The sequence below is a fragment of the Prunus avium genome, chromosome 7, assembly GCF_965620075.1.
Source record: "Prunus avium chromosome 7, drPruAviu1.hap1.1, whole genome shotgun sequence".
In the NCBI taxonomy this organism is placed as follows: Eukaryota; Viridiplantae; Streptophyta; class Magnoliopsida; order Rosales; family Rosaceae; genus Prunus; species Prunus avium.
Genome location: NC_142290.1, coordinates 22277140 through 22349228, shown reverse-complemented (window position 1 = coordinate 22349228; position 72089 = coordinate 22277140). Strand labels below are relative to the sequence as shown.

General features: G+C 37.3%; 4 protein-coding genes across 4 annotated transcripts; 3 read left to right on the top strand and 1 right to left on the bottom strand.

Annotated features, from left to right (window-relative positions):
* The first annotated feature begins 1781 nt into the window (after positions 1–1781).
* On the top strand, positions 1782–5860 carry LOC110772013 (Calcium-dependent phosphotriesterase superfamily protein). The gene is made up of 3 exons (XM_021976375.2): positions 1782–2230; positions 4186–4449; positions 5143–5860. Exons 1-3 carry the CDS (start codon positions 1935–1937, stop codon positions 5708–5710), a joined length of 1128 nt encoding a protein of 375 aa, XP_021832067.1. The 5' UTR covers positions 1782–1934; the 3' UTR covers positions 5711–5860.
* Positions 5861–12842: 6982 nt separating this feature from the next.
* On the bottom strand, positions 12843–24820 carry LOC110762255 (uncharacterized). Its single transcript, XM_021964862.2, has 10 exons — positions 24540–24820; positions 24013–24066; positions 22576–22998; positions 22351–22435; positions 22205–22246; positions 15208–15376; positions 14400–14452; positions 14071–14292; positions 13502–13548; positions 12843–13328 (listed from the first exon to the last, which is right to left on the bottom strand). Exons 3-10 carry the CDS (start codon positions 22881–22883, stop codon positions 13274–13276), a joined length of 981 nt encoding a protein of 326 aa, XP_021820554.2. The 5' UTR covers positions 22884–22998; positions 24013–24066; positions 24540–24820; the 3' UTR covers positions 12843–13273.
* Positions 24821–30564: 5744 nt separating this feature from the next.
* On the top strand, positions 30565–34208 carry LOC110762190 (protein STRICTOSIDINE SYNTHASE-LIKE 2-like). The gene is made up of 3 exons (XM_088255811.1): positions 30565–30869; positions 33181–33447; positions 33641–34208. The coding sequence occupies exons 1-3, from the start codon at positions 30565–30567 to the stop codon at positions 34206–34208; spliced, it is 1140 nt and encodes a 379-aa protein (XP_088111937.1).
* A 13800-nt stretch (positions 34209–48008) lies between these two features.
* Positions 48009–51465, top strand: LOC110762246 (Haloacid dehalogenase-like hydrolase (HAD) superfamily protein). The gene is made up of 6 exons (XM_021964854.2): positions 48009–48459; positions 49074–49180; positions 49764–49872; positions 49960–50121; positions 50239–50412; positions 51276–51465. The coding sequence occupies exons 1-6, from the start codon at positions 48127–48129 to the stop codon at positions 51303–51305; spliced, it is 915 nt and encodes a 304-aa protein (XP_021820546.1). The 5' UTR covers positions 48009–48126; the 3' UTR covers positions 51306–51465.
* The last annotated feature ends 20624 nt before the right edge of the window (positions 51466–72089 follow it).

The window sequence follows — 72089 nt, the reverse complement described above, 5'->3', positions numbered from 1 at the left end:
TTTCTATTTAACTTGGGCTTAGGCTAGCATTTCTTTATTGGGCTTGGGTTAGGTAACCAACCATTTGTTCAGAGTTTTTTGTCTGAACCAAAAAAAAAAAACTAAAAAAACTAAAATTTTTATTAGTCTATAATTAAGTGCTAAAATCATTGAACTTGATAAAAGAAAAACAAGTAGGTAAAATAATATTACAGTATAAATTACATGTTTAATAGTAACTTCAAGATGCTTTAAGAAATGGGAAAAGCTCTAATTTTATTAATCTTATAAGTTTGATACAAACAATAGTAGATTTAATTAAAAGCTTCTGAATTTGTTACTGTTGCTTCCTTGATTGTCAAGAGTCAAGAGACACAATAATTATGCGTTTTGAGTCTTCAAAAGAAAGTATCATTTGTCCAAGTATAGCTCACAAATCAACTTTTGCATTTCAATTAGGGCCTATTTGGTTTTATGGATTTTCAGTGGGTGGATTTGGCTTTGAAGAGCCAATTACTTAAAGTAAGTGGACTAGTATTTGGGCTAAATTCACCTAGAATTTGACAAGCTAAAATTTTACGGATTTAATAATCAGCTGGACCAACTCCTCACTTAGCACACTTCTGAGTTGCTCAATATCCCACCATCCATGCTTGGAAAAAGTGGAGACAGTACAATTTATGTCATCGATGTTGATAGGATTAGTCTGCAGCCATAGAGGCTCATTGGTACACCAAGAGTCCAACCAGAATCTCACACTATTACCATTACCAATTCTCCACCTTAAGCCCTTTCTCAGCAGCTTAGACCCATGTATAGCACCTCTCCAAGTTGAAGAACAATTCTGCAACACAGTCGAGGAGATATCCATAATTGAGTGACCTTTCAGATATTTTTCCTCAAAAATCTTCGCCCATAGGCCTTGGTCATTGGAGTGAAGTCTCCACCCAATCTTGGCTAACAACGCTTGGTTCATATTGGCAGTACTCTTGAACCCCAATCCCCCTTTACTCTTAGGCTTGCAAGCAAGATTCCACTGGCAAAGATGAACCTTTTGTTTTTTCTCGCTGCCCCCCCAAAAGAAATTCCTATTAGCTTTGTCAAGGTCCTCACAAATACTGACAGGCAACTTAACAGTTTGCATGGCATAGTTAGGGATTGCAGAGGTTACTGCTTGCACCAGAGTAGCACGGCCCGCATAAGAAAGCAATTTAGCTAACGAGCTTTAGCCCAATAGAAAAGGGCCTTGATTTTGCTGACCAATGATCTAAGGTTCAAGTGTGTGTGGGAAACATCATCCCCTTGTAGTTTAGATTATCGCTTGTATTATATTACAAATTTAAAATATAAAAATTATTTTGTAATGACTGATCTTATATTAATATATATATATATATATATATAATAAAAAAATTATAACTATAATTGTTATCTTCCACATTATTAAAGTTTTTATTGACTTAAAAAAAGCATACAAATTTTTTTAATTATATTTATAAATATGACGGTCATTATTTTCATAGTATAGCAATGTTACATTGACCCTAAGTATAAAGGTTACGACGTATATAAAACTACAATGAAATCAAAATTTGGGTGCGAATTTGACGCAACAAAAATCTTAAGTAATAAATGCTGAAACTCAATAAATTTCCAGATAATAAAGTGAAATTTATCATAATTTTGAATTAATCTCTCCTAATATTTTCTGATCAAGAAAAAGAGTATTATTTATAAAATAAACTTTTGTTTTGCCGAACAGAAGAAACTGTATTTTGAAATTGAATGGAAGTGTTAGGTGAAGAAAAGTTTGTTGTAATTGGAATGATCACCTTCCCAATTTTGGAAGTGGAGGGTCAAACCCAACTCCTTACAACAAGTATCTCGAGAGCAACACAGAACAGACCTCATCTAAGTGGGAGGGTCAAACCCAATAATTTTTCTAAAAGAAAAAGATGAACTCAAAGTTAACTTTGATTGCAGCAACACTAGCTGTAGTGTCCGTAGTGTTGGCTCTGAACCCACTTTATTTGTTGAAGCTTTTTGGTAATGGAGTAGCTCCTATTTCAGGGTCCCATGACCTCCTCCACACTGCACAATTAATCCAGGTACCCGGAGCCCTTGGCCCAGAGAGCCTTGCCTTTGACCCCAACGGCGGTGGGCCCTACACCGGCGTCGCCGACGGCCGTATTCTCAAGTGGGATCAAAACGACCGTCGTTGGACTGACTTTGCTGTCACCTCTTCTCAGAGGTAACCAACCTTCTTATTATGTCTGTTTTGTGCTTGCAAGCATTTTATTGAAGCATTGAATATTGTTTGCTTCATTCAGTAATTCTGCATGTTGCTGGTGTTTGTGCTTTGCAAGTATTGAATTATATCAGCTGCTTATACTTTTTGTTTTTTGGTTTTTTTATGTGACAATCAATACAATAGACTGACCACTTCAAAATTTGATTTGGGTTCATGCATTTCTGGCCAAAATGTACTAATATGTGATCATTTAGCAACCTGACCAAATGGATTGTAAAGGGTCTTTGAAATTTAGATTTTACCCGGTTCACGTTATCTTGCACTTGCACTAGAATTACTACCATCGAATTCGAATGATCAAATTAGGCTCTATTGTGCACCTTGTGGCAACAAGCATACTTGTGGAGTTCATCAGTGTAACTAATGTGGATGGGACCAAATTGCAGAAAAGCTCTCTCTCAATTCTTGCAGCAACTTTTTCGTTTTCTTTTCTTCTGATGAATCTCATACAAACAGATTGTCTCTAGCTTAAGAGGATTTTGGTTGGTTTTCGACTAAGCACCCATAAATCAAAATCCAATTAAGCAGAGCTCAAGCTGACGGAAAATGTGTGAATATGCTTGAAGTGGACTGGAACCTTATATGGCTAGAGGATCCCTATTCCTTGGTCTGTAAAATGTTGTAATAAGCCTAACTTTTCAAGATTCTGTTCTTAGTAAGGAGTGGGATTGACTGAAAACACACACAAAACACATTCCGCTTTAGTTTTATTAGGAAATGACACACGTTTGATTGCGGTTGTCTATATTTTAGATACAACTTATATAATTAGTATGTTCACCCCAAGAAGAATCTAGGAATTTGATTTTCAGACAATCTAACCTTATTCCGTAATTTAACTTTCTGTGCCAAGTTTCAATAATGTCATTCAATGCTTTCAATTATTTTGTTATTATTAATTTGAACTCTTCAAGTGTATAAGTATGCAAGAGCTGCTGTATGTTCTTTCTAATACATACTTTTGGCTTTCGACTAATAACTAGCTGACAACTGCTGTTAGCAACCGCTGTTTTGGTCAAAAGCTGCAGTATGGCTAACTAGAAATAGAGCCTATCAATGAACATTGAAACCTTTGGACCCAGTAGATGTGGTTTAACCCTGTACCTTTCACTCACTTTCTCAGTATATAAATGAAATAATGACATAAGTAGTTTTTTCTGCACGAAGAGAGATTTAATCCCATGTAATTATTTTGCAACTTGTTCTAGAGACTGAGAATTTATACCCACTGTAGTGATAACCAGAAGCATGTCACACAGTGGAGAGAAACACAACCTCACAAGTACTTTAGCTAATGGGGTAGACTTCTTTCTGCAGCACTGCTTACTTCACAAGCAGTATTGTAGGGAACCCAATCTAAACGATGTAACACTGGATGTCAGGAACATGTCAAAGTTGGTGCATGACCACATAGTATTTGAATAAAGAAAGCTTGCTCCTAGAAAAGCATTTCAATTCATGGAGGATCACCTCAAATAATGATCATGCAGTTAGCCCCTGAATCACTTAATACCCAGTTTAGCGTTAAGCCATACATGAACATGGAGTCTTTAACATCAAAGAGTCAGTGAAATATTTTCCATGTTTTACTTTGTGATGCACAAAGTTTGATAACATTTCTAAACAGTTGCATGATTATACTATACCAAAAGGTTTAGCATTAAAATATTTCTCTGTGTATTTCATGTTTAACTTTTTGTCAATTTATTTACAGCAAGGAGTTACCAACATAGTCACATGGAGTTAAGCTGAAAGGGGGATAGTTTGCATTGTTCATTGGGATTATGCTCCATAACCTGTTAAATTAAATTCAAGCTTACATATATTACTAATATCATCGGTTTCATAGCAATGCTTTCTATTAAGCTTTAATGAATTGAAATTATTCTTTTCAGGAAGGAGTGTATTCGCCCTTTTGCACCAGAACTGGAGCATGTTTGTGGAAGGCCTTTAGGACTAAAGTTTGATACGAAAACTGGAGATCTCTATATTGCTGATGCATACCTTGGCCTTCAAGTAGTAGGCCCTGCTGGAGGTTTGGCATCTCAAGTGGTCAGAGAAGTTGAAGGTCAGCCACTTCGCTTCACCAATGATATGGACATTGACGAGCATAAGGATGTGATTTACTTCACAGATTCAAGCACAATATTCCACAGAAGGTAATTTAAGCACAAAGACTTTATCTCCTTAGGCTTTAGGGTTGCATCTGAAAGTGATTTGAAGTAGAATTTCCCTTTCACCAGCCACTTCAGTTTTTGTCAGAGAACAATGTGGATGGAATGGTAGGACATGCCAAAAGTATGTGGCTTTCAACAGTTTAATCTGCAAATTGAAATTTCAAATTTCATAAGAGTAGTGTGTTCGAGAGACATTTCTTGGGATAATTTGGCATTTAAGCTCTTTCAATTTCAAACCCCAGGTAACTTGTAGTCTGCTTCACTTCAATGGTCACACATTTTGGCTCGAGATCATCTGGACCAGATGTATCAAGATTCAAAATATGAAAAAACCTGTGTAAAATATTTGATGTGTTGCCTGTAGAAAGCATCCTGTAGAAATATCTATGCAAAAGTTATATTTCGGTGTTATGGTCTTTTTTTTGGCATTCTATAAGCATCAGTGTCCAATTGATTCTTCGAAAATTTGGATGCCAAATCAACAGTGCCAGATTGAGTTGAAAGGGAGTGCTAGCTCTTTTCTTGTTTTGTTGTTCTCTTTCGCCATCATTATCCTTTATTTTCATAATCTAAGATCTGTCTGCATTTGGATTTTATTACTCCATTGCCATACTTCGGAATTCTTTGCTAAAATTACTTCAAAGTTTAGAATTTCATGCTTCTGTGGGCTTGCAGGCAATTCATGTCATCAGTCTTGAATGGAGACAGGACTGGCAGATTACTCAAATACAATAAATCAAACAAAGAAGTGACGGTTTTACTACGAGGTCTTGCCTTTGCCAACGGTGTTGCATTGAGCAAAGACCACTCTTTTGTGCTAGTGGCTGAAACCACTACTTGCAGGATCTTGAGGCTTTGGCTTCATGGTCCAAATGCTGGAAATACTGATACTTTTGCTGAGCTTCCAGGATTCCCAGACAACGTAAGAAGGAACTCAAAAGGGGAGTTTTGGGTTGCACTGCATGCAAAGAGGGGATTTTTCACGAAGTGGTTTGTCTCTAACAGATTGGTTGGAAAGTCACTGCTAAAGCTTCCCCTTGATTTTAAACAACTGCATTCGCTGCTAGTCGGAGGGAAGGCCCATGCAACTGCTATCAAGTTAAGCGAGAGAGGTGAAATTTTGGAAGTTTTGGAAGATTGTGAGGGAAAGAATATGAGATTCATTAGTGAAGTGGAAGAGAAGGATGGCAAGCTGTGGATTGGGTCAGTTTTAATGCCATTTCTAGGCATTTATGAACTGTAGGAATTAGGAAACAAGTACTTAAGTAATTGTAATGGTACATGATCTTTGATTTGTGAATTTCTGCTTGAGTTTCTTTTCAGCGCGCATGGTACTGGATAATTGAGTTTATTTATTGGAATCCCTATAAATTAAATCAAAATCATTCTATAACGTTTTTCTACCTCAAGATTGATGACAAGTTGCTCTTGATCTAGGGGTACATCTCTTCCTACTGTTGGAAATGTTCCAAGTTTGAATTTCCCTGATTAATAAAAAAGAAAAATCAAGATTGACAAACAATAAAAAAAACATGAAATAAGATTCATTTTTATTTCATCAGTAAATTAATAGTTCATTTCAAAATTGTTATCCTATACTGTGGGATCTCATCAAAATTTAGATGACCATCTAGAAGTATTATACCATGCCATTATATGCATTTCACGGTTCACCTATGTTGACTATCATTATTTCAGAATCATATGCTATCTTGTAGTATTCTTACTACTAGCCTCTTTGCACGCGCTTCCGCGCCTGCGAGAGGCTTTTCTTTAAAAATTAAAATTTATTTTAGATTTAAAAAAGATAATGGGTAGTTGTGTTCCATAAAAATAGGGCATTATCTGTTTTTTTATATAATTTTTTAAAATATGAAAAAGTGTGAATTTACCATATTATCCTCATTTAATTAATAATTTCAATTCTTAATATTTGCATTAACCAAAGGCATTTTCTGGTATTTTGAATGTTTCACCATTCTCTGCCTTTTGCTTTATATATATAGATTAATAGGTAAAAGATGGACTTAAAGAGATAATTAGAAGAAAAAAGAAAACACTTGTGAAAAGATTAAGAAGTTATGCATAGTCTTTTTTATACAATCGCTATTAGGGAGGGGGAAATCGAACCTAAGACCTCAAGTGCAGGACTGCTCTTAATCACTTGAACTACAAGCCCTTGCGTCTTTATACATGAATTATCTTCCTTTTTTTCTTTTTCTATAAATACGTCAAGATATTATTGTCGTAGTTGTTCCTTGTGTCATTTTTTAGTCGTATTCAAAATTGTCACTCTTAAACATATAAATGATTTTTTTTTTGGGCCATTACCATATTGGAGGCATTCTCAACCAGGTTACTAGAGCAAAGGATAATTTAATCTGAAGGCATTCTGAAACATAATATGTGGGAGTTGTAATAAAACTAGAGGGAAAATGTAGAGAGAAATAAGGGGAAGGGAAAAATGAGAATTTGTTCTCTGAACTTGTTCCTTTCATATTAGTCAGACCTCTTATTTATAAGCTCACAATGATATAAATACATTTGCAACTCATAAATTACAAGCCCATAACTATAGAAATTAGTGCATAAGGTACAAGCTATTCATATGGTGGGTGTTACGGATGTTATGGTGGTCATCCACATTCCTTATGTTTATAACACTCCCCCTTGGATGGCCACCATACAATGATATAGTTTCCTCATTAAAAACCTTGCTTGAAAAACCCAGTGGGACAAAACCGAAGCAAAAGGGAAAAAGAGTGAGTACAACTTTCTTCTAGATCATTGATATGGTGTTGGACGCGCTTATGCTACCTTGTTAAAACCTTGCTAGGAATCGGTGGAACAAAAACCTAATTGAAGGAAAAAAGAGTACAACGCACATATATCCTATATGTAGTAGAACTGGGATGCTCCCCCTGATTCATATCCCCCATGATCTTCAACAAAATCTGGAATATTGACTTCGAAAAGAAAAAGAAAAAGAAAACTTTGGTAAAGAGTTTTGCTTCCCCCACCTTTGATGAACCCTTCTTTAACTTCAGTTATATAAGCAACCTTGTCTTCATATACATGATCATTTATCACACTATTCAACATGCTTTTCACTTTTCAAATGATTGAACTCTATAGGAGCATCAACAACTTATCTAGTAGATAGAATATGTTACAACAATATTGTTTAGGCCCAAAAAAAATCCAAGGCTAGGCCCAAATTTATTTCTAACCGAGTACAACACTTAACTGGGGAAGAAGCCTGATTGGGATTCAGAAGAGTTTGTCATGTACGCTTACACAAGTTATGGTCCACATGCCACGCCAAGCAAATATGCAACCCGCCACAGAGAAAGGTCGTATCAAGCTTGTAAAATGTACTGGCACTATGAACCCTTGCTTATTATCCCATCGAGTGCCATTTGGCCGAGCCATAGCTTATTACAATACGACAATGCTCGAGCACAAGCACGCCAAATAACACACATTGCCAAGAGGAAAACCTTTATCTTGGCACCAAACCACGCTACAAGCTTAAGTGGGCCCAAGCCACACAAATGCTTGGGGCTTGCTGAGCAGGTTGTGGTATGGATGGTTACGAGTATTCACGAGGCCCATTGATGGTCCAAGAAGTGGAAGTTTTGGGCTGCTTGGGAGCACCAAAACCACCAAAACTTAATCCCATTTCTTGAGCCCAAACATATGGGTAAGCATGAGAGAAAGAGAAAAAAAAGTGGCCCATCACCTTAGGAAATGGCCCAGCATCTTGAAAACATCCCAAGAAAACCTCCAGCACATTACTAGAGCAAAATCCAAGACAAGCCATTGTTAAAACCAAAGGAAACTCACGTGTGCGGGCTGCTGGAAGTAAAACACTCTTCAAACCAACACCCTTACCTATTTCTTTCCTTTATCAGCTCATGCCAGAAAATAAGAAAGGAAATGGGGAGAGAGCATTGCCAGGGATGGAAGGTGTTGCAGAGGCCAATTGTAGGAAGACTCTGGAGCTCCAAAAAATCTTGTCCCAGTGTGTTTGGATTAAAGAAATTTCACAAAAGAAGGTTGAATCAGAAGAAGTGAAGGGAAAATAAAGAAGAATACTTTGCAAAATTGGAGAAAACCAGCTAGGGTTTCCTGGAAAGAAGGAACTCCTAGGGCCTATAAAAGGGGGCATTTCCTACCCAGCAGAATAACACAGCTAGAGTGAGCAAGCATCCTCACTCACTGCTGGAACCTTCAATTTCAAGCCCTGTTCTCCCATCTTCTTCTTTTCTCTTCTGGCAAACCACCCAGAGCACGACCGAGCAATTGTCAAGCTACTGGAAAATCTTCTCAAGCTACCCATCCCATTCATCCCCATCTCTCCCTCTCTTCCCTCATCAAACCTTCCCAAATCTCCCTCTGCCCTTGCTTTGAACCTCTGTTTCTCATAGAAATCCAAGATTTCTCTCTCTAATGCTAAACTCATGAAGGCTCAACTCCCATGCCACAAGCTCCTCAGGCCAAGCCATAACATTGATCTGTAAGCAGCTATCTCTCTTGTTGGTGAAAGAAACCAAAGTGCTTCCTAAGGCTCCACGAACTTTTCGAGGCACTCTTGGGGCCTAATTCTTGAACTCAGGCACAGGGGCAACTACACCCATTTGCTCATTACAACAGCCCAAGCCCATTTGCAATTGCTGGAAAAAAAAAAAAAAAAAAAAAAAAAAAAAAACCTGTATAGATATCAAATTTGAATTCAAAATGCTATCACTCTTTGTGTTAACTCTTAATTAATAATACCGTGGTACTTTATATCCTTCAAGGAGTGCCTTCATGGGATTTATCTCAAATATTTCATGAGCATTAAGGATTTCCATGTACCATGCAATCTTATTAAATATGCATTTAACACATGTTATAAGTTTCGCATTAAAATAACAATGTGGATGCATCTACAATGGGATAAGAGACTAAAACCATGTCTCTACCAGGAAATCTTATGTCATATTAGTGATCTTATTTCACTTCACAAACACCAATCCGTAACCTTCAAACTTAACATTTGTAAGTTGGTGTTTTGAGTTATAGGTTCAATATCCAACACGTCATATTTAGTGATAATGCTATTCCCATTTTGGCCAATCAATTAACTTGTCGACATTCATGAAATGTGATTTAACATAATCATAGCTAGTGATGATTGTAGTAGCTACTAATAAACCAAATGTCTCATCAATTCGTGATCGCATTATTCTCTTGTGCATGCACGTGCATAATTTATAAGCATCTCATTGTTTTGGGGTACCAATGCCTCTTCAGGGGCTTCTGTTGTCACTTATGGGATAAAAATCTCTGTTAAGATGAATTATTTAGAATATATGAATCATAACTTCTTATAGAGAGAGTTATTTTCAATAGGGCTTGAATTTTTCAAATAATCTTCACTTCCATAGTGAAGTCTTTAGAACCTATAGATATGTCATGTTTTAAGCATGCAACATATTAATTATTGATAGTTACTTATAGTTATGTAACTTATATATGCATTATCTTGATAAGACAAAAGCGGATGTATTCAAGGCTAATTCACTATGTTCTTTAGGAACTGTCATATCTCCCTCTGATAGCAAGAAAGTTGCCTTATCAAATGAACAATCCTTAAAACATGCAGTAAAGTGCACCAAAACCAACTTAGATTTTCAATTTGCATTGATAATTCATCCTATACATTATGGTTGTGCAATAGGCACATAAACATCCAAAAACGCATAAATGTAGTTGAATGCCAAAAACAAAATGTATGGGAGGATTGTTGTTCGTTGGAAACATGCCTCAATTAAACCAATAATGTAATATATAAAATGGCATGGGCTTCAACTACTTTAGTGGTTGTGTAATACAACCCCAAAAGAAAGTATTAAGTTTCTCAAATATACGCCTTTGGTTGTCATATTTTAGGGGTAATATTACCATTGTAAAACAAAATAAATAAACTAATAATCTAAACATAAATACAATAAAATATAAAATAAAATAAAAAGAATTGGTATTAACGAGAAATAAAATAATTAAATACTACGAAAATCTAAGATATGCATGTTTTAACGTGTATTCAATTTATAGATAAAATAAATACATAGATAATTGGATTTCCAACCAATTCAATGTGCCTCAAAGTATGCTATTTTGCCATGTGATTCTAAAATTTGAGTTCTTGATAATTCATCTCATGGATATAGAACTTTAGGTTCTATAAAGTTCAAATGTCAAATAGGCACAAAGAACTAATAAACATCAGGTTCATATTAATATTAAAATCTATGAAAAACTATGAACTTCATATTCATAATAACATGTATTCGAAGTGTCAGGTTCGAATGCGTAAATCCAATTAAATTAATATGTGTGCTAAGAATTTCATATTCAAATTAATGTATAAGCACTCGAAACTTCTGATTCAAGACTGACACAATTAAAACTTCGGGTTCTAAAATTGATACATTTAAATTCAAATAAGCCTGAAACTTCTGGTTCAAATTCGTGAGATATGTAGATATCATGGAATTCTGAATATGATGAATACGAAATCAAGGAGTTTCATGTCCTTATTTATTTTTGAAAAATTGAGGTACTCAGACACTTAGTTACTGAGAATCAAAGAACTAATGGTTCTTATTCGATCAAGGAACTTCAAGTCCTGATCTATTTAAATGATGAGGATCGAGGGACTTCAAGCCTTGATCTTTTGTATAATACAAACATGAGATATAGTAAATAATTAAAATCAAAGCTCATGAAATCTCATGGGTGAGTGCAAAAACTCTAAATCATGTCACGACTCTAGCTCAAGCAAAAAGTAAAAGAACAAATTAAACAAAGAAAGAAATGATACCAAGAACTCTCGTGCTGCTGATAACATATTATAAAACTAGAGGGAAAATATAGAGAGAAATAAAGGGAAGGGAAAAACGAGAATTTGTTCTATAGACTTGTTCCCTTAGTATTGATAAGACCTCTTATTTATAGGCTTACATCAATAAATACATTTACAACTAGAGGTGTCAAACGGGACAAGCCGGCCCAGCATGGCACGAGCCTAGCCTGTTTAAATGAGGCACGGCACGGCACGAGCACGAATATTAATGGGCCGTGCCTAGCACGGCACGAAAACTTGGGCTAGGCCGGGATCCAAAAATAGGTCCAATGGACAGGGTCGGCCCATGGCCCGACATGGGCCGGGCTTGGCCTGAGCCCACTTCAAGCACGGCACGAGCCCAAGCACGGCCCATTTAGCTTTTTTTCTTCTCAAAAAGTCAAAATGCAATAATTTGACATCTAATGTCATTGTTTATATGTTTAAAAAAAAAAAAAAAAAACATAAACATATATTTGATGTCTTTCATTTTAGGGAAATTACTTGGGTCCTTAGTTAATTAAACATATCAACTACAAATTAATTAAACAACATTAGACTTGATATCTAATCAATACATATGACATATACACTTCTCTTATAATCAAAGCAAAACATTTCTTCACATATTGTTTGGATGTTTAAAGATGAAAAGTTCAAGTGGACTTTGTGGAGTTGGAGACTTTTTGCCCTCCCCCCCTTCATATTGTTTGGATGTTTGATTGATTAATGTTTTCAAATAGTTCATAATTTCTTACCTCTAATTATATTTTTAATGTTTATAATTTGAATTATCTAGTGGAAAAAAAAAAATCAAATGAAAACAAATCAAATTAAATGGGTTGGTTCTTGGGCCCGAGTATGGCACGAGCACGAGCACGGGCACGGGCACGGCACAAGCCCAGCCCGGCCCGTTTGAATATGGATATGGGCTTTGGACCGGGCCGGGATCAATGATTTTATTAAATGAGCCGGCACGGCACGGCCCGATAAATTAAATGGACCGGCCCGGCACGGCACGAAAATATTAAAAGCACGAGTTTAAATGAGACGGGCCAGCCCGACACGGTCCGTTTGACACCTCTATTTACAACTCATAAATTACAAGCCCATAACTATATAGATTAGTACATAAGTTACAAGCACCTCTATTTACAACTCATAAATTACAAGCCCATAACTATATAGATTAGTACATAAGTTACAAGCTATTCATCTAGTGGGTGTTATGAATGTTATGGTGGTCATCCGCATTCCTTATGTTTATAAAGGGGGTCCAGTTTTATATAGTGGGTTGATGTGTTTGTATTAGTTCTTGCTCTTGACGTTATGTGAGAATAAATACCCTACAAACAGATACAATTAAAGCTATAATTTGATTAATACATATACACTTTCCAAATAAGAAGTCAAAACACACAGGCTTGAAAAGAGTCGTTGAGGCTGAGACATCAAATTCAAATAGATCCAATCCACCACAAAATGAAAAAGAAAACGATTTGGCACTCCAATCCGCCTTACAAGCTAGTTCTCAGTAATTTCAGCTTCAAAATTGTCAAATAGTCCATGAAAACTTTATGCAAAGATTAAAAGCAATAGATAGGAATTAGTTCTAATTTATGTTAAATACGGGTCATGTAACATAAACAACTACAGTAGTATCAGAATTTCATTTCACTTGCCAAGTTGGAGTGACTTCTGTTATGCAGACGCCTCCACCTTTTGAAGGTTCTTTGTTTTTTCCCATGGTCTATGGGGCTTGGGGACTTTGGCAGAATCGACCTTTGGGCATTTTCAAGCATTTCCCTCTTTACAAATAACATGGACGCTTCAAAAGAGTCGAATCTTCAGCGTATCAACTAAATACCTCCTTGACAAAATTTCAAATGTTTTGTTTCTAGACAGGCCAGCAACTCATGAAATCGTAACATGCATTTCTTCGCCAACTTCCGCAAATATTTCATCCACCCTTTTCAAAGAGAAGCAACTAATCAAACCTTTAAAACATGAATTTGCATCCCGGTATTTCATTTTTGTGCGACTTAAGAAACAATAATTTACGGTACGCAACTGTGCAAATGTTATCAAAATAGAAATAGAATGTCTGAAATGACCTTAGAAAGTAACCAAGATCATTCTAACCTGTCAGAATCTATGTTCACCTCTGCAAGCCATGTTGTTAGATAAACCTGCAAAATTAAATTGGTTTAGAGGTACTGAAATCTATAGCAAATATTAGGACTAAATGATATTGTCATCTCTCCAGGCAGCATATGCAGCTGCATTTAAAGTAAACATACCTTCCCCATCTATATGATATTTCCCATCTTAATCATTTTAGGTACTCTCCAAAAATGCTTAGGTACTGTTAAGTTTTACTGATGATGTAAGGGATGTTTTGCATTTCAGAATGTGAGGCCTAGTGTTGATGAGAACCTCCCAGAGGAACTGAATATCATCCTAACTTTTATTGTTCGACTATAATGGGCAATTTTCTATTTCACTTAGGTAAACAACTATTTGAAAACGAATAAGAAAACATGTTGAATCTGCATCAGTCTACTGGAAATTCTTTCCATCCGAGAAAACTGTTCCATATTGTAAATCCTAACTAGAAAATTCCATATGTATTGGGTAAATGCGAAAATAGAGGCGAACCCATTTGAGCACAAACATATTTTACCAATAGCTTAAATCAACGGCAACCATACCTGCAAAACATCATGATCTGGCTGCTGGTTAAATCGTGCAGCTGGCATTTCAGATTTCTGATCATTCAATCTTGGATAGACTGGCTTACAAGTTTCCTCAGAGTATAAGTTACATATACTCAAATCACTAAATTCTCCCGGATAAAGCTCATCTGACCAATGCAAACTGTTTAAAGGTGGAACTTTACAACTAATGGATAGTAACTCCACCACTAGCAAACGCTGCACAAACCAAACAGCACAAACAAGTAATAAAGTGACAACCAAAAAAAAAAATGTAACTAAGAACATGCTGAAATTACCATAGAAGCAAATAAGCAGCAACTTACCTTCAAATTTAACTCCAATATAAACATCTGGACAAGCTCCTCTGCCACTTCTTCTGAGATTGTTCAAGAATCACAGTTCACAATCATGTGGAACTTATATGACAGTAGCTTTATACACATACAGATTTTTTACTTTGTTGCAAAATACCACAATCACTCTTTTGCTGACTCTTTTACTAACCGTACAGTACCAAGGGACAAATGTTGCTAGTAAGGCAAAGTTTGGATTGAGACCCTTCATATACTATATTCCCTTTACTTGTCCTAACCCATATTGTCTTTTGTCACTTGGGATTATTCCCTAACCTCTCAAATTAGTTATTAACAAAATGGCGAGAAACTCATAAAAAAATTTGAACCTCTATACCATGCACGTGTTCACATAACTACGCAAGGTAAATTGGAATCTGAAAATTTTCAAGCAACAAAAACCTTCCACATTGTGACAAGATAAACATAATCTTACGTAATGACAGAGCATAATTTTGTATTTTCCTTGCATGATATCATCTAATGCTATTGTCATAAATCGAGAGTTAGTTCTTGATTTTCTGCAACCACATGCTGATTGTGTATATTATTCCTAAAAACTAACAAAGATAACTAATTTGGTAGGTATATCGGAGGTAAAGCCATTTTGAATCAAATGTGTTTCCATGACACAATTAATAATAACTAAAAATTAATTTAAAGAACTGAACCCAAAATTAAACTGGGTTAATTTCAGTTGAATAAGAACAAAACATACAGGCATGACCAATCAATATCATATAGAAAGACAGTATAGATGATCTTTAATTTAACTAACCGAAGCAAGAGATCGTCCAAAATTTAAAGACTGGAATTCCACCACCATCCCCAGGATCATTCTTATCTTCGGAATAGCCAGAAAAGTGTACAAGTGGGCTACTGCTTGCGCCTTTGAGAAAGCATTTCATGGATCTACTAATGTTAACCATGTGAATTACAACTGAGACCTGGAGATAAAACAATGCTACGTCATAAAGATCCTTGCTTATTATTTAATATGCAACTCCACGTCATAAAGATGATAATCACCAGAGAAGTCAAACCAAACTTATTTTTTTTTGAAAAGAAACAGTATTATTCAAATAGGATAGAGCGAAGAACACGAGATGGCCAAGGAGGCCATCTTACAAAACAGAAAGAAAAAGCTCTGCACTACAACACTACTGCTTTCCAATCTAGGTGGATAAGCTGAAAGCTGATATCCTTAAATTCTACAGAAACAGAGGCCCAAAGAGATGCCCAGACTCGGATACGATCCCATATCATCTCTACCTCGTCCCCCATCACATTCTCAAAAATTCTCCTATTCCTTTCCCCCCATATTTGCCAGAAAATTGCCATCATGGCACAGTTTCCCAACACTAAACCCTTCCTCCTCCCACCAAAGAATCTGAACCTGGCTTCCAACACCTCACTACAAGTTGCAAAGTTTCCCCATGTTATCCCCGTCTCCCGGGCTAGCTTAGCCCACAGGGACGAGGCAAAGGGACATAGCAAAAAGAGGTGATCCACAGATTCATTTTCTTTTTTGCACAGGACACACCAATTAGGAGAGAAATACCAGCTGGGTCTTTTCCTTTGGACCAAGTCGCATGTGTTAATTCTGCCTTGAGCGATTAGCCAAACTAGTACTTTTACCTTAGGGGGAGCTTTAGATTTCCAGATTACAGCTGGAGGGAAGCAGAGATTTGGATGGGGATTTACCATCAGGTGCCTAGTAAAAGAAGTACAGGAGAATACTCCTGAGGGCTCTAAGTTCCAAACTCTGGTGTCGCATCTACTAAGAACCAACACGACCTGTTCCAATCTGAAAAGTAGCTCAGATAGTTCCTCTATTTCCTCATCCCTTAGGTTTCTACGGAACCCAAAGTCCCAGCTTAGTGGAAGGGCATTCCTGTCTATAGAGATGTCTGCGATTTTGGCATTTTGTTTACGAGATAGTCGGAAAAGGCGAGGGAACCTCTCCCCCAAAGTCGTATCTCCCAGCCACACATCTTCCCAAAATCTTACTCTTTCACCATTTCCGACCTTGAGGCGACAACAAGCAGCAAAATAACCCAAAACTTTGATTATTTCAGTCCATGGACATCGGCTGGAACCTACCGATATTATTTTAGAGTCCCACCCATTCACCTGTAACCCATACTTACTCTTAATCACATCGTACCAGAGGGTATTGGTTTCATTTTGGAATCTCCATAGCCACTTCCCAAGTAAGGCCTCATTACGTTTCCTTAGATTTCCAATCCCGAGTCCCCCATTTTCCTTTGGTAAGGACACTACCTCCCATTTCACCAAGTGGTTCTTCCTACCTTCCTCCACACCTTCCCACAGAAAGTTTCTGATTGTCTTCTCCAGCCGTTTTGCCACACTAGCTGGAATTCGGAATAGTGATAAATAGTAAGTTGGTAGGCTGCTCAATACTGCCTGAATTAGAGTCAATCTTCCCCCTCGAGATAGAAACGCCTTGCTCCAACCTTCTAACCTTCGTTCTACTTTCTCTAAAACCGGGTCCCAAAAAGGTAAGCTCCTAGGTTTTCCCCCAAGAGGCAGCCCAAGGTAAGTCAGAGGCCAGCTTCCTTTGCCACAACCTATCTCAACGGACAGGCCCTCTACTTCACTGTTTTCTGCATTAATCCCAACAATTGAGCATTTTCCTCTATTTATTTTCAGACCAGAACACAAGTTGAAAACCTCCAGAATATTTAGAAGATTGCGAAGATTTCCTTCCTTGTCAGATAGGAAAAAAATAGTGTCATCTGCAAACTGAAGGTGTGAAACCATCACCCTATCTCTTCCCACAACCAGCCCCTCCACCAAACCCCTTTCTCTGGCCCTTGTGCAGAGTCTGCTCAGTGAGTCTGCTACCAAAGTAAACAGAAAAGGAGACAAAGGGTCTCCTTGTCTGATTCCCCTAGAGGCTCCAAACTTTCCCCTTGGCCTTCCGTTTAATAAAACTGAGTAGTTTGCAGATTGAAGGCACCCTTTTATCCATTTCCGCCAAGTCAGACCAAAGGCCTTTTTTTCCAGCACATAATCCAGAAAGCCCCAATCAACATGGTCGTAGGCTTTCTCAAAGTCAATCTTGAATACGAACCCCTTTTGCTTCTTCTTTCTCGTTTCCTCCACCACCTCATTAGCAATCAATACCGCATCCAAAATCTGCCTATTCTTTATGAAGGCACCTTGCGTTTGAGGAATGGTGTCCTCCAACACCTCTCTCAAGCGCGCTGCCAAGACCTTTGCTATGATTTTGTACAGGCTTGAGATCAAGCTAATAGGTCTAAAATCGCCCACTTTGAGTGCTTCGACCTTTTTAGGTATTAGGCAGATGTAGGTCTCGTTAGTAACCCTATTCACCACACCTGACTCATGAAATTCCTCAAACACCCTCACTAGATCGCCTTTTACGATCGACCAGCAGTGTTGAAAACAGGCCAAGGACATACCGTCAGGGCCTGGAGACTTATCCTTCCCGCACTCGAAGACAGCTCTTTTAATTTCCTCTTCTTCAAAAGGTCTTTCCAACCATGAAGCCTTCGTCTCCTCCAAGGCACTCCAGTCTAGACCATCTAGTCTAGGCCTATCCCGGTCCTCACTTGAGTATAGGTTCTTGAAATATAGCAATATTTCCTGTTCTATTCTGCCATCATCCCCAGTTAAGGACCCATCTGCCAATTCCAATTTTTCAATTAAGTTTCGCTTCTTTCTGCAGTTTACAATTCTATGAAAAAACTTTGAGTTTGTGTCCCCCTCTTTTGCCCACACCACCTTTGCTCTTTGTCTCCACATACTCTCTTCTTTGAAAACCAGCTCTTCATATCTTAGCCTCAACTGAGCTCTTTCCTGTCTTCCAACTTGTGATAGATGGCCCCCCTCCTCCATTCGGTCTAGATCCTTAATTCGAACCTCTGCTTGTTTCAATTCAGAGTTCAGCTCACTGTTAATTTCTTTACTCCAAGCCTTCACTCTATCTTTCACAGTCTTTAATTTCTTCATGAACTTGAAACCTTCCCACCCTTGTTGATGCTCTTCTAACCACCATTCTTTGAATTTTCCTCTGAAGTCGTGCTGCTTCAGCCACCAATTCTCAAATTTAAAAGGTACCGGTCCCCATTTCTTTGCATTCAGATCCAATAAGATAGGGCAGTGGTCAGAGATTACCCTAGGGAGAGCCACCAGCTGCGGAAATAATTCCTCCCAATGTGGATTGAACAAGAACCTGTCCAACTTTCTTAAAACTGCATTCTCCCTCATATTTGACCATGTAAAAGCAGCATTGTGAAGAACTGGATCACATAGGTTTGTCTCCCTTATGAAGTCATTAAACACAGTCATACTCCTTGTGATTCTTCCCCCGTTAGATTTTTCAGATGGGGATCTAGTAATATTAAAATCTCCTCCAATGCACCATTTCGAGCCACATAACCCATATAAAGCAGCCAATTCTTCCCACAGCAAAATTCTTTCTCTTGAACCGTTTGGTCCATACACCCCTGTCAGCCACCACTCTTTTCCTTCTGTGTCTATACAATTGATGGAGGTCGTGTATGAGCCCACCAAAGACTCATTCACCTTAATAGCTTTTGTGTTCCACATGACTAGAATCCCTCCTGACGACCCGCAAGATGGGGTAAAGACCCATTCCTTAAATCTCGTTCCCCAGATACTTCCAATTAATTTCCGATCAATGGACATCTTTTTTGTTTCCTGGATCAACACAATATCTGCACCCTGCGTCTTTAGCAGCTTCTTGACCACCTCTCTTTTTTTCCTCCCTCCCAAGCCCCTAACATTCCAGCTTACTATCTTCATTGGATCACTGAGTTGCTGCCCTCTTTTCCTTTCTCTCTTTTCCTTTCATAACTCACCCCGAATTTCAGATTTTCCAATTCTCGTTTTCCTTTTCTTTTTTTCACACTTTTTCCATCTTGGTTGTTCTCTGTACAGCTGTTCTCTTTCGCCCATCTCAGGTCCATATTTTCTAACATTGATTCCAAGATTTTCAGATTTCCATTGTGGCCACCTTCCTTATTCTCAACATGTGTTGAGCCCAGCTCCTGATTCATCCCCTCTTGCTGGTCTCCCTTCTCAAGAAACAACTGTTGTAGGTAGTATTCCCCTGTTACTTCTTCCCCCATAACCTCCAAATCCACTGTATCTTCGTACTCAGACACCATCTCAGAGCTTGAGGATTCTTCCTGATTATCCATTTCTGTGCAGTTGCCCAAATCCCGATCTGATTCGAGTCCCGAATCTGACCCTGGATCCTGAGTCTTGAAATAGCCGCCCATAAACTCCATATCAGTTTGTGTTTCTGCATCTGATAGGTCGCAGAAACTTTTCTGAGTTCCATCGATGAGGCCAACTTCCTCTTCATCAGATCCCTCCTGTTGCACGAAACCATCTACAGAGTCTTTCTCAGAATGGTTCAGCACGAGTGGCCCTTTTCTTTTACTTTGTTTTTTTGAGCCACCTTCCTTAATCTGCTCACGTTGATTTCCAAAGCTGTAGGGGAAAGCACGTGCTAGACCCCTTCCTTTGCTTTTGTTCTGTCCAAATCTTGTAAAGAATCTTGACTCTGATGTAGGGGACTTTAAATCCACCCACTTGCTTCTCAGGCCCACTCCAAAGTCACTGTTGCGAGTGGGCTTGTTTGTTGGCAGCAATAAAATATCATGGGCTTTCCAAACCTGTTTGTTCTTTTCATTTTGGTGACTTAGGCCCATTATCCTCCCCCTGCCTTTGGGCCCAACTTCAGCTTCTCTGCTGCCCAAGCTGGTATCTTTGAACACCCCTCTGTCCCTAACTTCCACGTTGTACAATTCTTTTGATGTTGCACGCGACTGTTGGTTAAGCGTGCATGTTTCCATGTTGCTGCCACAAACCAGTGGTGGTATCCACGTGACCTGGAGATCAGCGGACCCGCATGCGTTTCTTTTTCCTGTATATCTGCCATCTATCGAGGCAGCCTCGAAATAAGGCCCTCCTTCCTTTGTCTTCTGTTTTTCCCGGCGGTTTGCTCTGACCCAAGTCGGCGCCGGATTAAAATCCAGTGGGTTATTACGATCTGGCTGGGATGGTCTTATCGCTGGTGAAATCGGTCTGATTTGAACATAATACACCTCATTTCCTTCTGCTAGTTTGAGTAATTCGGGTAAGAAACCGACCAAGTTCTTCCTGACTTTCAGTTTGGCTTCAAAGAGATATTTCAGCTTCTCCGTGTTCCAACTCACCTCCAGCAGACCCCCGCAGGCGTCACCAATTCGTTCAAGGTACTTTTTGGACCACCAATGAATCGGAAGCCCAGTGACAGCAATCCATCCCCCATAACTTACCACTTTTGTTATGTTATTCTTCAAACTTTGCTCCCAGCACCATAATAACACCTCTGGTTGTCCATCTATCTTCAACTTACTTGCTCTCCCTACCCTTGTTGCCTCCTCCTTACTGTTGCAAGCGAAAAAAGCTCTGTTATTTTGGTATGGAAATAGCTCTACTCTGAAATGGAGCCAGCTTCCCAAGGCTTTTTCAATGTCCTTCCAAGTCTGGTGTACTACTTGTCTTTCACAGGCTACCACCCAACTCCAGTTTTGCATTTCTCTTCCCGTGGCTGATTGGGACAAGTTGTGTTGTTCCACTATAGTATCTGCCTTCTCCTTTTCCGCTTTTGTTTGCACCGCCTCCTTGTATGACTTAGTTGTGGTAATAGTTCTAGCAGCCGACTCATTCTGGTTCTCTCTCCTAAACTCAGGTCCACTCTTTAAGGCGGTTTCGCCGAATAAGACTATCTCTAAGCTTTCCTCCAGTTTTCTCCACCCCATCCCTCTTGTACCCTGTGGACATACAACGGACGATACAACTCCATGCAGACATTTCGACAACCTCAGAAAGTGTCCGTTCTTATTGCTTGATTTCTCCATCCACAGTTGATAGGAGTCTCCTCTAAATTTTCGAAAGAAGCTCTGTTCCCCCCTACCCACAACATCTTGTATCTGATTTAAAATCCACCGGGCACATCCCAGTTCGACGGATATGTGGAAAACTTTCTCTTTGAGTCTCTCACTAATCAAAATAGACCCCCCGAAAGATAAATCATCAATCTGAATACAAAAAGTTTTAGCTTCAATCCTAAAAACTCTAGGGATGTGTCTCACACTCCTCACTACCCGGTCTCTCCCCCTATGCATGATAGGAACTAGTCGAAGATATGTTGTAAGGCCTCATTCAAGTATCATATTTACGAAGATCGTCAAACCAAACTTATTATTCAGTAACTTTTAGGTCCAAAGTGCTTATCTGAATCATTTTGACATGATCTTGAAAGAACATTTGATGTACCAATGTGTTATTCTAAAATTAATATCCTCAATGTTTGAGTCAAAACAAGCACTATGTGCTGTCTACTTTTAGATTAGATAATACAACTCACTGATTATATAAACAATAAGAAGTCATATTGTCAAGTAGCAGCTAGATTCTAGTTTGTTATAGTCTGAGGTTGTGAACAAGTCCAACACCAGAACCAGACTTACTGTATTCTTTGAAAATGTGGTCACATGATGTAAGTCCCACTCTAAAATAAGAACAGAATATTTTCCTCCTACCAGGAGTTAAGCACTTGACAATTTCAAGACGTAATAAACTACGATGAAAAATGTTTCTTGTTCCTCATCCAATCTAATTTTTCCCAAAAAAGAAAAAGAAAATAAAGATGTGTAAATTCTAATAAAACAAGAAAAGAAAATAAGACGGTAAAAGAAGAAGATGAGTACCATGTGTTTATATGATGATAAAAGTTTGCCTTGATGAAGCACCTGAAACAAAATTAAGTAAGTAAAGTAGCACAAGATGTACACTAATCACGTTACAAGAGTTGTAAAAGCAGTCAAGTAAGTAAAAGCTTGCTTGTTACTGTTACCTGCTGCTTAAACAATTTCTGAGAAGCTTTCTTTTTTATATTAGGAATATCCCTCAAGGCGCCCAACTCCATGGAAGGCATGTATCTGAAAGAATCAGTAAATATGAAGCTTTTATGCAAAATTATGGATTTTTAAGCATGAAATTGAATTCCAACCATGCCCCAGAACAGCACATGGTCTCCATAATAAAAAGGCATGTATAAGTAGAGACTGGAGAGTAGTACTTTAGAGAAAGATAGGCGTTTACAAGAGCGGTGGCATGTGATCGTGCAGTAGAAGAAGAAGATGCCCATTGTTGTCTGTAAGAAGCTAATTTGGACCATTGATTTCTCAGGTTTCTCTGTGCAGTGGGTCTCCATAGCCTTGCCAGCGGTGTTGCTAGTACTGATGACGGTGAGGGGCTTTGGGTTGGGTTTTGGGGACATGGGGTTGCTGATTTTGGAGAAAGCGGAGGAGAAGAAGAAAAAGAGGAAGGGGTTTCTGGGCATAAAGTTTCTACTGTTGGGGGTTCAGTTGGGTCCACCGTTGCCATTGAGTTACAGTTAGTTGGGTTGGGAGGTGGGTGAAGAATAGAAGAAGAAGCTGTAGCGTGAAGTGACCTCTTACACAAGTGAGTCGTCGTGGCACGTGCCAAATATTAGCCTTAACTGCAAAAGGACCAATTGATAAATAACAAATAGTTTCAGATACTAATAAGGAAAAAGGATTCTTATTAGACCACATCTACATTGGAATTGTTGTGAGACAACTGTAGATGTCAGTAAAAATATTAAACTAGAGCAAAATAATCTAAACCAAACAACTTCAAGGAAAGAATACAACAGCAAAAGGCTCATTCAAACTAGTTCTTCCTAAATAATATCAATAGAAAAGGAGAAATTATAATACAAAAAGTTTGAAGGATAAAACTCATTCCAAGAACGCACGGCCTCATACAAGCTGCAAATCTGTTTTACCTTTACCAGATTACATGACCAATTAAGTAGAGAATAATAAAAGGGGAAAATATCACTGAACCTTTAACAACATGCAGCAGAGTTCTTATAACATATTCACCTATTTATGAGCATTATCAAAACCATGATTCAATTTTCTACTCTCAACTTTTTATGGTCAAGATGTGTTAGTAAAGGAAACATGAGCAGGAGAGAGTAAAGAATGACAACACAAAATATCATTTTGTGTGGAGAGCTGATATGTACCATGACTTCTCTGCCTCCAAGGTTTATAATCCAAGTTTTGAGCCGCGACTTACTTTGAGACAAATATTTGATTACAAATTAGAAGAGGTTTACATTTCCAGGTGATTTCCTCAATCTTTCTTTCTAGCTGTGAAAGCTATTTCTCCTAGCTAGCAACCTTTGATACGTATCGATGCCGTATCGGTGACGTAACCGATACTCGCATACCCCTAAAAAGTGGTGTATCGGTGTAACATAGCATTTATTAATATCTTCCCGGTGATTATTAAAGAATTATATTTGGAAAGGATCCTACTAACTACAGTTAAGTATTTGACTATATATACATTAAGATTCAAATCTTTTAAATCCAACAGAAGGGAAAAACCAGAAGATCACTCAAATAAATTAACCATGTTTTGATGCCCACTTTAGAAATTACAATCGACAGATATAAGGTTATAAGTAGATGAGAACTACCTCTCTGTCAGTCCAGAAGAACATGACGCAAGTTCTTGATTGTCTCCTGCTGCTCTGCATATAGTCCAACGAAGGTGCTTATAATTTCCAGAAAGCTATAAATGAGCAATAAAAAAAAAACCAGACAACTAAAAATATAAGGTTCTTGTGCTAAGCTTTGCTTTTCATGATATAATGGTTGCAGTAAATAATGGACAACAAGTCCATCAAAGACTAGCCATAAGGTGGGGATCATTTTAGAATTCAAAGACTAGCCATAAGGTGGCCCACGCGCTGGTGGCTTGAGTAAATTTCCGAGGGCGGGAATTTCTCATTTCACCCTTCAACACTTATACTTACGCGATCAGGACAACTAGGGGAGCAATTTATTCGACTGGGTCGACCTCCAATTTGGCCGGGAAATGGCCGGAAAATTAATCCAAAAATTGGAAATTTTCTAGGTTTTGAACTGAGTTTCAAACTAAGAAAATCGATCTTAATAACCTATAGAAACAGCAAAAACACGAGGAGAGGATGCGATTTCATACCTGGTTCGAAGCAAAACTTCGCCGGAATTGCCGGAAACGTCGCCGGAAAACTGGCGGAACTGCCAGTCGACACAGCCGCTGATCCTAGCGTTTTCCTGCCGGGAAATGAGGTGGGATGGGTAGAGGAGCTCGACGCCGTTCTAATGGGACCGGTGCCGTGGCCTGAGGTGGCTGGACGTCGGTGAATCAACGGCGAGAAGAGGTGACGCCGTCGGGAGGAGAAAGAATCAGGAAAGGGGGGGGTGTGTGACGCACGCCAGAGGGAGGGTGGAGTATTTAGGGGTTTTTTTTTTTTTTAATAACAATTTTCAAAATGACCAACACGTCCTTTGGGTTTTTAAATCTGTACGGGTTTGTTACAACTCGGAATCAAGCGTGCCGCCTGTCTACGAACTCGTATCAACGAGCCCGACACAACGGCACCACTCAAATCCCCAAAGTCTTCCCCGAACAAAAAGTCAAATTTAAAACCATTAAAATATTTCTAGGGTAAAATTGTCTTTCATTTGAATATTTTATTAATTAAATATTAATTTAAGATCGGGTTATTACACCATAGGAGAGGAATTATGTAAAGAAAAAGAAGATGAATACAGAACAAGAGAGAAGGAGCAAGAAGATGCATATTGGAGAGAGAGAGTGTGTGTGTGTGTGAGAGATTGATGCCTAGAGAAAAGTGAAGAGAATAACATGTGGAGAAGATAGTAGAGAAGAACCAGAGGAAAACGAAGATGAAAAGAACAGATGATTTTTCATGTAAAAAGCATGTTTTATTTTTTTCCTAGCCTTTAATTAAACCCTAAACCCTAAGAAAAATTAGTAAATCAACACCTCAGATTATAAATTAGTAATGTTTACTCATAATCAAGTTACATCCACTGTTTTTATATGTACTTCACTGAGAGGATATGCATTTCTTTTGGGAGATAGAGAAACACTTGAAAGCCTCTCTTTTTTACAGAAAATCTGGGGAGAATACTGATTATATATATTAAGCCCATTAACATATATACAATCTTACTTCTTTTGTTGAATATTTTTGTATCAAACTTGAAAAAGTGTGATTCTTTTTTTTATTTATGTATATACAATCTTTCTTCTTTTGTTAAAAATGAATAATGAACTAGTTGGGCTGATAAGATTTTACTTTAGAGTTTTATTAACGGTATGTAGACACAAAATTAGCTAATCCACCCTTTTGAAAATTCATGACTCTGTCCTTACCTATTGTAATTTGAGATAAAACTTATGAGTTAGTATATGTAGATTTAGGGTTGATTAAGGTTTTCTAATCTCAGTCATTGAATTATATGTACAGTGCATATTAAAATGACTAACTTTAAGTTTTTATTTACTTCTTTTCATACAAGTTTTTCTGCTAGCTGGATGCGGCAGTGGGCGCTTTGCGCACTTTAAGGTATGCGTCCTCTTATAAGTCCTGCAGTTAACTATTACATGCCATGTGTATATATATATATATATCTCATTAAGCACACACCTTCTAGCTACTTCGTCCCGAGGGGCAAACATGAACGCAAGCATAGGCGTTGTCCTCTCTGTCTTGACAGCCCTCAACGTTATCAAATTTTGCTCTATTAAAAATAATGCAGCAGCAGCAGATGTAGAAAAGCTTTCAAATCATGAGGAAAATAAGTTTGAAGTTGTTCCAATTGTGGAAGGTGCTGTTGGTCCTGAGAGCTTTGCCTTCGACCCTCTCAGCGGAGGTCCCTACACCGGCGTTTCAGACGGCCGCATCGTCAAATGGGATCAAGATAAACACCACTGGATCAACTTCGCTGTAACTTCTCCAAACAGGTATGCATCCAATATATAATTCTTATTTCTAAACGGTTTTTTATTATTTAATTATGCTCTAAGCCAAGATAACCCGTCCATTAAAACAGAATATTAAATTATTTTATCTTGTTCAAGCGATATTAGAAGAAGCAAAAGGTTAAAAGTAGAACCTCTGATCAGAGAAATATTGTGTATGGTTGTTCTATGCGATTGCACTCTCACAAAATTTTCTTCTCAAGTTAATAGGTGAATGTTCTTAATTACTTGAAGTATAATCCCCCTTGCAGTAGAGCATACGTGTGAAAAGAATCAACCAGCTAAGCGTGAGGTGGTTGTTCGTGGCTGGTTGATTCTTTTCACACGTATGCTCGGTTGGGGGAAGCACAGAGAGGGTTAGTTTGGGGGTGAAATTAATTAGGCCAAATAGAAATTAAGTTGGATGTTTCACAAGTACGGTTAGCTGGTATGTTTGTCATACATGCATGCATGATGCATGGTCCCTATGAAGCAGTTAAGTCCTTGCCCTAAGTGACAAAAATGAGCGGCTTGAACCACTCACATGAGTTTGGGCACTCTTTCCATTCCGTTTTCCTTTCTCTCTTTTTTTCCTTTGCTATTTTTTGTGATGAACTATTTTTACCAAGGTGATAGGTCAATTTTCTAAGGTAATTGACTACCTTTTTCTCTCTTTCATGCTTACCCACATATTTGGGCTCAAGAAATAGGCTTGAGTTTTGGGGCTCCCAAGCAGCCCAAAACTTCCACTTCTTGGCCCATCAATGGGCCTGATGAATGCTCGTAACCATTCATACCACAACCCGCTCAGCAAGCTCCATGCATTCGTGTGGCTTGGGCCCACTTAAGCTTATAGCATGACGTGTTGCTTATTTGCTTGACATGGCACGTGTACAAGCGTATATGATGAACTCTTGCATACCCAAGTTGGGTTTCTTCCCAAGTTAGGTGTCATACTGGGCTAGAAATATATTTGGGCCCAGTTTTGGACTTTTTGGGCCTCAACACCTACTAATTTGATGCGCATGCAAATAATACAAAGATGTCAAGGCAAACAATACCGTAGTGGATGGGAGTCTAGCTATTGATGCATAATTATATATCGAAGTAATCTATTCCTTGAGTTTGTTTGGTAAGTCGGACTGTACTGACTAATTTCTGTTAAATAGTATTAATCTATTTTGAAGAGTACTAAATATTTATCCATAATATTATAAACACCATAGAAGAGGAATTATGTAAAGAAAAAGAAGATGAATATAGAACAAGAGAGAAGAAGTAAGAAAATGCATATTGGAGAGACTAAGAGAGAGAGAGAGTGTGTGAGAGATTGATACCTAGAGAAGAGTGAAGAGAATAACATGCGGAGAAGATAGTAGAGAAGAACCATAGGAAAAAGAAGATGAAAAGAACTATGATTTTTCATGTAGAAAGAGTGTTTCATTTTTTGCCTAGCCTTTATAATTAAAACTAAACCTTATGAAAAATTAGTAATGTTGATGCCAAATTTTGGATCATCACCTTAGATGATAAAATCATAATCTCACATTTATAAACATGTGTTTGAGTGTGTTTACTCATAATCAAGTTACATCCATTGTTTTTATATGTACTTCATTGAGAGGTGTTGGGGTCTTTTTCTTCCAGCAGCCAGACGAATGGGCTTGGGCTGCTGTAAAGGATGAGCGGAGGAGGTTGCCCCTGTTTCTGAGTTCAAAGACCAGGCTCCAAGAGAGTTTTGAAAGGAGTAGTGACAACCTTAGAAAACACATTGGATTCTTTCACCAATCAACCAAATAAACGTGACAAATTAGCAATGGAATGGCTTGGCATGAGGAGCTTGTGGCATGGGAGCTAAGCTTACACAAGTTTAGCAATTTGAGAGAGAGAAAAGCATGAGTTTAGCATAAACAGAGAGAAGGCTGTGAATTCCTATGAGGAACAGGGGTTCTAAGGAAAGGGAAGTGATTCTAAGAAGGTTGGCTAAGGGGGGAGAGAGATGAGGAGGAACGATGGGTGGTTTAAGTAATTTCCAGCAGCTTGACGAAAAGTCTGTCAAGATCTGGAATAGCTTGCTAGAAGAGAAAATTGGAGGAGATGGAGAGTTGTGGCTCGAAATTGAAGGGTTCCAGAGGTGAGAGATGATGCTTGCTCTCTGGGTCTGGTTTTGCTTGCCTTCGATTGAGTTGTTTTCAATGGATAGAAGACACTCCCTTTTATAGCCAATGGAAGCTCCTCCTTCCCAAGAAACCCTAAAAGCTTTTCTCCAATTTTCCCAAGTCTCCCCTTCCCTTTTTCTTCTCTCATTTCGATTCATCCTCTTTTATGCAATTTTCCTCAGTCCAAACACACCAAGACAAGGTTTTTGGGAGCTCTAAAGCCTTCCCGCAGCTGCTCCAGCATTGAACTCCTATTTTTGGTTATCATCTCACCTTCTTTCCTTCCCTCTTCTATGGCCAGACCTGGTGGGAGAAAGAAATTGGTAAGGGCGCTGGTCTGAATGGTGTTTTGCTCAAGTATCCTTTGGTTTTTTGGATGGCTTGTGTTGGGATTTGTCTTTGGCCATGTGCTGGAGGCTCCCAGCAGTCTACTCACATGGGTAGCTTTGGTTTTGTCGTTGTTTTTGTTTCCAGCTAAGTGCTGGAGAGATGGTAGATATTTTCCTTGGTTACTTGGGCCTCTCTAAGGTGATGGGTTAGCCCATTAAGGGGATGGGCTAATTTCCTAAAGTGATGGGCTATTTTATTAAGGTGAAGGGCTAATTTTTCTAGAGTATTGGGCTTCCTTCTCTCTCTTTTATGCTTACCCACATATTTGGGCTCAAGAAATGGGCTTGAGTTTTGGGCTCCCAAGAAACCCAAAACTTCCATTTCTCGGCTCATCAATGGGCCTTATGAAAGCTTGTTACCATCCATACCACAACCCACTCAGCAAGCTCCGAGCATTTGAGTGGCTTGGGCCCACTTAAGCTTGTAGCGTGGCTATGTGTGAAATAATGATTTCCTGCTTGGCATGACATGTTGCTTGGCGTGCTTGAATTTTGTCGTCTTTGAAAGGAGACATAATGCTTGACAAAATAATTAGCATGAGCTTGTAGAGCCAATGCCTTTTATAGGCTCATTTTAATTCTTAGCGTGATAAATTACATATTTATTTGGCATGGCACGTGATCGTGGCTCGTGCAAGCATGCATGAAGAATTTCGCATGCTCCACATCGGGTTTCTTCTTAATAAGGTGTCGTACTGGGCCGGGAATTTATTTGGGCCCAACCCTTGATTTTTTGGGCCTCAACAAGAGGATATGCATTTCTTTTGGGAGATAGAGAAGCACTTGAAAGCCTCTCTTTTTTACGGAAAATCTGGGGAGAATACTGATTATATTATATTAAGCCCATTAACATATATACAATCTTACTTCTTTTGTTGCATATTTTTGTATCAAACTTGACAAAGTGTGATTCTTTTTTATTTATTTATGTATATGCACAAAGCTTGTTAAAAATGAATAATGAACTAGTTGGGCTGATAAGATTTTACTCAGAGTTTTATTAACGGTATGTAGACACAAAATTAGCTAATCCACCCTTTCGAAAATTCATGACTCAGTCCTTACTATTGTAATTTGAGATAAAACTTATGAGTTAGTATATGTAGATTTAGGGTTGATTAAGGTTTTCTAATCTCAGTCATTGAATTATATGTACAGTACATGTTAAAATGACTAACGCATCTAATATATGAATGGCTGAGATTAGAATTCCACATAAAAACTTTGTTTTATTTATCTTTCTTTCTCATCACATGCGACCACGACTAAAAAGTTAAACACGTAAAGGTATGTCCCATCATACAAGTTTTTTTACACACTATTGGGCTCGTGAGAAACACTTACATGAAACGGAAACAGCACTATTTTACTATCCTCGGCCAATTACGGTATGCCACGAGTGATAACTTTTCTACGTGACAAACTTTGATTGATTGTGGATAGCAAAACAGTAATTGCCCCGTTTCATACAAGTTTTTCTACTAGCTGGATAAGGCAATGGGCACTTTGCGCACTTTAAGGTATGCGTCCTCTTAAAAGTCCTGCAGTTAACTATTACATGCCACGTGTATATATATATATATATATATATATTTATATTTATATTTATATTTATATATCCCATTAAGCACACACCTTCTAACTACTTCGTCTCCAGGAGCAAACATGAATGCAAAGCTCTTCTTGGCAGCAAGAGTAGGCGTTGTCCTCTCTGTCTTGACAGCCCTCAACGTTATCAAATTTTGCTCTATTAAAAATAATGCTGCAGCAGCAGATGTAGAAAAACTTTCAAATCATGAGGAAAATAAGTTTGAAGTTGTTCCAACTGTGGATGGTGCTGTTGGTCCTGAGAGCTTTGCCTTCGACCCTCTCGGTGGAGGTCCCTACACCGGCGTTTCAGACGGCCGCATCATCAAATGGGATCAAGATAAACACCACTGGATCAACTTCGCTGTAACTTCTCCAAACAGGTATGCATCCAATATATAATTCTTATTTCTAAACGGTTTTTTTTTATTTAATTACGCTCTAAGCCAAGATAACCAGTCCATTAAAACCCCCGTCCGTTAAAACAGAATATGAAATTATTTTATCTTGTACAAGCGATATTAGAAGAAGCAAAAGTTAAAAGTAGAACCTCTGATCGGAGAAATATTGTGTTTGGTTGTTCTATGCGATTGCACAATCTCACAAAAGTTTCTTCTCGAGTTAATAGGTGAATGTTCTTAATTACTTGAAGTATAATCGCCCTTGCAGTAGAGTATACGTGTGAAAAGAATCAACCAGCTAAGCGTGAGGTGGTTGTTCGTGGCTGGTTGATTCTTTTCACACGCATGCTCTTAGGTTGGGGGAAGCATAGAGAGGCTTAGTTTGGGGGTGAAATTAATTAGGCCAAATGGAAATTAAGTTGGATGTTTCACAAGTAGGGTTAGCTGGTGTGTTTGTCATACATGCATACATGATGTATGGTCCCTATGAAGCAGTTAAGTCCTTGCCCTAAGTGACAAAAATGAGTGGCTTGAACCACTCACATGAGTTTGGGCACTCTTTCCATTCCGTTTTCCTTTCTCTCTTTTTTTTTTTCCTTTGCTATTTTTTGTGTCACACAAAAAGCTTCTTGTTTTTTTGGTTTTTTTATTTTTATTTTTATTTTTATTTTTTATATTTGAAGATTCCCTTTTGAAAAAAAGCATGGTGAGAGGTGCTTATCGGCACTCTCAACTACCCACGGTATTTATTATTACTTGTATTCCTTTTTCATTGAATAATAGTTATCTATGAGATTCATACTGAACGTCTCTTTTAACAAAAGAAAATCGGGTGCATTAGAATATCATTAAAGTTGTATACCCACCAAATTTATTACTTGCATTCTATTTTCATTCAACAATTGTTATTTATGAGATTTTAAACTCAGCGACAAGAAGAAAATTGGGTGCATTAGAACCTCATTATGCACAGTCCAACCTTAGTTATAGTCAGAGGCAGCCCTGGCCCAGGGCTATCAGGGCTACAGCCAGGGGCACACAATTTTTTTATAGGCCATATATGTGTATATTTTATAAAATTTAAATAAATTTTAAAAGAAAAGAAAAGAAAAAAAAGAACCAAACCTTCAAAACTAGAAGGAGCCGTTCCTGATATGGTGGCATCTCAACACAAATCACTTTTTGATACTCTCAAGGAAACTTCCTTACTTGGAAAACAAAGTCAAATATATATTATATATTATATAATATAACAAAAGAAAAACCAAGGAAATTAAACAAAGATAAACCAACATGCCTTTTTTTTTTTAATTAAAAAAAAATAAAAAGCAAAAAAGCTCTCAAACACAACACAAGAAGACTCCCAAATGCAAGCAAATTTTTTTTTTTTTTTTTTTTTTGTGTGGTTCTCTTCTTCTCCAACACCGAGTTGGAAAACAATCCTCCATAAGACCAGACCAGTGCCTTTCTTTCAAGATTTTTATTTATTTATCATATCTTTCAAGGTTCTTCCTTTTTTATAGATAGTTATAGATGTATAAATTTTATAATACATTATACACATCTTTATTAGCTTCTTTTTCTTTATTATTTGATTCAACAAAAAATTTGGCAAAGATTCTTTACAATTGGAAGTTTCAAGTTAAAGAAAAGATGCTCAAAATCCAAGTTTTATTGTTATTTTGTTAATTAGTTATTAAGTTATTGTGTTGTGTTTATTATAAAAATTAAAAAATGCTTCCTAATAAACAACTTTATGGAAATCTCAAAAGACAAAAAAGAAAAAGAAGAATAAATTTTTCCAAGTGTAAGAGGATCTTTGAATAAATATTTTGTTAAAAAGACCAATGCTTCACTTGAAATTTTACCAAATGCATCTGAGCAGTGTTTAATTTTTACAAAAATTGTAATTTTAGTGTTTAATTTGTCTAAAAGGGCACACTTTCGAAATTTGCCCAAGGCCTTAGAAAACCCTGTACCGGCTCTGGTTATAGTGAAACTTTAAGTACCATGTGAGCCATGCAAGATACCCTTCCTCATACATCTCCATATACATAAATTCTTATACCCAAAAACTTAATGTGTCGGAAAATAGACCAGCAATGTATCGATAACGAACACATCAAAACTTCACAAATTCTAATGTTGCAAGGTTCCAATACAGAAACTGCAGGCATAAAACTTGTACATAATAATATTGTGCATCCATGCATATACAATCCATTTAAACTCAATAGCCCATGCGGAAATTACTTGACTTGCTTGTGTGCAAACTTGCTTTATCGGTTAGCAGAGATGGCTGTGAAGGGTCACATGAACACGACAAGACGGAGCACATTTGTGGACGTCCATTAGGCTTATGTTTCAACCAAACGAGTGGTGATCTTTACATTGCTGATGCTTATATGGGGCTACTCATTGTCGGCCCTCAAGGTGGCTTGGCTACTGAGGTTGTAACAAGTGCACATGGCATTCCATTTGGGTTTACAAATGCCTTGGACATTGATCAAGAACTGGGAGCAGTGTATTTCACAGATAGCAGTTCACAATATCAGAGAAGGTACAATAAAAATCCCACCATGATTTCTGTTTTTTTTTAAACTTAAAATGGTAATTATTTTTCTAGTAAGTGCTAAAGCATTGGTTCAAAAATATTATTGGATTAAAGTCGCACCTCCTATATATTGTTTTTTCTTCTTCTTTTCTGAAGGACTAATGACCATGGAAGTGATGCATGTATGTGCCTTTTTCAGGAATTACATCTCTGTGATACTAAGTGGGGATAAAACTGGAAGGCTAATGAAATATGACCCAGAAAGCAAACAAGTGCAAGTTCTTCTTGAAAACCTCTCATTTCCAAATGGGGTGGCATTGAGCAAAAATGGAGACTTCATTCTACTGGCAGAGACCAGACATTGCAGGATTATGAGGTATTGGTTAAAAACACCGAAAGCCGGAACTTTCCAAGTGTTTGCTCAACTTCCAGGATTTCCAGACAACATTAGAAGGAGCCCCAGAGGGGGTTTTTGGGTGGGGATTCATTCAAGAATACTGTGGATTTTGAAATTGATTCTTTCATACCCTTCCTTAGGAAATGCACTGCTTAAGCTTCCTTTGGACATTACGAAAGCTTATTCTTACGTGGCGAAATGGACAGGGAGCGGATTGATAATCAGGTTGAGTGAGCAAGGTGTTATATTGGAAATGCTTGAAGACACAAGTGGAAATAGATGGAAGTCTGTTAGTGAAGTGGTGGAGAAAGATGAAACTCTTTGGATTGGATCAGTTAAAATGCCATTTGCAGGAAAATATAAAATTTAAGGGTTTTTTTTGTCCTTTGAATACTATTAGAATACTAAATGAAAATTAATTTCCCTTTAATCAAGTTTCATAAATTTTGATGACCCAATATGACTATTAGTTGTTCACTAGGAGCCGTTTGGTAAGCTTTTGGTTTTAAGTGCCTACTTTTTCTCCTGCTAAACCTAAACCCTTTCTATTTTGTATAGTTGACTTGTTCTATTGTAATTAGAACTAGTTATCTTTCTTGTTGTACACATAGTGTAATAGTACATTTTTCTTGTTTTTCATTTATTAGTGGAGGTTACGATGTTCAAATTTGAGACCTGTTTACCCGTTTTGATGTAGTTTATGTGGTGGTAGGGTAAAGTTCCTCATTGACCCGAAAATCATTGATGGTCAACAAGTAAACTTTCTTTTATGTGCAAGCGTGCCACTGTTAACCGTTAAAAACCCTAACAGACTACGAAATATAATAACTTGCACCCCGAGCTATTGACTTTGATCAAGTGATTGTGAATTTGGGTGAGGAATATCTCCCAAGTAAGTTCTTTTCTTGCCTCAGACGGGTGAGGACTTTATAATTTCCCACAGTAAAACTAGTAAGTTTAACCAAAATAAGTGTTTGAAAATAAAACAAACTAGTTCAAAGAGAACTGCTTATTACACAATCAAACAAAAGAGACTGGCAAGTCCGAAAAGACATCAGAACATTGGACTTCGATTTCTGCTTGGATTGTTGTCTTTGACTCAGGCTAGACTGGATAGATCTGTACTGGAATTAAACGTCAGCACCTTAAACTAATACAGATCAGCTGGAAATCGATACCAATGTTGAGATTGGCAAAGCTATAATTAGATTTAGCCATGGAAAGGCTTGTTGAGTGGGCAGAACTAGGATCTCTCTGGCCTAGACTGGATTGGAAGTGGTTGGATTGGCAATTGTTGACCTGGAATCGCACTTCAGTTGTGATATCCCGTTGCTAAATTAATATTTAATTCTTAAAGTATTCAAGTAAAAGACAATTTTACCCAAAGAGTATTTTAATGGGTTTAGAGTTGACTTTTTGTTCGGGAAAGAATTTAGGGATTTGAGTAACACGGTTGCATAGAGCGCGTTGATACGAGTTTGTAGACACGTAGTGGAAGGTAGAAAAGGAAATGATAACAGGATTCAAGGATTGAGTGAGAAACATTATTATAATTTTTTAGGAAAGATTTTTAAACCACCATAGGTACCCAAATGTTGCCTTTGGATAAATTGATGCCTCCTGATATAATGATGTCCACGGACATCCTAGTTTCCTTTGGTTGAGTTAGCACGCATTTGACATTTGCCCCACGAGTCTTAGGGATACCCGAATCGTGTGGAGCGAGGAATGCAGCTCAAGTTAACTTTGTGGGACATTCTACTGCAATCCTACTGTAATCGAGTACCGGAGCACCACCACCGGCAGTAATCAAGTACCGGAGCACCATTTTTGTACTATTTTTGTAAATTAAATTAATTAGTATGCTTTGATATTGCCCTAGGATTTCTGTAAAGCCTGAGGCCACACAGATTTGCTGTGAATTGTGTGTGTTCTAACATTATGCATGCTGAACGCTTGTGGATATATGAATTGCATTTTGTACATGTGTAAATTTTGGGAAACGAGCAATTTACAGGGGAGACTCGGACGATTTTTTAGCAGAAGTCAAACCTTAAAAGAATTCTTGAGATTTAGTTTAAGGGCAATTTGGTCAAATGTGCCCGGCACCTGCTAGGTGTTGGACACGCACAAGGTTCGACACAGATTCCAAAGTGGAATTTGGGTCGGGTCATGTCATCAGTACTTGTTCTGCTTGGATAGGGGTCGCCTGAGAGCTACTCTGGTGATTCTGGGACATCAAGGTGTCTCTGAAAATTTGTTGAGGTTTTCAAATTATGAAAAACACCTGAACTCCACTTGATTCACTTACTCTGAACCAAATTTGTAACGAGAGAAATCTTGTTTCCCTTGTGAACTGCTTCTTTGAACTGAATTGGTCAGAAATCTGAGTTCTGCCCGTTTCGTTGGAAGCTGGGTGGCTTTTGCAAACCAAACAACTTGATTGCTTCTGAATTTGAAGAGTTTTGAGATCATCTAATCTTGTTTGGATTTTTGTCAGTATGACTGAGGTTTTTTTTTTAATTGGATTTTTTGTTGTCTCCGATCCAATTCACCTCCTTCTATATTTATAGGAAATCTGCATGAGTGATGATTCTTTAATATTTGGAGGATCTTTGCTGAGAGGTTTTCGCACCAGCAGGAAACTCAGCCTGTTTTTCTGGCATTTAATGGTTATGGGGAGTGGTTTTTTTATTTCACCTTTCTTCCAACTCCCCTGAATGTCCTCTGTCTGTTTCCTGTTGACGTCTTGTCATTGGAATCACATGGGTATTGCGGAGAGAGACTCCCTCTCTTTAGCTATTAAAATTGCTGATCTGGTTTCAAATTGGTAATCAACAGTGATGATCAAACCTTGAGCCCTTAGGAATATAATTTGGAAACTGGGTATGAATTAAACCAATTAAATATGGCTTTTTTTAGATTAAATCACTATTTAATGGCAATCAACCTTTATCTTGTGAAGATTAATTTTATAATTGATTTCATTCCATTTCCCTTCTTTTGAAATGTCCTGGGCTAAATTCTAATTTTGGGTAAAATAGAGCCGAAACCCATGCCGTTAGTATAGCCCAATAGCTAGATGGGCCGGCGCCTAGAAATTAAGCCCAAACAAGACTTCTTCCAGGATTAGAAATAGAAGTATTAGTAGATCAAGAGGTAGTTGATAGTACATTTTTCTTGTTAAAATAGAAGAATAGCACACTTCAATATTTTCCAAGTATCATTATTTGACATGGTATGAAAGCATCGATCCTAAACACATGCCGCTTTCCTGCTTTTGTCTTACCTTATCTTATCTTACTTTACATTGTCTTGCCTTATCACCTTTGCCCTAAATCCCAAATTTTTAGCATTTTGCCTCACATGTATTGCTTTATCTTTTACCTTTGACATTAACCCTAAAATATTTTCTTATCTTTCATCCAAAAAAAAAAAAAAAAATTTCTTATCCTTATCTCTTCATTCCCCTTGTTATTGTCTATTGGCTGCTTGCCTTGCTGTCCTGCTTTGATTTTTCGCTACGTGTCACTTGCTGCCATGTTGCTTCATTTTTCAATGGGTACCAATTTGAATTACATTTTGCATCTTACTAGTCGCGCCCATACTATGAAATATGAATTTTTCTGACCAAAAAAAAAAACAAAACTATGAAATATGAATTCCATGAACTTTGTCATGGAAAATGAGCTACGGCTCATTCTTCCGCATGATATTATAGTTTGTTTCATGTTATCTTCATAAATGTTGTGTTCTCCCTTTGTACTTTTTTTGTTTTTGTTTTTCTAGCTAAAGAAAAATAGAATAGTCAAAAATAAGTTTTGGATTTCAGTTTACTCTTCCATCCTACCATTGAGGTTTCCTAGAAGAGAAAAAAAGGGGATACACCTCCACCCACCTAATGAAAATTTGTGTTATTCCCTCTCTCCCAATCGCTTATACTGGGGAAAAAAAAGGTGCAGATCCATGTGAAATCATCGATGCTAAACCCTATTCATATTAAAAAAAAAATACATCAAAATGGGGATAAAAAAAACAAGAAATTAAGTACAAATATATTCAAATGATACGGTTTCTCATTCATTTCTTTTGAAGTCACACATTGACCAAAACCTATTGACCCAATACTGAAAGAAAGGTCCAACGCGCTTGTGCACAAATTAGCCCCAACGTTATATTCAAGAACACAAAATTGAATATAAGGGAAAGTTTGAGGAATCAATAATCTTATCAGGGTTGGCATTGACAATGAAAGGGGTCGAGCACCACCACATCCACATCCACACACATACAAACTTACGTTTTCAAGCCATCTGGTTCTTTTGAGTTATCTTCAAAGTTGGATAAGTATCCTTCTGATTTCTTGGTTGTAGACATCATTTGTGAAACTTCCTTTATGACTTACTTCTTTTATTATGGAATTGGAATTGGAATGAAAAACAAGTAAAGTATGACCACCACCCTCTTTTCCCATTTTGAAATATGGAATTGGAATCTGAAATTCTACTTTATAAATATCGAATCAGACAGTAGAAATATTAAGTTGTTAGGCGGATCAAATTGACATATAATTTTGAATTTTTCAAGTAGCAAGATGCTCTGGTTGCCTTGTGTTTGTGTCTACTAATACCATCTCCAGTAGGGTATTTATCCATCATTCTTCCTAGTTCATTCTCAATTTTTTTAAAAATAATAATAATAAACTACGGTTAAAAGTCATGATGACTCGCCTTCCTCCTTTGACTAACATTTTGCATCTCAATTTACTCCCTATCGTCAAGTCCATTAATAACTCCGTGAAAATCAATTGCGTGACCGCATAATAGCCACATAATCAATTTGGACGGAATTTTGAAGGCGCTTGATGAGGTGAAACTTTACCGTACTTGAGTAAGAGGATAAAGATGGATCATTGTGACTTAACTTTACCGTACTTGAGTAGTCAGCCTCATAAAAATGTGGCGGAGGAGTGTTGTAGAGAGTTAAAACATACGTGGGCCCACTTATATCCACCATGGCTTTAATCATTGCAGCATCCGGTTCCACAATAGTGGGCCCTTTTACTCGTATACCCACATACTGATTTGTCCAAGCCCAACAACTAATCTCACTCACCACCAGTCCTCGACTCTTTCCCAGTTTTCTCAACCATTCATTTATGTGTCGTTTTCAGTCTTTATGTGTCGTTCATGTGGCTGGAGATGAACAGAGGACTAACCAATGCCCTACTTCATTTGAAAAAGTATAACTTCATTTTCATCTAAGAGGATAACATAATTTGGAGGGAAAAAAACGTAGAATACGGCAGGCCGAGAATTATTGTTGATCCTCCCTGTCGTTTTCATGGTAGGGACATCTCGCATCATTTAGTTTTATAAATGAATACTATATACTAAACTTTCAAATAACTCAAAATCACCCTTATTTAAAAATAAAATAAAATATTTTTAGAGCATACATGAGTTTAGGCCAGTTGGCTAGGGCAGTAAGTCCGCCCCTTTATACCTTATTGGAGATGAATACAAAGACATCTTTAAAAAATATGACATTTGCTTATTGATTGTATATAGCGATGTTTAAAGTGAGCTCAAAATATAAATGTACAAGTGGTGAAGAAGTATGGTGCAATTGGTTAGGATTTATGATATGCGCAACTATTACCTCCGACATAAAAAAAGGACAATGATGTGAAAAGTTAAAATATGATTTTGTGACTCTAGGATTATTGATATCATAATAGAAATAGAAGTACATTTTGTGGTATATATTTCTAATTTTTTTTTTCCGCCTTTGTTTTTTTAAACAAAGTAATCTTCATCACTTGCTAAAGGATGCCAACCTGGAGACTAGTCCTTATCAAAGTTTTTAACTACCCATGAGAAGATGAAAAGAAAACGTACAACAAATCATATTCACTTCTAATTTGGTTCAATTGGGTTTTCTCGTTTAGCATGGTAATGAAAATATACTACTAGAAACCATGAGATGTGGTGTGGTGGTAGCTCACCTCATTCCTTAACCATGAGGTTGGAGGTTCGATCCCCGCACATGGGAATGGAGCGCATTTCGTGGCCAGCCGTTTACCTCCATTGGGAGAGCTCCCACGGCGAAAGGGATTAGTCACTGCTGTCGGCGGTGGATACCCTTGGGTCTCACCTAAAAAAAAATATATACTACTAGAGATATTTAGTCATATACCCATTCTTAGCACTAAAACTATAAATAAACTCTACATCATTTAATTCCTATAAACAAATCCAAAAAAACTCCAAAAAATGACAGCTGGTCCTATTGAATTTAATTTTGATTATTAAATTACTTTGATGTCATATTGAGTGTTTTGGATTTTTTTATGAGGTTTTGGGGTTTGGTTTGTTTTAAAAAATCAATGGTATTTTTGTAATTTAAAAGAAGTTAAAAACCTTTTTGTTAAGTTGTAAATGAGTTTTGAGTGTGTTTCTAAAGTCCATTTCATATATGATTTTTTATATTTTATTTTATAATTTAGGCTCCTATATTTGGTATAATAGTGAATCTCCCAATATACTAATGTGACTAAACATAATTTAATTGACTAACATTGATAGTAATTAAAGGCAAAGAACAATACTTGGATGCATACCACCATGCATCACACTGCCCATCCCGATTGTGATTAACAAATCTTCACCATAGACAAGTGAATATTTCATTTCCTATCATCTATGAAAAAAAAAAATCAATCAAATTGGAGATCATTTAATCATTCATTTGTATTGGATAAATCGACAGTTTTGATAACAACTAAGATTCTCATGATGAATTGTCCACTTATTTAATACGTTTGAATGACTAATCGGCATTATAAAAAAAAAAAGACTAATTGATTTCCAATTGAGCTAATCTTTAAATGGTGATTTAGAAAATGAAAGGTTCTTATTATGACATATGTACGGTGAAGATTCATTAATCATAACGAGATGGATATGACAGCTAGGTTAAGAAAAAACAAAACACATAATCAATAGGCTGCTTCTTATATTGACATGTCTATTTTGGGTTTACAAACTACAAATTGGTGGGTAAGTTCACCATGAACTGTATTTTGCAATAATGCAATATACAAATTTGAAAATTGAGGCAATGCTTTGATTTTACCTATCACTCAAACTTGTCCATTATAATGAAGACATTTGCAGTGCGTGACATTGACCAGGAGTACGTCCTCATTACGACAACCACAAGCCGATAAAGCACCTAATATTAATTAAACAACTAAAAACATAGGACGTGAAGAACCCTAAACCCTTAAAATCTAGGGTGATTTTATACTTTTCATGTACAACCATGTCAATAAATAGTATTAAAGTTTAATAAAATCGAGCATAAATTAAATTTACTCTTCATTGACAAATTAATATGAAGATTGTGACAATTAAAAGCAAAACAATCCATTAGACACTCAAGGTTACTTTCTAAACAAAAAGAATCATACTAAACAAAGTACCGTTATTGCAAGGAACTTATAGCTCAAATGAATATAAGAGTAGTTACTCATGTCCCTGAGGTATGTGTTACAATCTCCCTCCCCCAATATTGCTTATAAATAAAATTTTAAAACAAAACATCGGTCTCGTGGCACAAGACGCGTACAAGGATGTGGAGAAATTTTATCCCTACAACTTCAAAAAGCCACGAAAGTAGTTATATTGTCATATCATGATGAAATTATTAAGCAAGTAAATAATGAGATGATCTATCATCATCAATATGACGAGACTTTTTTTTTGGTCATAATGACACATATTATTTAGAGTGACACATGTTGACGCTCGGCACCCGCCGAGCTCATCCGCCCAATAAAATTACGATACGTGGGTTTCATACAACACCAATAGAAATCAGAAAGGTCCTCTTGGCCTCAATGTCCGAGCTGCCCCGAGAAGAACTAAAGGGGGTTAGGCCTCCACGTCGATGACAAGACCCCTTCTGACCACCGACCCGTTTCGCCTCAGAAAACGTGCCCCCGTCCCTTAGGGAGCCAGGTGTCAGTTGCATAGACCACCACCTCCCTGGATGGGACTGGCGCCGCACCAGCAGATAAACGGCTCGACACCGAGCCGAGGTGGCTGGCTTGTAAATTAACCCATGTTCTTTTTTCCCTATAAATAGAGTTAGTACTCTTGTAACGAGGGACGGGATTTTTCCAAAAGAAATTCCTCAGGAGAGAAGAATATATAGATTCAAAGCCCCACCATTTGCTACTTGCAACTCATCTCTAAAAATCACTTTCCCCTTCTCAATAAGTACAGTAAAGCAATGCACATCTTCACGTTAACCCTACAAGTATTATAGGGCGAAACAACACAATTTTCACCTATACTAAAAGGGTAATGCTAGGCTTACCACATTTTTCATACCACATTCATACCACCTCTCTAATAGAGGTGGAGCCCACCAATACAATGGGGCCCACCTCTATTAGAGAGATGGTATAAATGTGGTATGAAAAATGTGGTAAGCCTAGCATTTTCCATACTAAAATAAGAGAGAGGTGTTCTCGCGAAATGAGTCATTTTAAGTGAATTTGACATAAACATGGACATGGCTAGTATGATGCTAAATGCAACTCAAAATGGTATGAATACCAGAAAACTTTTTTCCGCATATGATATGAGTCTATTTAATGTTATCTTCATTAATTGTATTCTCCTCCCCTTTCTTTTTCTAGAAAACATGGACATGGCGAGCTGCTTTACACATAAAGGTTTAGTCATCGAACTAACCAAGTAGCCTACCCTCTCAACCTTAAAAAGGAGAAGGAATCTTGCCCATGACAGAATACCCCGTCCTTCTAAGATCATACCCGGAAAAATTACTATTACAATCCTCAAATAAAACATCATAGATAAATTTTTGGGAGAGACCTCAATGTTTAAATTGAAGTAATTCAAAACTCTGGATGAAACAAAACAAAAACAAAACAAAAACTTTGAAAAGGGAAAGAAAGAAAGCCACCAGCTACACATGAAACACCGAAATAATAAATAGTTAAGCCTTCCAATAATTGCACTAAAAATCAACGAGACAAATTTTTGCAACACACACACGCAAGGCCAAAATATACAATCTACGTGTGGCGGGAGGAGAGAGACTGGTTGTTGAGAGAGAGACGACGATGATGACAGACTGATGGAGAAACCTGGCGTATGAAATGAAGCCGACTGAGGAAAACAAAGTGGGCCCCGCATGCATGGCAGTCATGAGATGGGCCCCACTTCCTTTCAGATATGGTTGAGGTGGAGAGGAAAGAAAGGGTCAATTTGCTGATGCGGATTCTAACCGATTTCCAATGTCTGCCACATCAGCGCTTTCGTGTTTTCTCAGCGGTCACACCCACCCACGTGTCGTTTCAGTTTTCTTGCATCTGTGTGCGCAAGGCCAAGAGAACGTTGCATACGGAAGCCCTGCTACCAGCGAATCAGTGCAAGATAAGATTCAGGGCAATGGTTTTAATTTGGAGTCTATTGTTTTTATTATTTTATTATTATTATTTTTTGTAACAGTTCCCCGTGAAACTTGAAGGAGAGTCAATGGTATGAAATTCCGGAAATTCCCATATACATGAAAAGTTTATATCTATGAATTATCAAGAGTCCATAAAATCATCACTTGCTTCATATTGTACTGAGGACACGTAACCTAATCCGATTCTAAAATTGGCAACCATAAAAAGTGAATCACGTAAAAGATATATTTGGGCATATACAGTTTCTCTCATGGCCGTAATTGAATGAGGTCATGTTCGTGAAGTTGTTCATCAAATTTGATTGATTGTGATATATGAGTTAATCGTTAAGAAGATGGAATCTAACTTCCTTATTTAAAGTCATACATTATGACAATATAAACTAATTAACTTCCTTATTTGTCAACATGTTCTGTTCCAGAGAAAAAGATCTCGACTTGCAGATTTTGTTGTAGTCATAAATTCCAAGTTCACATTCCACCTCTACACGAATGTAATTTCTAAAATTCAATGACAATGCCAATGTGGTAGTCCAGTAGAGAAAGACTTTGACTTACAGACCAGTAATCTCAAGTTTGAACACCCATGATACATTGATAATGTATGTATGAGAAACCTCCATTTCTCTTGTAGCTTAGACTATTGTTTACGGATCTCGAGCCTCTGCATTTAGTATCCGTACATTTACACGCATTTAGGGCATGTTTATGTATCAGTAATAGAGAAAGTAAAGAATCAGAGAATTTAGGAATTGGGGAAGTACTGAATCAGTATGGGAAGAATCATTCCCATTAAGCTGTTTACTAAACATATGGAATTAACAAAGGAATGGGGTTGATTCTCATTGTTATTGTTTACTAATTTTCATGAATCAGAATCCAAATTAATTTGATTACTAAAATGCCCTGCACATTTTCACCACAGCACATATATAATTCTCAAATTGGCTAAGGAGACCAAACTAATCCTTCAGCAAACCAGTAAGGCGGTGTAAACATGAGGAATCAATATGCTAAACAAGATGAATAGTAACAGTCCAGTTCAATGATAATGTTAATAACACCTTTGTCCAGAGCCAATTTCAAACAAACAAATAAACTCCAATAAAAATATAACTTTCACCTACGTAACTAGTAAACAATCAAATAATAATAATCTGCATAATCTTCATACTACCAAAAAAAGAGATATATAATCTCCACAAAAGTCATTCACCCAATACTCATCAATCACAATCATTGTAAGCCATGCACCATAAGATTAAATACATAATCTTTTTTTTCTTCATCAGTCATGGTAAAGACGACCCTCAGCAAATGGTGTTATTTGGCTGAAATGTTGGTGATATATATATTTTAGGGGCACCCCTTGTAGGGCCCACTTCATATTGTATTTCACTAATCCAAACCATCTATTTTGTAGATACTCATTGAAAGATGATCTCTACAAAAAATCACTTGAATCCGATATCATTTAACCATTCAATTGAGTTATTGAAATTTTAGTACTTTCTTGAAGCACCGTGTTCATTGATTTTGTAGGACACAATTGGATGTTGAAACGGTTTCCAATTTGTCTAATTTTTTGTAAGGATGATCTATGAATGAACACCTAAAAAATAGATGGTTTGGATCATTGGAAAAAAAATTGTAGGGTACCCTAAAGGGCATCCCTCAATAGAAAGGGACTGTATATATGCATTGAAAAGGAAGTTGGGGTGTCTTTGAACTTCTTGGCCTGAGTTTTTATTTTTTTATTTTAGGGTTTGGGGTGTTTTGGAATTATGGTAAAGTGGTAAGGGTATTTTTGGAAATTATTAAGGGAAAACGGGAATGAGAATCGTACCGACTACCCTCCACTAGTTGATCTAATACCTAGTTTTGAGGGGATGTCATTATAGATTTTGAGGTGGGGCGCACTTATTTTTTCATTCCTAATTGCAAGTAAACGTCAGGAATGGAAATCATTCCATTTCCTCCCATATCCATTAATGATACATAAACATGCTCTTAAAGGGATGTTAACCATTAGATTGATCTAATGAATTTTAACAAGTCCACATCTCAACATCTCTTTACACCTTATGTGTATCTAACACCTTTGAAATAAAATATTAAAAATACAAAATAATAGTCTCATACCCCAACCCGGCCCCTACCCGCCCCAACCCTAAACACGAATGTAATTTCTAAAATTCAATGACAATGCCAACGTGGTAGTCCAGTAGAGAAGGACTTTGACTTACAGACTAGTGGTCTCAAATTTGAAACCCCATGGTACATTGATAATGTGTGTATGAGAAACATCCCTTTCTCTTGTAGCTTATACTATTGTTTATGGATCCCGAGCCTCTACATTTAGTATCCGTGCATTTACACGCATTTAAAGGGATGTTAACCATTAGATTGATCTAATGAATTTTAACAAGTCCACATCTCAACATTTCTTTACACCTTATGTTTATCTAATACCTTTGAAATAAAATATTAAATAGTAAATTGAGCTTAGACCCATAAAATTCATTTTAAATCACCTACAATCCTTTGCTTTAGTTTTCTATTTTCAAATAATACCCGATGACTAGGATCCAACTAAGCAAGTTACCTAATATAACTTAAAATCGGATTTATTGTATTTTTTGGATTCCAAAACTACCCCTATTTATGACTTAATGTGTTATGAGGAGGGTGTAACTAATGACACACGTTGAATTTGGAAAGATCTCCAAATGGTTGTAATGGATGTAGGAATTAATTTAGAAACTTATTTGAATTAATGTTGTTTTCCTTTTATGAATTACGACTAGTAATCTATACGTATTAGTAATTTAAATTCAATATTAAATTTAGGAATTAATGTTGTTTTCCTTTTGTGAATTATATGATTAGTAATCTATTTTAGGGGGCGATATGTTAGAGGGAATGACAACCAAAAGAAATGGGGTGATTGATATGCTATTAATAGGGAGTTTTAATTACAATTATGGTAATGAATGAAATGCTTGTAATAAATTATAAATAAAATATAAAGTCTGAAGGCAAGGATATAAAAACATAGGAATACTATGACCTCTTATATCCTATTGGTCATTTTAAGTTTGAAATTGGGTTTTACACGTAGATTTATAGAATGATAGGTATATATCTAGGAAATAGAATTGGTAGGGACCTATATTGGACAAACCCAATATTAAAAATACAAAATAATAATCTCAGACCCCAACCCTAAACCACTCCCACCAGTTGCTGCTATCCATGGCCACCACTTCTCTCTGCACCATTCATAGTCCTATCGTAGTATTTAACATGGAATTATTGTCTCAACAACAAGCAAGTACTTCAAAATTAAACTGCAATTGAAAATCCTAAAGGTGCCTAACAACTATAGGACCTAGTGAAGGTATGCGTGAGAGAGAAGAAAGAAAAGAGAGTGAAAGGTAGCGGCAATTGGCAGGGGCTAGGTTGGGGAGGAAGGTGGTTGATGGGAGTTTTTAATTTTAAAAACATACATATAATAAGTTGCAAATGGTGAATTTTGGTATAATACAATTATGATGATGTGGACTTATTAAAATTTATTAGATCAATATAATAGTTAATATCCCTTTAAATACGTGTAAATACACGAATGCTAAATATAAAGACTCGAGATCTATTGTTTAATTAAAAAAAAATCCAAGACAATGAATTTGAAGAAAAAAGAAGTTAAAATCATTGTCGCATCCACCCCATCCCCATCCCCACCACCATCTTCTTCACCTGAACTTCAACCACCACCTCATTTTCATTACCATCCCTACAATTGCGACCACCATCATTATATTTGCCACGACCTCGAACACCAGTACAATCACCACCCCCATCTCGTCACCAGCACCATGACCACCACCATCGTCATTGTCATCACCACAACTATCACCACTTCTCATTTATAGATTATACTTGATAAAGATAAATTTTATATTTCATATTTAAATCCCATTGTATTTAAAGACTTAGCCAAATAATGTCTTAGAACCTTTGCGACGCACCATGGAGGAAAAGAGGTTTCCAATATTTGAGAGGATGCCATTTGGTAGGTAGTAAGTGGCGGAAGCTCCAATGATAGAGAAAAAGAGAGGGATGAAAAGGACAAAGTAAATGGGATTAAAGTATATATATATTTTTAATACAAGTAATAGACTAAATACAAAAAAAAGAGTTCTCACAAACAAACGCTACCCAGAGTTATTTTCCATCGACTTAGACCCCGTTGATAGGGTTATAAATGTTTTAAAGAAATTCTTTTGTGTCAATTGGAAAATTAAATGACAAGTACATCTTTAAAATAACTTCAGAAAATAAGAATACACAAATTCTACGCACATCAAGTGATGTGCGGCGGCCTACTAGATTACAAGAATGAAAGGTTGCAGTTGTATATTGTATTATACAGTCGTTGGACATTTCCCATTAAAGAAAAGAAAAGGAAAATAACTTGTGAAGGAAACTTATCTTATTTAATGCGCGGTAGAATATAATTCAATCATAGACACTAAACGAGAATGTTACACAATTAAATAACAGAATAAAGATTAATTAAAAGAAAATTAGAAAATCTCTTGAGGCCATTATAGTCAAACCAGAAAAGCCGAGATGCATTTCTATAAAGACTCTCCCCCACATCAAGGATCTTTAACATGTTGGCACCCAGCATTCGGGTCTGGTTTTAAGCTGAGTCACGCATGGAGCCAAAAACTGAAACAACTATTGTGCAACAGAGCCTTAAATGAAGCTCAGCAATGGCGCTAATGGCAACCAGAACAAAGCTCTTTAGGCTGCTCACGACTCTCACCACGAAAGCACCAATTTTGGGATCTGGGTCTTGCTCCAATGGCGTTAAGGGACCGGTTCGGGTCGACAGGGGCGGTGGGCTCGGGTTGACGGCCTATTCGACCTCTGCTGTGGCACAGCAAGAGCCAGGGGTCGTTGGGTCGAGGCACATGGGGTTGGAGATTTTGGGTGTGAAAGATTATGAAGATTATAGGAGGTCTCTTTATGGTGAAATCACCCACAAGGCTCTGCTTGTTGATGCTGTTGGCACCCTTGTTGTTCCTTCCCAGCCAATGGCTCAGGTTCTCTCTCTCTCTATCTCTCTCTCTCTCTCTCTCTCTCTCTCTCTCTCTCTCTCTCTCTCTCACGCACACACTTTACATGCACAGCTACATATTTATTGCTCAATGTTTCTAAGTATGTATTGAACTTTTGGGTTTCTGGGTTTGTATATCTATGAAATGAATTTTTTGGGTTTCTGGTTTTGTATATCTATGAATTGAAGTTTGTGGGTCTTGTTTCTTTTCCTCTTTTTTGTTTCTTTGTTTTTCCATTTTGTGTTTTGGGCTAAATTTATATATAAATGGTGAAATTCCAAGAACATACTTTACTGCGCATTTTGTATGGAGGTATTTGTAAATTATATGTATAAATATTGGTTTTTTGTGCATGCATTGAATTCTTGGTTTTTGTGTGGCGAATTGGATTTCTGGGAAATTTCCTATTAAAATTATATTGTGCTTGTGGTTTTGTAGCATAGCAATTATTGGGTTTTCAAGTTTGTGGAGTTTTTTTTATTTTTATTTTTATTATTTTTAATTTTATTATTTTTATTTTTATAATTATAATGTTCTTGCGCTATTATCTGTGTCTCTATTTCTTTGCTGACATATTGTTTATTTTGCTGTTGATATAGATATATAGGAAGATAGGCGAGAAGTATGGAGTGGAGTACTCAGAGGCTGAGATTTTGAACAGATACAGAAGGGCTTACGAGCAGCCTTGGGGTAGATCTCGTCTCAGGTCTCTTCCCATTTTTATTCTCCATTTTTCTATTTTTTTGGTTCTTATACTGGGTGATAATAAGGTTTGCAATAATCCATTTAAGTGTAAATTTTACGTATTTACTTGTTGATTCACCATGGTTATCATGAATTTCTGTCTCCTCTTAGTTCTTGCCTGATTTAGTTTCTGAGGAGTTGTTCAGAAGTGTTGCACTTTCATTTTATGGGATAGAAATAATTAAATCAAATTTTGCCTTTGATAGCTTTGATATTGCATCCTGGAAGTTAGCTGAGAAGCTAATTTCATAAACTTTGTTTTTCTAATTTTTATAACATTAAGTTGGCAAGTTTCTATTAGTAGTGATTTGATGCTTCATCGCATTTTGAGAAATATATTATTGTAGAATTTTCCCTGTCTATCCAATATGTAATCAATGGGTTGGTCAAGTAGAAGAGTTCGTTTCCTTTCTTTTCTGTTTAGTCTTTAATCTTTCCTTAAGTTAAATAAAGAAGTTTAGCAGTAGTTCTGTCATGTTTGGAGTGAATTCTCTTATTTTCTTTTTGATCATTAAAGTGAGCATTTTACTCTTATTTCATTGCAGATACGTAAATGATGGGAGACCCTTCTGGCAATATATAGTCAGTTCTTCCACTGGCTGTTCAGATTCCCAGTACTTTGAAGAACTTTATAACTACTATACAACTAACAAGGTTTGACATTTTATAATTTCCATTATCTGTATAGTAATATAGAAGTCAGAATTGGATTATGATATTTTTCACTGTGTTTTCTCGTAGGCTTGGCACCTCTGTGATCCTGATGCTGAGAAAGTGTTTCAAGCTCTGAGAAAAGCAGGTGTCAAAGTAGCTATTGTGTCAAATTTTGATACTCGATTAAGACCTCTTTTGCAGGCTCTAAATTGTGAACATTGGTTTGATGCGGTAGCAGTGTCAGCCGAAGTAAGTGAATTGCTTAGAATCTTTTAGCAGTTTGCATGTGTTTTGCCCCTCTCTCTCTCACTCACATGGTAGTATCATTATGCGATTGCTGATGTTATGATTTTCTCTTATGAACAGGTTGAAGCAGAGAAGCCAAATCCAACAATATTTCTTAAAGCTTGTGAATTATTAGGAGTAAAGCCTGAAGATGCGGTGCATGTGGGAGATGATCGTAGGAATGATATATGGGGTGCCAGAGATGCAGGCTGTGATGCTTGGCTTTGGGGAAGTGATGTTCACTCCTTTAAGGAGGTACGTCTCTCATCACATTTCTTCTAAGGGAATTTTAAGTGTATATTATGCTGTGTAATTTAGTCTCTAGAAAATCTTCCAGGAACAGTTTGATCAGTCTACCCTGGTTCAGATTTTTTAAATTAACACTTCACATTATGCAATGTGAGGAAAAATATTTCTTCTCTCTGTCCCTGAAGTTGCTTCCAATGCAACCTTCGGATTGGGGAAAAACCTTTTTTCATCTCTTCTCCACAACTTTATAGAATTTCCACCTACCATAGCTGCTCCATTTCTAGAATGCGTGAGTCCATATTTTCCTTGAAGTCGAGATCTTGGATTCAGTAGAAATTTAAACTACCCTGATTTTGGGGAGCTTCCTTCAGCTAGCTCAGATAGGGGAAGCTGCATTTTGGAGTCTGCCTTATAGCATTTTACTGTTTGTTCAATTTTCTGAACTTGTGGATCCTATACACTTATTTAAGGACCATAGAAATGTGTGTCAAACTCTCTTGGCATTCATCCTCCTTGTCGTTATTGTTGTCCTTGTCATTCTTGTTTTTGTCATTTCGTAGTCATCCTCATTCCTAAATATGTATTTATGCACATCTATGATTTTATATATTTAGTTTAACACTCTTCCTCATTTGGTGGCCCGACTTGGATTTGATTGGAGTTTAGTCCAAGCCAGTCCTTATGAGTCCCACCCCTATAGGTGAGACTTGTAAGCTCCAATATGTTGGACTGTTGTCTAATTTAAAAGTCCAGCCCCCGCACACCAAACAACGGCCAGGACTCTTGTACATTTTAATTAAAATATTCCAATCCAGTCCCACCGTACGTTCACGGTTAATAACAGTTTGATTACTTTTCTGCTGATGCAGGTGGCTCAGAGGGTAGGGGTCCTAGTTTAAAATGATGTCTCATGCAACATGAATGATGCTCTCTCCGTACAGGTTTCTTTAGCTCCAATGGGGGCGTTATGTATATTTGTGCTTTGTTGTAATCTGTATAAGAGGTGAGGCTAGAACGCTAAAGAAAATAATGTAAGACATCTATGTCTTTTCTGTGTGAGTGTGTGTGTGAAAATGGTGTGCAATTTCTATACTTGTTAGCATATATTAATGTTTCAAAATGGGACCTAATTTAAAGCTAACAAAAATAGAAGACACTGAAGCAATTTCTATGTCGATTCAAGCTAGGGCAAGCATTTCACTATATAAAAGGGTTTAAGTTCATACTCAAAACAACTTTTGACAACTAAAATACTTACACAACCTACATCTCTTACAAGATTTTCTGAGGTTTTCAAAGGATTCAAGGCTCCGTTGATTTATTTGCGTTTATACTCAGATTTGAGCCTTTTGTGGCTTGGTTTTTGAGGCTTGAATAGCTCAGCCAATTTTCACATTGGTATTGATTTCCAGTTGATTTTCATCAATTAAATGTGATGCGATCTTCTTTTGCAGTACAGTTTTCACCAAGATTCTAGTTCCCGGAAGTTATTTTTCTCGTTATTTTTATTCTTCTATTTGTTAGGGTTTTTACAACTAATAGTAGCATACTTGCAATTAAAGCAATCTCTTGGCCTAATTACAAGCAGATTTGGAGTAAACAAAATCAAACTAAACCAAACTAATTTAAGACGTTGTAGTTCGGTCGGTGTGGGCCTAAGTCCAATTCTTTTTTCTTTTACATTTTCTCAACCTTTTTAGCTCAATTAAAAACAAAAATAATTCAAAATATGCCACATAGCATATCAAATAATCCTAAAATTGAACCTGTTATAAAACTTATAAGTTTAATAATATAGTTGCAATTCAAATATTAATAACTTCAAAGTTCGATCAAACTTCAAACTCAACATCCTTTACAAGTAGATGGCCCTATTCGATTTAATTTGGTTTGCTAAAGCTCAAAGTTGAACCAAACCATTACCGTCTAGTTGGATTTTTAAATCGTTTGACCATTTTCTTGTCAAAACCAAACAAAACCATCCATTAGGGTTTGGATTGGCCGGTTTAGTATGTTCGTTGAATTGATGCCCACCCTTATGCATTACTATATGTATAAAAATAAGCGCTGGGCTCTAACGAGGACTTCTAAATGAGCACACTATGTGAGGATCCATTTCAGCCATCCGATCTGATCGCAACGGCTGTAGAGAAAAAGCAAGCTTACTATGTAAATGGGTAGGCTGCACTTCCCCTTTAGCTTACAAGTCCGAGCACGCCTTTTCCAATGAAGCCTCTTTCTTCTTCCTTCCTTTCTTCAATTAATTTTTTAAGTTCACCGAGAAACCCGAAAATCTTACAACCCAGCTACCACCCAAAATCTCTTAACAACATTTCTCAAGTTCTCCCTAATGATCGTTGCCTCTAATATCAACACATAAAGGGACAACGGAGTTTGCCTATGATATCCAAGAATCATGAACGATTTGTCCAAAATTAATGCTCCCGACATCAGCCCCGTAATCGACCTCTAATATCAAAGAATCATCAGCATCCCCAGAAAAAAAAAAGATTATATTCATGTAAGTTTATATATTGTAATTGAGAATCCTTAAGAAACCGATTCCATTGGTTGAAATTAGCAGAGGATTTCATTTCTTTAGGGGTTCTGGGTGTGTTTATAATAGTGTGAGTAGGGTATGATGTCTGTGTCTTCGTTTGTAATAGTCTGAGTTGGATGGATATGGGTATGATGTTTGTATCTTGATGTGTTCATAATAGTCTGAGTAGTATGGATATGGTGGATATGGATATCATTTATGTATCTTAATGATAATAGTCTGAATAGTATGGATATGGGTATGTTGTCTGTATCTTGATGTGTTGAAAATAGTTTGAGTAATGTGGATATGGGTATGACATGCAGGGACGGATCCACAGAGGAGCAAGGGTGGTCAAGTGACCCCTGCAACTCTGGAATTTTCCATTAGAGGGGAGAAAATTAACTCCTGCAAACTGCTCGACGAAAGTCCCCCCCAAAGAGCAGCGCTCTTATCGACCTTATAATCTGATGCTCATTGGGCAGCTAAGAAGAGACGCCTCAGAGATAAAGTTCACAAAATGTAATGTCAAATTTCACCTTCACTGCCTTGGTTCTTTTGCTTTCAGTTTCATCAATTCTTCATTATTTTTCAATGTAGTTTGATGGCTATCTGTGATTTGCTCACTATTCTGAGATTTCAGTTTAGCTTAATGAGTACCCATTGGTTGGTCTGTAGGGAAAAATTTTAAAAAACGGCTTCTTATTTTAACTTTGAAGAAGTATGGATATTTGACAAAAGTGAAGATAACTGCTTGGTGGGACTGATCTTTGATGCCTCATTTTGTATTTGGTTGATTAAATATTGATGGAAATATAAATTTAAGATCTTGAAGTATGGGGCTTGGGGGAAATTAAGGCATTCCCAGCTATTTGGTTTGTCTTGGCTGAAATAGATTTCTTAAGAAAACGAAACAACAGAGAGGCCCAATTAGTTTTTTTATATGAATTTTCGGTTAGCTTTTCTCCATCAATGGAGTGATAGGTTACTTGTCTGTTGTGATGCGTTTGCTATATGTTTTGATGCATTTGATATCTGCTATAATGCATTTGGTATCTCTTTTGATGCATTTGGTATCTGTTACGATGCATTTGGTATATGTTTTGATGCATGTTGTATCTGTTATGATGCATTTGGTATATGATATGATGCATTTAATGTATGTTACGTTGTTTTTGGTATCTGTTATGATGCATGATTACCTATCTATTATGAAGCATTGGCTATCTGTTATGATTCAATGGACGATAATAATTATGGATGCTCAGTTGGTTCATTTACTATCTATTATGATGCATAACTGGTATGTCCCTATTTAGAAATATGCTGCAATAGATTTGACTGATATGCAAGTTGATAGGAGAAAGGACGACATGAAGCATAATAAGGGTCTGGTGACAATGGTGAACGGCGAATCCCTAAGTTTGGTAAACCTTGGCCGTCCGTGAAGAATGTGTTTCTGTCTTTTTTCAATGCTTATAAGCATTTTGTTTGTAAAGTGCTCAATGGGAAAGGGGTAAAGAAACCCAAACCACTACTTCACCCTCCTTTCAGATACATTGGGAAGCCAGTCATGCTAATTTTAACTGTTTATAAACCCAAAATATTTTCTTCAGTTTCTCAAGTTTTTTATAAAAAAAACAGTTTGAAGCATCACACACCTCTGTGTTCACAGTGAATTTCAAAACAATGGCTAATATATTCACGTTCACCGTGATCAAAACAGTTTTGCATGTGTGTTCACACGGTTGGCAATACCACACGAGTTCAAAACCTTCTACCTGAACAATTCTTACCAAGAAAATTTAAAACTAAGGCAGTTAAACAATTCCTTCACCCACAATCACACACCTATATACTGCAACAAGTCTATAGCAAGCTTTAACCGGAATAAATGCATGGCCGCATCAAAATTTTAAGTTAGGGATGAGCCCTTAATTGTACACATGGAAAATTGTAAGCAACTTTTTGGACTTGGCATAGAAGTATTCGGGTAACAAATAGGTAGGAATTTTTCCCTTTTATTTCCATTTTCTAACGATTTTACAACAAAATATTATTAAACTATAACAAATGAGACACGTGTCAATGCATGAAAACTGTATCCTTCTATCCACCTCCACGGCTCAGCATGGGACGCCGCCACCTCGCATCTCCTTCAATTGTTTATTTGTTTACACTTAAAAATTTATTTCAAAATCAATAATAATTCAAACAAATCCCAAAAAATTTGCCGGCCTCGGTACGACATTTCCTACGATCACGTACTTCAAATTTCACATTTCCATTTAACTTTTGATGCGAAATTTATGTGATCAAACAAACAACATTCTAGGGTTTACAAAGTCTACTACTATATTCATTTGCATCATTCACATTTAGGGATGAGCCCCTAATTCTAATTTTTACACTTTAAAATTTATTACCCTTTAGGGTCAATAATAATTTATAAAGTGTTAGGGTTTAGGGTTTACAAGGTGGTTGGAAAAAAAAAAAATTCCTACACTAACTTTCTTTCCCGCTCATGCAAGGTTAGGAACGGCATTTGACCACCTACTTTTCACAATCAAAACTCTATTTCGAACGATCAAAATATGCTCACATAATCCATATAGTGAACGACATTAAAGATATGCTGCTATTGTTATTAGTTGTATAATTTCTCAAATTTGCCATATGTTATGGCTTGTGTATTTTTCTAATTGGTAATTTATTTATTGTGAATTTTAGAAGTTAAATCATATAAAAATAAAATGAAATAGTCGAAGATTGACACATGTCAGCTTCTTAAAGCCACTTCGTTAGCATTTCAGAAATGCGGCCCTATCAGATAGCGACACATGTCATTGTTTTGTTATTTATTGTCTTGATCTTTAACAAATTCATAAGAAATTAAATACAAATAAGAAAAATACACCAAAAATCATGATTCTACATATTTGAATTAATGGAAATCATGGAATCAAAGAAACAAGAGTGTATGTGATAGAATGTTTTGATTTGTCTATGAACAAAGTTGAGTTTTTATCATTGTGCTTGTATTCGTATGCATTTTCGGTGTATTTTTCTGATTTTTAATTTTTTAATTATGAATTTTAGAAGTCAAATCGTAGGGAAATAATATAAAATATAATAGATTGACATGTGGTAGCTTCTAAAGAGCACCCCTATCAGCGGTTCTCGTGTGTGGCCTTATAAGATGGTAACACGTGTCATGTTTTTGTAATTTATTGTGTTTTATCTTAAACAATTCTTAAACATGATTTCATATATTTAAATTAATGAGAATCATTTGATCAAAGAAACAAGAGTGTATGTGATAGAATGTTTTGATTTATCTATGAACAAAGTTGAGTTTTTATTATTGATTTGTATTTTTATAATTTAGAATTAGCATTTTGGAGCTTTAAAGAGAAGATAATATCACAAGATGTTCATAGGAATTTTCTGGATATTTTTCTGATTTTAAATTTATTTATTATGAATTTTAGAAATTAAATTATAGAGAAATAATATGAAATATAATAGATTGACACGTGGCAGAGTCTTGTACATTGATTACTATGACATGGCATGTGCGTCATAGACATTGATTTCTTCTCCCCATTTTTTTTTCGCTGGCGCTCTTTTTTTTCGGGGAAATTCTTTCGCGCTAACCCTCTCGTTCCCTCATCCTAAAAAAATTAACGCTTCTTCTCTCTTTTCATCCCCAAATCGAAACCACTTCCCTCCTCCTCTCTCCTCATCTCTTTTCCAGACCCAAACCTTAAAATTCCCACAACCACTCTCTGCTCTCTCTCTCTCTCTCTCTCTCTCTCTCTCTCTCTCTCTCTCTCTCTGTGTTCGCTTTCACTATCACAATTCAAAAATCGAGATCTATTTGAGAGGGTAATGTCTGAGATCTATTTGAGAGAGTAATATATTTTCAAAGTTTGATATTATGTTTTGCATTTTCTATTGCATTCCTTAATGTTTACTTTTTGTTTAGGATTTTAGGCTTTGATTTTCTGGGTTTACACATATGGGCTGCTCCCTCTCTGTGCAGGTAAGACTACTCTTTCTCGGTACTAGTTGTGAGCTGACGTTATATTTTTTTTCTAGAGAAAATTGAAAATCTGAGAGAAAAATAGAAGACATGGAAGAAAGTGAGCTCTAAAGCTCGTTCTTTGACTGTGATACTCATTGCATCTTATATTAGCAGGTATAATCTAGTTGACCCTAGTACGATTTTCTTCTTCTTCCATTCCTTTTTCATTATCGTTTTTGGGTTTTGGGTTTTGTTTTCTGTGAAATATTGTTATATCTTGCTTAATTTGAACGATTATTAGTGGGTTTTAAGCTTTTATTGGAGTTCATATCATTGCTTAATTTGATCGTTTTGGGATGGACAGCTTGGGAATTTAATATCTTTAGTGTGAATTAAGTGTATATGAAGTTTTTGAGACATGGGTGTTGCTTCTATTCTTGACATATGTCTTTGATTTTCTGAAATTGGATATTTTGGTTTTCCACTACGTGGGTCTCTGAGTTTTGAGGTAGTTGTGTATTAACTTGTGTTGTAGTATCATTTGGGTTTCTGGGTTCGGACATGACGATAATAGATACATTTGGTATCTGTTATGATGCATTTTATATCTACTATGATGCATTTGCTATCTGTTATGATGCATTTTCTATGTGTTATGATACATTTAGGTGATTATTTCATAGGGGTCAATGCTAAGTGATTATCTTTTAGTCTTGAATATGGGTGATCTGACAAGACATATTGAATTTCTATTATGTATCTTGCAAATAAGTGGGTAATATGGATTTGGGTATCTTATTCTGTATCTTTTTTTTAAGAAAGAGGTATCCGATTGTGTATCTGAATGTCTTGATAACAGTGTGAATAGTATGGATTTGGGTATCATATGAGTATCTTTTTTAGAAAGATGCAGTAGGAAACTATTACAATGTCATTTATGTTTTATGGAAAGAATACTCTTAAGTCTGAACTGGCCACATAAACAATCCAGTCTTCCTTTATCACCGATAATAGTGTCGATGTGTATGTGAACCAACACGATAATATTGTGAGTAATTTGGATATCAGTATCATATGAGTATCTTAATGTGTTCATTATAGTGTATGGATACTGGTATCAGAGTCTGTATCTAAATGTGTTGATTATATGTCATTCGTATGGATTTAGGTATCCTTTTTGTGTATTTATTGTAATGTGAGTAGTATAGATATGAGTATATATGTTTATTGTAATGTGTTTCTTCTTCTTAAATTTTGTGAAAAAAGGACCTTTCCTCTCCCCATAAAAGAAAATTTGCTTGGCTCCTTGTGAGTAATGAGTAAATTAATCTTACATAATGAGGTGGATATCGTACTTAGTGTCATTTTAGTTTAGTTGTACTGGTGTGCTTTGACAGCTGTGGCTTAGCTGACAATTGCATGTTAACCTCAGAAAATTTGTCCTCTGCAGGAATCGAAAAAGTTCAATGATTTTCTGCGCACTCTATGTATATTCTGCCAGGAGAAAGCCCTCAGCAGTTTCTGTGAATTTCTTGCATCCAAAGAGCTCACCTTGATTTCAAAGATAGAAGCTATAGACAGGAATATTCTGTTAGTCAGACTATACAATAATAGTTTACAGAAAGTTAACTATACACCAATAGTTTACTAATAGTGCAAAGCATAATCATGACAGATGAATAATAGTGCAAAACATAATCATGACTCATTATGAATATTCTGTTTATCAGTTTAATTAGAAAGGTTTTTTTTTTTAATATGAGAAGCCGAAGAAAATATGTACATACAATATTGTCATACAATAACCGTGATACAATATGAGAAGGGTGGATAAAAGGATGTTATGTCATATTGTCATACAATAACCTGAAAGCACTTCCCAATGTACATATGTGAAAACAAAATGTAGTAGTCGTTTGGGTTTTACCCCTTACTAGTTGATCAGTTTACAAACAGAATATTGAAAGTGATTCCCCATGTATCCCAGTGGTGGGTTTGGGGTTGGTTTCGGTTTCTTTGTCCTTGGTTTCGGTTTCTTTATCCTTTAATCGTGAGACTCAAGACGACATGGTTGATTTCAACATATTTTCTTGTTGCTTTGGTTTATTTTCTTGTCCTTGCTGTTTGACTAGTTTTGTCCTCTTGTTGCTTTGGTTTAACCACATATAGTATTAGCATTAACTTGGTTTTTGAAGACGGCACATGCATAATATTATTTAGTACCCATCCCAAGTTATTATTTGTTGATAGCATAAAAACATACCCATCACAAGTAATTATTTAGTACCTAAATTCCTCAACAGAGGAATGTTATTCACAATCCCATTACTTGTTACACATGTGGACACACAAACGCTTGTTGCCTGTCTCTTCTCTCCACATTGCCTGTCTCTCCTTTGTGTAATTATGATTTCACTTTCTTCCTTTCCTCCAATACTTTTTTTTTTTGGGGTGAAACAGGGGGTAAAGACCCCAAAAAGGACAAAAAGCAAAAAGCAAAAAGCAAAAAGAACAAAAACAACTAATCAGCAATAATCATGCGGGTCTTAGTGACTCCTATTGTGTCATCCATCAGCAGGGGCTCAAGCCAAATCGGAGTGTCCTCAATAACCCAGCAACCCAGATCAATGTCATGACTCCAAGCAGCCAGTCTGTCAGCTACAGCGTTCTTCTCTCTGTAGATGTGGTGTAGCTTACTTCTTGGAAATTGGCTCAGCAGTCTCTTGCAGCTACTAATCAAACCAGCCAAAGGGTGATAATGGTTCAGCTCATTACTCAGAATGAGATTTACAGCATTGACAGAGTCCATTTCAGCATTGACAGTCTCTCCTCCAATACTTGGATAACTCTTTTTCTCCATGAACTTCGCTTTCTTTTTTATTGCTTCTCTTCAAGGCGTTTCCTCCTCTCCTCAAATACTTGGATAACTCAACATTGATAATCAAGCTCTTGTTGTCACTCACATTTTCGTCAAAGTGTTTGCTCTTCTCCTTCAATACTTGATAGAATCCTGCTACAACACATGCATTACATTAACCAAACAATAATTTACAAATGGAAATAAAAGACATAGTTTGGCTGCCCAAAAATAAAAAAAGTCGTCCTTTTCAGTGAAAAGGGAAAGTCATTGTATTCAGAAAACTTGGACTGTTGAATGTTCAAGTGAAACATCTCAAAGCATTAAAACATAAAAAAATGAATTAACTACTGGGTACGTGTGCAAGTGAAAGATCTCAAATTTGACACAGAACCCACATCAAGTGAAACAAACTTTGAAGACAGACAGCTAGTTTTAAACACGGATTCTAAGCTTGTATGGGACTTAATTAATTTGGAGATGATATGTATGTCAGTTTAACAAACAAAAAAGGGAAAACCAAAAAGCAGTAATATCATATTCCAAACACAGAACCATTCCAACCCTCTGACCCTTCAAAATACTATGAACAACAATCAAAGCATACCTTTTCCAAAGAGCTGAGATCCATATAGCAAATTCACGGAAAAATCGAAACCTGGAACACAGAGAAAACCAAATTCAGGGAGAAAAAAAAAATCACCTTCTCCAAGTCATGCTCGTTGACAGATGAAAGATAGGGTGCATACACAACCTTGCTATTTTGGTGTTGAACTCAGAAATATTTGTGAGATTTGGAGAGTTTGTGGATGAGAGAGAGGAAGCGCGGGTTTGCGTTAGAAGAGATAGAACCAAAGACAAAGACACGGAGAGAGACAGAAAGATGACGAGAGGAGGTGTTGAGATTACTGGCTAATCTCCTAGCGAAAGAGGAAGAGAGGCCGGATAGAACCAAAGATAGAGAGACAGAGGGAGCTAGAGTGCGAGAGAGAGGCAGGGCGAGTGGAGGAGAATATCAAATCAGAAAATAAAAATTGTGTTCTTCAAGAGAGCATCTGTTTGGAAGGAGTGATATTTTTGGAGGGAGAGAGGAGAAAGCATGCGGATGAAGGGAGTGTTTCAGTGCAATAATTTCAGTTGCAACTCCTTTTTGGAAAGCCGTTGGATATATCCAACGGTGTTCTCATATTAAGTCCTCATTTAGAGGTTCTTGCTAGATCCTTGCCCTAAAAATAAAGCGAGCTCAGAGCTCAAATCAAAATTGGGGCCAAAAAGCTCAAGCTTGAAGTCCTCATCTTGCCTTCGAAGTCTGGCTTGACTCAGTTCGAAATTTTTGAAAAACCTAATTGACAATGTATGACTCACATCCAAACTCAATATTTTTGGCTTGGGCCCACCAGATGTTTGGACTAAAAATATCTTGTCGGCTGTTTCATGTTTGAATTTAAATTGGCTATATAAGCATTAATCCATGTTTGATCCTATTACGGTTGCTTGGCCTTCATAATTAGAAAAAGGCCATAAGGCACCTACTTATGCATGTACCATTTAGCTTTAAACAATCACAGCCGCGAGGCTTTGGCTTGCTTCAACCATGAAGCTATTTAGGAAGCTGCACATGATCTCAATGTCTGTATATAATAGGGATATGATTTCCCACTGTTCTTTTCTCTACTTACACTCTCTTTTTCTTTTTAATACTTTTTTAATCAATTTTGTTCTCTCTCTTTCCTATTCTATCCTTATCCTACATTAATTTCTTGTTAATTCACTTTTATATTAGTTCTTTTTCTTTATACTTAATTTTTCAAATTGCACTCCATTTTCAGTATTTTTTTTTCTTTTAATTAAGTAAGAAATTAAGTATTTTTTTCCTTTAATATTGAAAATGGAGTGTCAGTTGGAAAATTAAGTATAAAGAAAAAGAAATAATATAAAAGTGAAGTAAAAAAGAAATTAATGTCGGGTAAGGGTTGAATAGGAAAGAGAAAGAACAACATTGATTAAAAAGTACTAAAAAGCAGAAGGGAGTGTAAGTGGAGAAAATGTGAGTGGAAAAATCAGCTCCCATATAATATACAGTCTCGTTCTCCTGGACTCTAGGGTGCAAGGAATTAGTGATCACTCAAGAGAATGTGTTTTTTTATATATTTATTTTCCATAAATGTGTTTTGTTTAACTGAAAATAATATAAAATACTTTTAAATTTTTTTTTTCTCCACCCTTAGATTAGATCCAAGGGTGAGGACCACTAATTCCTTGCACCCCAGAGTTTAGGAGAACGTGACTGATATAATATAATGTTAAACTTGATAATATTTTTTTTCTTAGATTCAACCAATATCGTTTTGGTCACTCATTCCATCCACATATCAAACTTTGAACCGGACCTTAGGCCTAATTAGTCACATGTCGTGTAGTTTCATCTATCAAGTCGCATAGCGTTCCTCTAGGTGGATTTAATTGAGCCTCCAACATTGCCCCCTCAATTCCTTGGCCTTTAGGTGGAAGGGTAACTGAATCACATCCAACTTTAAATTTCTTTCTTAGATTCATCATTTTGATGAATTGCGGCTCTTGGAAGTTTGATTTTGAACTTTGAAAGTTTGGGTTTATCCATGGTGTTCTTTATGTTCTTGGCAAATTTTCACTTTCGCAACTATATTTTTTCTTGATTCAAATAGTATTTGTGTTTGTAGGAAGAATTTGGTGTAAGAAACCATCATTTCTCATCTGGCCAAATTGAAAAAGGTCATGGCTGAGAAGAGGAAGCCTACGCCATCTGACTTCAAGGCGAGTTCCCTAGATATCTCATAGGCCCTCTTTACTCAACCTTTAGATGAAGTGTTGGGGTGAGCAAATTGACGATCATCTACCTTACACAGTTTGGTTGATCATCAACTTGGGAGAGTTCTAGACCTTTCAAAGGTTGGCCATATGGGTCTACTTCCAAGGTCGACCTTATGGCAGGACAAAAGTCCATGGCCAAAAAACTTACTACGGTGGTTGACAACGATTCTAATCGAGATTGGTATGATTGGTTCAAAACTATGAAACAAAAATTGAAGAACTTCTCGCAAGACATTGCCATTTACAATGTGCTAGTCCTCTGTGCCTTTGGAACCTTTCCTTACGATCAACCACTTATCATAGGGGGCATATGCTTTTGGTTGACCTCCACTAATTGCATGAGTTCGGTTTGGGATAATGACTCCTACTCTACTTGACTTGACTTGTGTTTCCCTCTTTTCGGCTGAGGTGGCCGACGGAAGGAAATTTTGGTCATTTTTCTCTTGAGTTGGGTAGGCGTGCCACCACCAAGCCATCAAAGGGTTGGATGGAAAGAATTGAACGGATATGTTGCGCTTTTGACTTCTAATCAAGTGATTGATCAGCCAAGCAAGGAACCTCATCTTGGCCTAGGTACTTTCACTTCATCGGGCTTGAGGATGGTTAGGCTTCATATGGATTTTTTGTTGTTGTGATTTTTAGGTTTTTTTTAATGAAAATGGTGCAATTGAACTAAAACGTAATTTAAACTAAATGACGAGAATTAAAGTGCGATAAAATAGATCAAAGCGATAAATAAACGTAAAGTAAAGCAAGAACGAAATAAGAACAATAAAGTAAATTAAACTTGAAATTAAACGTAATAAAAATTCAATAACAATGAAAAGTAAAGCAATTTTAATAAACTTGAATTTAAAAGCAAGAAAATGTAAATTACAATAAAGTAAACTTACACTAGGAAAACAGAAGAAAAAAGCTCAGGCTAAGGGTAGAATGCTTACTTTCTTATTCTTGATCATTTCATTGTTTTTTTCTTAACATTTCAAAACTTATAGTAGATGTTGCTGAGAAGAAGTGTTCCGCTAACCCCACCGATTCTAATTCTCATAGAGGCGAGAAAAGGCCACATGCCTCCACCCAAGGTAAGTCATTCTCCATGCTTAATGATTTGCTGAAAACTTATATCTTCGCTTCTCTGAATTCTTAGGAGAAATACTTTTGAAAGTTTAACCCCAATTTTTTCAGAAGACACCTCCACCCAAGATATTGATCCTCCACCTCAGTTCCTCCGGCCTAAAAAGATTCCGCGGAACATTTTGCCCCCAAATTTGGCCGCACCTTAAAAAAAAAAAATCCTTGGATTTGTAGGTTCATCAAGGTTGGCGGAACAACCTAACTTATCCCACTCGATTGTGGCAACGCAATGGGCCACTTCTTCGTCTGTTGCTCCAGTAAGCCTATTTTATCCATACATATTTTTATTTACTAATTTTGAGGGCCTTGATTTATCTTTAGGCCTCAAAATATAGGAAGCTCAACTTCCCATATTTGAGACAAAAGTTGGAGCATATTATGAACTCTGAGCATGAGATCGGGATAAGCTCATCTCCTCGACCACTTGAGTTTTTTTCTTTGCGTAGTATTTCTTTCATATTTACCAAAATTCTCAAACTTAGTTGGCCGACACCTATGCCTCGAGACACCAGGATGAAGCTCCCACGGAGTCACATGAGACCGCCCAAACATCTGGAGGTCGTCCTGTGAAGCCCGAGGCCATGTTGACTGAGAAGGACTTCCCTCACATGCCGAATCACAGAGTACTTCAAAATTTCAAGGTTTTTTTTTAAAAATTATAAAAACTTCTTTTACATTTGCCCCTAAGTTCTTACTTGAACATTTAAATATTTCAGAGCACTTATGTTGGACCGAAGTATGCCTCGGCCGATACGACGACAACTGAAGTTGAGCTCCAACCCTTCTTCACCATGAATTCAGAACCTTCTTTGAGCCATCCTTCTGAGGTGGTCCCCGAAGACCCAATTCCTGAGGTAACTTCACCTGATTTTTTTTTTTTTTCAAAGTTCCTAAGTTTTTAGGAAATTTACATTTTTCTTTTTAAGCGAATATGGTAGACCCTCATGCTACCTCGGTCGACCAGGCAACCATCACAAGCAATGTGTATGAGCTAACTTCCACCATTCCCCTTAATGGAGACATAAAACTTGAGCCTATCCTTATGTTGACCTTAGAAGCTCCTGTAAGACCCTTAGCAAGTGGCATAGGCTATGGCATGGTTTTGATGTTTTGCACCATGCCAAGGCAAGCCAAAAGTGCATGGGAGGTGCACACGAGAAGCAAGACAATGTTAGAACAAGTGAGTTTTGGGCTGGGAGTAGGCAGCAAAACTTGGTAGCAGTGCAACAAGACATGGCAGTCAGCACAGCAAGACATGGCAGCGCAAGGGTGTGCAGCGCGCAGCGCAGATAGCGTGCGTTATGCAGCGCAACGCAAATGCGCGCAGATAGTAGCTCGCAGCACAGTCTTGCGCGCAAGGCAGTAGCACGCAACGTAGACTAGCATGCAGCATGCGCAACGGATGTCGACAAGATGTGGGCTGGACGTGGCAGTTGGTTGATAGACGTGTTGTACTGGGTTTCTAACATGGCAAAACAGTTTTTTATGTAGTTCCAAAGGTGGCTGGACGTGGCTAAGAGTGCTGCAAGCTTAAAATTCGAGATGTGGCTGATGGTTGGAGCATTGTGGGCGGTTACATGTTCCAAGGAGTGGGAGAGATTTTTAAGAGTAAAAATTTGCTCCATGACTAAATAGGCTGCAAGGTGGCGGCAAGAGTGGGCTAGGCAGGTTTTTGGATAGAAACAAATGTATAGGTGGCAGATCTAATGGCTGCCAAAGTTTCCTAAGTAGATGGGGGGGTGTCATCTACATAGTTTATGCCTATAAATACCTTGTGAAGGTGAAGTTGAGATACCAAGTGATGTGGTAGTTCAACAAAAAGTAAGAGCTTGTAATCCTTTTCTTTTTTAGAATAAAACTTTGGGAACTTTGCCCATATATTGAGTGTGAGAGTTTTCCTGTGTAGGCAAGTCTTGCTTGGTGTGTGTTGGTAATCACTTGTACCGCTGTGTGAATTTTGAAGCCTCACGAGTTGGAGGTGCGAGAAGGCTAACTTAGGAGGAGTCTAAGTGCTGGACAATGGTCGAAAAATTAAAGGTGTTTTTCACCCCTGTTACAGTTGGTATCAAAATGTGCTTTAGTCACATTTCTGTTAAGTTCGAGTGGAGTTTGAAGTGCGGATTGTCTCCCGGGATCCGTAGAAAGTGGCAATTTTCGAGCCAGGAATAGTCTTGGAGTTACAAAGCTAGAAAGGAATGGCTGGAGGTAGTGATTCCTTGAAAGAGAGAGTAATAAGGATAGAAAATTTCCTTGGTACTGTGAGTGGGGATGAGACCGAGTGTGTGGTCACCCAGATGGAGGATCTTAATGCCAAGATGACAGAGATCGAAAGAGTCTTCAGAGAGTTGAAAGCTTTAATGGAGAAGAAGATCACCGATGTTTTAGGTGATATGGATGGCTTAGCGAAGGCCATTGGTAGAAAGCTTAAGGAGGTAGAGACAGATTGAGCGTGGTGAAGCTTGTTTTGAATGACAGGACTTTGAGTCAAGAGGCTCAATGACAACCAAAATCAAGGTGCCTGAGCCAAAGGCATATGTTCGCGAACGAAGCTCCAAAGAGTTGAAGAATTTCTTGTGGGATATGGAGTAGTATTTCTAAGCTGCTAAGATTCCAGATGCTAAGAAGGTGTCTATCACGAGCATGTAATTGGTTGGAGATGCTAAGTTATGGTGAAGGACTCGTGTACAAGAAGTGACAAGTGGAGGCAGACCTGCAATTGATGAGTGGGTTGAGCTGAAGAAGGAATTGAGAGCTTAGTTCCTTTCATGCAATGCTGCATGGCTAGCAAGGGAAGCTTTGAAAAACTTGAAGCAAGTGGGTTCAGTGAAGGACTACATGAAGGCTTTCTGTTCTTTGATGCTCGACGTGTCTACTATGTCAGATGAGGATTAGTTGTTTAACTTCCTCACGAATTTGTAGCCCTGTGCACAGTCAGAATTGAGGAGACAAGATGTGAAGAGTCTTAATTCCGCCATTGTTGCAACTGAGAGACTAATGGACTACAGAACAGCAGTCACTTCCAGTGGGAAGAAGGAACAAGGTGGAAAGAGACATTTGGACAACAAGCCAGTCGACAATGGGAAGGAGACTAAGGTTGTTCTAGATGGCGCCATGGGTGAAGCGCACAAGGACAAGAAGAAGTTCTCGGGTTGCTGTCTTTGCCAAAGACCCTATTGTGTGAAGGACTGTCCAAGGAGGCAGAACTTGAATGCAATTTGGACAAAGAGAGATGGAGGTGCTGAAGAGGGTAATAGTCTCCAAGTGAGTCCAATGGTTTTATTGAATTCATTAAGAGTTATCCCACCGGGAGAGAATGTGATTGAGCAACTGGTGTTGGAGGTGATTGAGGTGTTCGTGGATGTGTTTGCCATAGAACCTAGGGGTGGGCATCAATCCGGCCGATCCGGTTACACCAGCCGAACCGATTATATTGGTTTGGTTTGGTTTGGGTTTGACCAAAGAAAAAGTCAATAGTTTCAAAAACCGATCTGAACTGATTTGGTTTGGTTCGGCTGCGGTTTGAGCATTTTGTAAACTGTCCTAAATCGAACCGGATTGATTAAAAATAAATTTATTATTTGTTAAATATATTTTACATGTGGCAATGCTTGAGTGGTTATTTGTAATTGTTATCATGCACCATACCGCACATGATTGGACCCCAAAAGCCAAAACTAAAACTCACGGATCTGTTTCTCTCTACCTCTCCCTCACATTTCTCTAAGCCTCTCCTTCGTTTCCTAACCCTAGCCGCACACAACACAACACTCACTACTCTCATCTCATCGCATCATTCATCTCCATCTTCATCACCTTTGGCAGACAATGTCATCACCTTTGGCCTCTTCGTCGTCTCCCCAGTGTAACCTCTCTCTCTCTCTCTCTCTCTCTGTATACTTGATGGTTTTATAAATATGGGTCTTCATTTTGTCTTTTTTCTAGTGGGTTCTGCGATGGTGATGATGATGTGTGGGTCTTCATTTCGTCTTTTCTCTCTCTCTGTAAATTAATGGGTCTTCAATTAGATTGGGAGAGGGATATGTGGGTTCTGCGATGGTGATGATGATGTGTGGGTGCAATGGGGTGGGGTGGGTGGGATTTGCAGGAAGTTAAAAGAGAAGATGGGTATTTGATTAATATATATATATATATATATATATATATATATATATATATATATATATATATTCTATTTTAATTTTTTTAGAAGACAACTCTTTTTATACATTATTCTATTTTTAAAAGATTATTCCTTTTTTTCTTAATATCTTTACATTTTGATATTTTTTGATATTTTGATGAAAAATCTGTGATTGTGTTTTTTATATACGTGTTGCTTCTAATAATTCATCAGCTATGGATGAATCTGCAGAAGAGGTTCAAGGCTCTCAAGCTCATGCAGGTACTTCCATTTAAAAAAACATGTCTTTCATTAGTCTTTTAAATATTATATTAGCATATATGTAAGTAGGCTCTCAAACTCAGACTGGTGGTGATAATGATCTTCCACCTTTACCTCCCTTGAAAAAGAGAAAACCAACTAGGAAGCCAAGTGAAGTGTAGAATCACTTCGAAAAATTTGAAACTGGTAATCCTTCTGAACCAATTAGAGTTAGATGCAAGTATTGTAAAACTGCTGATTACAAGTATGATCCAGAAAATTGTGGGACATCAAGTTTGAGGACTCATATAAATTTTTTATGTCAGAAATATCCATATAGAGTGCCTGGTTCAAAACAGAAGGTTCTAACTTTTGAAAAGGACCATTCTGGAGGGTTTACTACTATTGGGGCAGTAGGATTTAGTAAGGAAGAATGCAGAAAAACATGTCTTAGGATGGTTGTAATTGATGAGTTACCATTTAGTTTTGTAGAAGGAGAAGGTTTTCGTCAATTTTGTAGTGTTGCATGCCCTAGATTTATACCATCTCGTAGAACACTTGCCAGAGACTTGCTTACACTTTATTATGATGAGAAGCAACTTTTGAAAGCAAAGCTAAAGGCATATAGGGTATGCCTTACTACTGACACATGGACTTCTGTTCAAAATATAAACTACATGGTACTCACTGCACATTTCCTAGATAGTGATTGGATGTTGCATAAGCGAGTTTTGAATTTCTGTGTAATTCAAAATCATAAAGGTAGGACAATTACCTTAGATAATGCTTTTGCAAATGATAAAGCTGTATCTTATTTGCAAAATAAGATGAAGGATTGGCCAAATGGTGGGTTGTTGTTAGATGGTGTACACTTGCATATGAGATTTTGTGCGCATATTGTTAATTTGATTGTTACTGATGGGTTAAAGGAGTTACATTATTTTGTTAAGAATATTCGTGATGCTGTCATGTATGTTAGATCCTCCCCACAAAGGTTGGAAATGTTTAAATGTTGCATTGAAAAAGATAAGATTGATTGTAAAGGCCTAGTTGTGTTGGATGTGCCAACTAGGTGAAATTCTACCTACATGATGCTAGAAGCTGCTTTGAAATTTAAAAAGGCTTTTGCTAGGTTGGAAGATGAGGATGGGCATTTTAAAACTTACTTTGGTAGATGAAGTATGCCACCAGTTGAGGAGGATTGGGCAAATGCTGTTATCTTTGTTAACTTTTTGAAAAGTTTTTATGACTTCACTTTGAGGTGTAGTGCCACTTTGCATGCCACATGTCATACTACTTTTCATGATTTATTTGCAATTGATTGTGAACTGGCAGAATTGAGTATAATAGATAATCCTCTACTATCTAACATGGCACAAAATATGAAATTGAAGTATGACAAGTATTGGGGATCACTTGATAATGTGAACCAATTCTTTTTGGTAGCTGTGGTACTTGATCCTAGGTATAAGTTGGACAATTTATCTATGCATATTGCTGAATTGTATGTGGAAGATGATTGTTACGTTGTCATGAAGACAGCCGGTGTCAAAGCACTTTTGTTCAAGCTTTATGGGTTGTATGAGGCATGTTTTGTTAGTAATCCAACTCAAAGTGGTAGTAGTTGTGTTTGTGCCTAATAAATCACGGCCGTGAGCTGGCCGAAGGAGCCCCCTTTCTCGGCCCTGGCACTTGCTCATAAAACTGAAACGCAGCGTTTCGCCAGGGTGCTTTGCCTTCTTGAAGACAAAAGAGAAATGCTAAGGCATGATCATCTCGGCCACGAGTGCAGGCCGAGGCCGAGGCCGGGCAATTTCACGACCAGAGGCATTAAATGCGAATCATCACGTGACAACAGGGTCCCATGCTTCATTTAATGAAGTAGTGCCTCTGTTTATTGCAGCAAACCTACTGACCACGAATAAGCATTTAATGCACGAGGGAAGGTGGGAAGTGATTGAAGTCAGGATTTGGTAATGAGGATCAGAGTGATTAGACGTAGACATTCTCACAAGAATTCTGGCAGCTTGAGATATTAGGTCACCAGCTATCATAGCAATAAATGCGTCTCCACGGCCAGAGGCTCAGAATCCACGATCAGGGCGGCGGCCGAGATTCACCGGGATTTATGGGGTCACACCACCATGCTTCACGATCCCAAATGTCGATTGGACACCCACTTGCGCTAATCAGAATCCACTATGCGTAAAATCAGCCTCGATTACTCATCCAGGAACTCTTCCTATAAATACAAGGCTCAAGCTACATTCAAATGGTTCAACACCAAACCAAAGCCTCCCACGGAGCAACTTATTTTTTCCTGTAATGCACTTTCAATATCTTTACTTGCTTTCCTAGGAGTAGTGTTAAACTGTAAGGAAAATCCATTCATCAATATATCATACGACCCTTGATTTTCAAGGCGCCGGAGCACCATCTTTGTTATTCGCTCATTCACCCCATATATCATACGACCGTCGCTCTCTGAGTAGCGCGCCGGAGCACCGCCCAAAACCCACCACCAACACCATCACTCAACGGCCTTGTAGTTCAGGCCATGAACCTAACAGCCGAGACTAGTTCCTCTCTCGGCTACAATCGTTTGATTAGAAGACGAGTTCAAACAGGCACACCACTTAACCATTCCCATACACATCAACCATCTCGACGCACGGTAGACCGTGCTGGCACGCCCGCGCACAAACGCACCGCACCCAAAAGCAGGAAACCGCGTGTCAACGCATATCCCCTCGGCCCGGAACTCCAGGCCGTGAGATTTGCGCGGCAGACAAGTTGTAGTACACCTTCAATGGTTAGTAATCAAACTCAAAGTGGTAGTAGTTCTCAGTCCTCAAATTTTGGAGGTGATAAGAAAAATGCTATGAAAGAAAAGTGGAAAAAGAGGCAAGAAGATAAAGAGGCAGTAGTTCTATCTCATGAGATAGATAGATATTTGTCAGATGCTGCAGAATAGGATGTTGAAGAGTTTGATATTTTAAATTGGTGGAGGGTGAATGGTTCTAAATATCCAGTGTTGGCAGCCATTGCAAGGGATGTGCTTGCAATTCCAGTCTCTACAGTTGCCTCAGAATCTACTTTTAGCACGGGAGGGAGAACAATTAACTCGTTTCGTAGTTCGTTGAGTCCTGCTATGGTTGGGGCTTTGATTTGTACACAGAATTCGTTAAAGTCCACTTCAATATCTTTAGAAGTTGAGCCTACCATTGAAGAGATGGAGTTCTATGAAACAATTGAGTCAGGTAATAACATATATGTTTTAATTGTTTATAACTTGTGTGTTTATTATGTTGAAACTAAATTTGTGATTGTGTTTCTTATGTAGAAATGAAGAAATCAAATGCTATGGGGCCTTTACATGTTTCTTGTGATTGAGAAAGGAAATGAAGACATGCTGCGTATTGTTTTTTTGTTTTTTGTTTTTTGAAAATTCTAGTTTGATTTGTATTAATTAGTTGGATATTGAAGTTTATTTCTATTTGTACGCAAATGTGGGATTGTATGCATGTTGAACTTTGTTTTACTGGAAATTTGCTTAACTTTCCATGTTTGATGTATTGGATTTTTGGATTATTTGATGATAATTTTGATATTTGTAGCCGGATCAATTTTTGTTTTAGGATGTTTGTTAACAAGTTCTTTGTTATTGTAAGATGTTTTGTTTTATGTCTAAACCGGCCGAACCAAACCTCACCAAACCGATTATGAATGGTTTGGTTTGGTTTGTTTTTCATTTTGATTGTAACTAAAATCGAACCGAACCAAACCGTCATATTGTAATTGGTTCGGCCGTGGTTTTGAGGTGAAACCGATCCAATCCGGACCGTGCCCACCCCTAATAGAACCTTCAGAAGTTTTCATTGATGCTTCTTTGCTG

What these genes read in the sequence shown, in the direction of transcription:
- LOC110772013 (XM_021976375.2), top strand. Translation starts at nt 1,935, where the DNA reads ATGAACTCAAAGTTAACTTTGATTGCAGCAACACTAGCTGTAGTGTCC. An exon ending in GCTGTCACCTCTTCTCAGAG is followed by an intron (nt 2,231 to 4,185) that starts GTAACCAACCTT and finishes TATTCTTTTCAG; the next exon opens with GAAGGAGTGTATTCGCCCTT. An exon ending in AGCACAATATTCCACAGAAG is followed by an intron (nt 4,450 to 5,142) that starts GTAATTTAAGCA and finishes GTGGGCTTGCAG; the next exon opens with GCAATTCATGTCATCAGTCT.
- LOC110762246 (XM_021964854.2), top strand. Translation starts at nt 48,127, where the DNA reads ATGGCGCTAATGGCAACCAGAACAAAGCTCTTTAGGCTGCTCACGACT. An exon ending in ACTACTATACAACTAACAAG is followed by an intron (nt 49,873 to 49,959) that starts GTTTGACATTTT and finishes GTTTTCTCGTAG; the next exon opens with GCTTGGCACCTCTGTGATCC. An exon ending in CGGTAGCAGTGTCAGCCGAA is followed by an intron (nt 50,122 to 50,238) that starts GTAAGTGAATTG and finishes TCTTATGAACAG; the next exon opens with GTTGAAGCAGAGAAGCCAAA.
- LOC110762255 (XM_021964862.2), bottom strand. Translation starts at nt 22,883, where the DNA reads ATGGCAACGGTGGACCCAACTGAACCCCCAACAGTAGAAACTTTATGC. An exon ending in AGAAATTGTTTAAGCAGCAG is followed by an intron (nt 22,247 to 22,350) that starts GTAACAGTAACA and finishes ATTTTGTTTCAG; the next exon opens with GTGCTTCATCAAGGCAAACT. An exon ending in GTGAACATAGATTCTGACAG is followed by an intron (nt 13,329 to 13,501) that starts GTTAGAATGATC and finishes CTCTTTGAAAAG; the next exon opens with GGTGGATGAAATATTTGCGG.
- LOC110762190 (XM_088255811.1), top strand. Translation starts at nt 30,565, where the DNA reads ATGAATGCAAAGCTCTTCTTGGCAGCAAGAGTAGGCGTTGTCCTCTCT. An exon ending in GCTGTAACTTCTCCAAACAG is followed by an intron (nt 30,870 to 33,180) that starts GTATGCATCCAA and finishes ATCGGTTAGCAG; the next exon opens with AGATGGCTGTGAAGGGTCAC. An exon ending in AGTTCACAATATCAGAGAAG is followed by an intron (nt 33,448 to 33,640) that starts GTACAATAAAAA and finishes TGCCTTTTTCAG; the next exon opens with GAATTACATCTCTGTGATAC.